The 72,089-nt window shown below is 45.0% G+C and overlaps 1 protein-coding gene, 1 long non-coding RNA gene and 2 pseudogenes across 3 annotated transcripts; 2 read left to right on the top strand and 2 right to left on the bottom strand.

Annotated features, from left to right (window-relative positions):
- Window positions 16,959-17,584, bottom strand: ORYCUNV1R-PS1562 (vomeronasal 1 receptor oryCunV1R-ps1562 pseudogene; annotated as a pseudogene).
- Window positions 20,728-21,612, top strand: ORYCUNV1R-PS1569 (vomeronasal 1 receptor oryCunV1R-ps1569 pseudogene; annotated as a pseudogene).
- On the bottom strand, window positions 25,632-35,186 carry LOC138846907 (CUB and sushi domain-containing protein 2-like). The gene is made up of 3 exons (XM_070063923.1): window positions 33,866-35,186; window positions 30,184-30,372; window positions 25,632-26,966 (listed from the first exon to the last, which is right to left on the bottom strand). Exons 1-3 carry the CDS (start codon window positions 33,954-33,956, stop codon window positions 26,959-26,961), a joined length of 288 nt encoding a protein of 95 aa, XP_069920024.1. The 5' UTR covers window positions 33,957-35,186; the 3' UTR covers window positions 25,632-26,958.
- Window positions 35,187-63,435: 28,249 nt separating this feature from the next.
- Window positions 63,436-71,708, top strand: LOC138847016 (uncharacterized). Of its 2 annotated transcripts, none has more exons than XR_011384600.1 (3): window positions 63,436-63,756; window positions 64,076-68,690; window positions 71,540-71,708. It is a non-coding gene; the product is annotated as an uncharacterized lncRNA (long non-coding RNA). The 2 variants fall into 2 exon arrangements; XR_011384601.1 differs by having other exon boundaries at window positions 63,436-63,567; window positions 63,678-63,756; window positions 64,076-71,708.
- The last annotated feature ends 381 nt before the right edge of the window (window positions 71,709-72,089 follow it).

The following is a 72,089-nucleotide window of genomic DNA, read 5'->3' on the forward strand; positions in this document are numbered from 1 at the left end:
TCGTAGCAGAAGGTCTGTCTCAGCAAGGCGTGAGAACAACAGCTGTAGTCCTCTTGGTGGTTTAGGTTTGTTGGGATCTACACTCTGCATAACAAAGCCAGAGCTTCCTGGTGGTCCCACTTATGATTGCTGTATTTCTAATTTTAGGGAAGAACACTTAGTCTCATGATCCCCAAAATGTCCATTGCTTGGTAGAATTTTAATCAAGCAGAATGTTAGTGTAGGAGAAGGGGTTAATGCTTTATGCAAGGTTGAGCTGTTTGTGGAAAAGAATTAAAAGGTAACAGGCTCCTTGGTATATTCTTCCCACTAGCAAAAAGATAAATGTTATTGAAGCTTTAATTTAATATATGCAACAAATACAATGGCTAGCATGTCAAAGCTGTGGAATAGATCTAAGGGAACCTTTAGATAAGTACAATAAAGAAATTAAAGAGTTACAGAAAGAACTGCGAAAGCGGGGATACATTGAAAAAAGGGTCTGCTCTGAACATTGGGCTTCTAGTAAAGATTAGATTAGGAAGGTAACATTCTAGCTTGTGTAGCCAATTTCTGCCTAGCTAGACAGTACTCCAGGCCTTGGTTTGTGAGGGCAGCCTGTTATCTTGTACCTGTCTGTGACAGTAACCCATGCTCTGAACATGCCTTTGAAAATTGTCATCTCAAACTTGTGATTATAACCCATGCTCTGAATATGCCCTTGAAAATCAAAGAAATTGTGACTAGATAAAAATGGACAACAAACTTGGTATAGTAAGAAGAATCATTATGTGATTTATATATATATATAAAAAGTCTGGTACTCCAGAGACAGAGCCATGCCATCAGCCTTGCTCTGAGTGTGTCTCTCATTTCTTCCTGAGACAATGCCTCCCACTTCTTCAGGAACCCCTGGACCTGCTGGAGCTGGACTCTGCCAAACATTTACTTCAATTTTTATTGGTTGGAAAATTTAGACATATGATTCATATGCACTCATATTCCTTGCAGGCTGCTGCTCTCTTTTCATACATAACAATTCTAAAATTCATCCACGGCATATTTGTGCCTTTTCCACCACTCTTTCCCCTCACTCTATTTAATAAAGTAAATAAATACATCTTTTAAAATGGCAGGGATTTGATGAAGCAATTACGATGCCACTTGGGACACTCACATCCAATGTAGAGTGCTGGGGTTGAGTCCAAGTTCTGCTGCTGAGTTCAAGTTCCTGTTACTGTGCATCCTGGGAGAGAAAAGGTGATGGTAAAGGTACTTACGTCCCTGTCAACTACATGGGCGATGTGAATTTAGTTCCAAGCTCCTGGAATTAGCCTGGTCAAGTTCCTGGCTGTGGCAGGTAATCGGGTGGTGATCAGTGTTTGGGATTTCTCTGTCTCCCAAATGAATAAATTGATATATTGACATATTTTTAAAGATGTATTTATTTATTCAAAAGGCAGAGTCACATACACAGAGGAGAGGCATTGAGAGAGAGAGAGAGAACCATGTACAGCATCTGAAGTGTGCATTTTGAAGAGAGGTTTCATTTACTATTTTCAAATAATGACTTTGAGGATATTTTACATAGTTACTGAAAACTTTTATTTTTTTCAAAATGTCCATTCAAATCTTTACTGATTTTAAAAGGTTTTTTGTTCTTTTAACTTTGTTAGAGTTCATTATAAAATTAGAGTCACATTTTTCTTAATTTTCTTTCTATGTATTTTTTTGCTATTTTGAATAGTATCTTGTACTTTTTTAAACATATGTTTATTTATTTGAAAGGCAGAGTGACAGGGTTAGAAAAAGAAGCAGGGTGTTTGGAAGATGGTGGTATAGCAGCAGGAAGTTCCAAGTTGCACAGGAAAAAATGGATAGTTAGTGAGCAGAGAGGATACAAGCCAGTGGCAGAATAGCCAGAAATTCATAGAGTGGCCCAGGACTCCACCAGAGACTGCTCAGATCTATACTGGGGGAGCAAAGAGGAGGGAGAGATGGTGGATATGAAGCAAAGGAGCTGCAGAGGGAACAAGCAAAGAGGTGCTGCCCACCCCCACCAGCGAACCATGGAGAAAGGTTGTGAGTCCACAGAACTCTGGATAGTGGCAGGCAGGAAAGCTTGGTTAACTATGTTTGAAGCTCCAAGCAGGAAGAAGGAGAAATTACAGAACAGGCAGAGAAACTGGGTACACCATGGTCTGTCTGTGTCTCACCTCTACCCACAACTGGACCTGCAACCAGTAGAGAGAAGCCATATTGATAATTAACATTTTTGAGCATAAGCAGAGGGCTTCTGCATTTGCATCCCTCACACACACCCATCAATTGTGGGGTCCATCTCACAACATGGCCCACCTGGGAACAAGCATCACAATATTTCAGAGTGGTTTCTTCCACACTATGCAAGCAGTACAACCAACAGTAGTCCTACATTTTTCAAAAGAGGAAATCCAAAAGGCCAACAGACACATGAAAAAATGCTCAGGATCCCTAGCCATCAGGGAAATGCAGATCAAAAACACAATGAGGTTTCACCTCACTCCAGTTAGAATGGCTTACATACAGAAATCAACTAACAACAGATGCTGGCGAGGATGTGGGGAAAAAGGGACACTAATCCACCATTGGTGGGAATGCAAACTGGTAAAGCCACTATGGAAGACAGTTTGGAGAGTCCTCAGAAACCTGAATATAGCCCTACCACACGACCTAGCCATCCCACTCCTTGGAATTTACCCAAATGGAATGAAACGGGAAAAAAAGAGCTGCTTGCACCTCAATATTTGTTGCAGCTCAATTCACAATAGCTAAGACATGGAATCAACCTAAATGCCCATCAACAGATGACTGGATAAAGAAATTATGGGATATGTACTCTATGAAATACTATACAGCAGTAAAAAAAACAATGAAATCCGGTCATTTGCAACAAAATGGAGGAATCTGGAAAACATCATGCTGAGTGAAATAAGCCAGTCCCAAAGGGACAAATATCATATGTCCTCCCTGATCAATGACAACTAACCGAGCACCTAAAAGGAAACACATTGAAGTGAAATGGACACTATGAGAAACAATGACATGATCAGCCCTTGTCTTGATTGTTGAGGAACAACTTACTATTTTATTCCTTTTAGTATTTTTGTTGTTGTTGTTCTACTTAATACCACTGGTTGAACTTTGTAATTAATATACAATTATTCTTAGGCATCTAAAATTAACAGAAAAGTGATCTCTGTTAAATGTAAGAGTGGGAATAAGAGAGGGAGGAGATACACAGGTAAGCACATGCTCACTCCGACTTACCTCCAATGGTAGAGCTAGAAATGTGCCAGGGGATTCCAATTCAATCTTATCAAGGAGTCATGTACCAATGGCATCTCACTTATTAAAATAATAAGTTTAAGTACATAATTGTTCAAAAAGATAGGGTAAGTGTCGAAGAGATTTCACAAATAAGACCAGTGTCTGCAAATAATGAAGGATAGAATTAAAAGGGAGAGAATGATCCTGCGGTGGAAGCAGGACACACAGCAGACTCATAGAATGGCAAGTGCCCTAAACAGCACTCTGGCCTCAGAATCAACCCTTGGGGCATTTGGATCTGGCTAAAAGGCCCAGGAGAGTCTCACAGGCATGGAAAGCCAAGACACTGTGGCAAAAACGACCTGAATGAAAGATCTCGGTGAACAAGACCCCAGCGGAAAGAACAAGCCATCAAAGAAGGAGGCACCTTTCTCTGAAGGGAGGAAGGAACCTCCACTGTGATATGGCAAGAGCCTTGGGTGATTACTGACGTCATAAATAAGAGTGTCAATTATTAAATCAACAATGGGAGTCACTGGGCACATGCTCCCCACGTAGGATCTCTGTCCTTAATGTGTTTTACTATGAGAGTTAATGATAAAACTACTAGTCGAACAGTACTCTATATCATGTACGGTTGTGTGGGTGCAGTCTGTTGAAATCTTTACTTAGTATATACTAAGTTGATCTTCTGTATATAAAGATAACTGAAAATGAAACTTGAAGAGTGGGATGGGAGAGGGAGTGGGAGATGGGAGGGCTGAGGGAGGGAGGGAGGTTGGGGGGGAAAGCCACAACAAGGCAAAAGTTGCACTTTGTAAATTTACATTTATTAAATAAAAAATCCCATATCTGTATAATCATTCACCAAATTCTATAGTAGGTATAATGAAGACAACAATAACTTTTAATAAAAACAGCTAACAAAAAAAAAGAGTAGATCTAAACCTCGAAAACCCAAGCTCATTTCCCACACCAGTGAGAAGTGAGCTCAGCCCCCAGTAAGCAGGGCTTAGTGCATCAAAGCCCTGGTACCAATCTCCACCAGAATCTAGAAGTAAACAGGGCTCCAGTAGACAGGTCTGCATGATTTCACTTGCATAAACACATGGCAGCTAATAGCAGAGGGAAATCAATTTTTAAAAAAGCAACCAGAAATGCTGAAGAACAAAGGAAAAATCCTGAAAAAGAATAAGGAAGACTCTATGAACTCACCAAAGGAGCAATAAAAATCTTTAATAATGGAGGCTGATCAAGAAGAGATCAAGGATATGGCAGAAAAGGAATTCAGAAAATTAATAGTCAGATTAATTAGAAGCAAACAGAAGCAAATTCACAAACTAAATGAAAAGTGCTCCCAAGAAACTGAGATTTTAAAGAGAAACCAGAATTAAATACTGGAAATGCAGAATTCAATACAGCAAATAAAAAATGCAGTGTAAAATCAGCAATAGATGAGACAGAATAAAGAATTTCAGAACCAGAGGACAAACTTCTGGAAATAATACATCCAGACCAAATAAAAGAAGAAGAAATTAGAAAATTGAAAATCACAGTTGGAGATTTACAAGATTCCAGCACTATCAAATGACCCAATTTATGGATCCTAGGAATTCCAGAAATTGTGGAAAAAGAGAAAGGATTAGAAGGTCTTCTTAATGAAATAATAATTGTTAAAAGAGATGAAGAAGGGCACTATGTAATGATTAAAGTGTCAATTCAACAGGAAGATATGACTATTATCTTTTACCTGGCTGTTGAAAAGAATTAAGGGCTTTAAAGGGAGATATGGACTCAAATATAGTACTAATGAGAGACTTCAATACCCCATTTTTAGCAATGGACAGATCAACCAGACAGAAAATCAACAAGGAAAAAACAGAGTTAATTGATACAATAGATCAAATAGACTTAGCAGATATCTTCAGAGCCTTCTACCATACAGCCACAGAGTACACATTTTTTTCTCCAGTGAATGGAATTTTCTCTAGGATTGACCATACACTAGGCCATAAAGTGAGTCTCAGCAAATTCAAAAAAACTGAAATCATACATACATCTTCTCAGACCACAATGCAATGAAGCTGCAAATCAACAACTCAAGAATCTCTACATCATATGCAAACACATAGAGAATGAACAGCATATTTCTGAATGAACAGTGTGTCATAAAAGAAATTAAAAGAGAAATAAAAAAATTCTGGAAAAAAATGAAGACAACAATGCAAAATACCAAAATCTGTGGGCTATAGCAAAAACAGTGTTAAGAGGAAAGTTTATAACAATAGCTGCCTACATAAAGAAACTGGTAGGCACCAAATAAATGAACTATCTATGCACATCAAGGATCAAGAGAAATAACAGCAAACCAAACCCAAAACTACTAGGAGAGAAGGAATAGTTAAAATTAGAGAAGAAATCAACAAAATTGAAAGCAGAGAAAGCATTTGACAAATACAACACCCTGTCACGATGAAAACTCTAAGCAAATTGGGTTTAGAAGGAACATTCCTCAACACAACAAATTTGCTTTCTAACAAAACCACAACCAGCATCATACTGAATAGGGAAAAGTAAGCATTCCCATTGAGATCTGGTGCCAGACAGGGATGCCCACTCTCAGCACTGCTATTCAATATAGTCCCTGGAAGTTTTAGCCAGTGCCATTAGGCAAGAAAAGGATATCAAAGGGATACAACTTGGGAATGAGGAAGTCAAATTATCCTTAACTGCAGATGACATGATTCTATATATAGGGGATTCAAAAGGCTCCTCTAGGAGACTATTGGATCTCATAGAAGAGTTTGGCAAAGTAGCAGGATATAAAATCAATGCACAAAAATCAACAGCCTTTGTATATACAGACAATGCCATGGCTGAATAAGAACTTCTAAAATTAATCCCAAACACAATAGCTACAAAAAATCAAATATCTTGGAATAAATTTAACCAAGGATGTCAAAGATCTCTACAATGAGCATTGCAAAACATTAAAGAAAGAAATAGAAGAAGATACAAAAAATGGAAATATCTTCCATGTTCATGGATTGGAAGAATCAATATCATCAAAATGTACATTCTTCTGAAAGCAATTTACAGACTCAATGTGGTACCAATGCAAATACCAAAGACATTCTTCTCAGATCTAGGAAATATGGTGCTGAAATTCATATGGAGGCACAGGAGAGCTTGAATAGTTAAAGCAATCTTGTACAACAAAAACAAAGCCAGAGGCATCACAATACCAGGTTTCAAGACATACTACAAGGCAGTTATAATCAAAACAACTGGGTACTGGTAGAAAAATAGAAGGGTAGACTGGTGGAACAGAATAGAAACCCCTTAATTCAATCCAAACAACTGCAACCAACTTATATTTGACCAAGGAGCTATAACAAATCCCTGGAGCAATGATGGTCTCTTCAACAAATCGTGCTGAGAAAATTGGATGTCCACATTCAAAAGTATGAAGCAAGACCCATACCTTACACCTTATATAAAAATGCACTCAATATGGATTAAAGATTAAAGATCTTAATCTACAACCTGACATCATCAAACTGATTGAGAACATTGGGGAAACCCTACAAAACACTGGAACAGGCAAAGAATTCCTGGAAAAGACCCAAGACACACAGGGAGTCAAAGCCAAAATTAACAAATGGGATTACTTCAAATTGAGAAGCTTCTGTAAGGCAAAGGTGTGGGGAGCAACTCGGACTAGACTGTTACTGGAATTAAGACTTATTCTATGCATCTGCTCTCCCACAATATGGCGCTGAGAGGGGAGTAACAACTTCTACGCAGCTGCCTCTCGCCAACTTGAGTGATGACCTGCAGGAGCTGATCCTGCTCCTGATTGGAGGAGAGCAGCGTACTCGGCGTGTGGGTAGCAGAGTTGGGATTGGTGGAAGAGGACTATAAAGGAGGAGAGAGACAACATGCAGCAGAAACATCTATCTGAAGGAACACCTGTGCAGCCCCCGAGAGAGCCGGCCGGCGGTGTGCCGCTCCCCCGCGGAAGTGGGGAAAGTGGCAGGGGGAACCGCCCTTCCACGGAGGTGGAAGGGACGGTAGCCAACCCGGGAAGAACCAGCAGCAAACCCGGGGAGGGCCAAGCAGACAAAAGAACAGCACAGGGTCCTGTGTCGTTCCTCCACAAAGAGGGGGAGTGACAAAAGGAAACAAGAAAATGAAGAGGCAACCAACAGAATGGGAGAAAATATTTGCAAATTATGCAACTGATAAAGAATTAATAACCAGAATCTACAAAGAGATGAAGAAACTCCACAACAACTAAACAAAGAACCCAGTCAAGAGATGGGCTAAGGACTTAAACAGACACTTTTCAAAAGAGGAAATCCAAATGGCCAACAGACACATACTAGCAATCAGGGAAATGCAAATCAAAACCACAATGAAGTTTCACCTCTGTCTGGTTAGAATGGCTCTCATACAGAAATTAACAAAGAACAAATGCTGGAGAGGATGTGGGTAAAAAGATACCCTAATTCACCATTGATGGGAATGCAAACTGGTAAAGCCACTATGGAAGACAGTCTGGAGATACCTCAAAAATCTGAAAATAGGCCTACTATATGACCCAGCCATTCCACTCCTTGGAATTTACCCAAGGGAAATGAAATCAGGAAACAAAAGAGTTGTCTGTACCTCCATGTTTATTTCAGCTCAATTTACAATAGCTAAGATATGGAATCACCCTACGTGTCCATCAACCGAAGACTGGATAAAGAAATTATGAGATATATAAATTATGAAATACTACACAGCAGTAAAAATAGATGAAATCCCATGATTTGCAACAAAATGGATTCATCTGGAAAACTTCATCTCAGTGAAATAAGTCAGTCCCAAAGGGAGAAATACTATATGTTCTCCCTGATCTGTGAGAACTAGTAAAACTCCTAAAACAAAAGTTGTACAAGTGAAATTGACACTTTGAGAAACAACAACTTGAAGAACCCTCATCTTGATTGTCGAGGAACAGTTTTTATTTTTTATTTCTTTTTAATTTTTTCTTTTCTTCATACTACATGTTGAACTCTTAACATAGAGTTAATCATATATATATATATATATATATTTTATATCTCAATCTCAGTAAAAGATAACAGGGGGTAAGAGAGGGAGGAGGAAGTTTGTAACTGTTAAGATGTATAGTTATCCATACAGTCCTATGGACTTCTTTTTTTAAGATTTATTTTATTTATTTGAAAGACAGAGTTATAGAGAGATGTAGAGACAGAGAGATAGAGAGAGAATCTTCCATTTGCTGGTTCACTCCCCAAGTGGCCACAATGGCTGGAGCTACGCCAATCAGGAGCCAGGAGATTCTTCTGGGTCTCCCACATGGGTGCAGAGGCCCAAGAACTTAGGCCACCTTCCACTACTTTCCTAAGCATAGCAGAAAGCTGCATCAGAAGATGAGCAGCTGAGACTAGAACCAGTTCCCATATGGGACGCTGGTGCTTCATTCCAGTGCTTTAACCTGCTGTGTCACAGTGCAGGCCCCCAGGCATACTTCTAAGGGTACAGTTTAAAAAGTTTCCATAGGACTCCAAATCCCATTAAAATAGGTGGTAAAAATCCCATCTTAATTGTTCAATTGGAGGCCAGTGCTGTGGTGCATTAGGCTAAAGCCGCTGCCTGCAGTGCTGACATCCCATATGGGCACTGGTTCCAGTCCTGGCTGCTCCACTTCCAAACCAGCTCTCTACTGTGGCCTGGGAAATCAGTAGAAGATGGCCCAAGTGATTGGGTTCTTGTACACGCATGGGAGACCCAGAGGAAACTCCTGACTCCTGGCTTTGGACCAGCTCATCTCTGGCCATTGCAGTCATTTGAGGAGTGAACCAGCAGATGGAAGACCTCTCTCTCTCTTTCTCTGGCTCTACCTCACTCTGTCTTTCAAAAAAATAAAATAATTTTTTTAAATGTTAAAGGAACATATTATGTGTTAAAGTGAACATATAGATAGGATGAAGTGTTAAAGAAATCATATGAATAGCATCAAGTGCCTGGTAATAATAATAGAATTAAAAAGGAGGGAATGCCAACATGAGAAGCAGTCCACATAGCAGACTTACAGAATGATAATCTCTTTAAGTAATACTCTGACCTCAGAATCAGTCCTTAAGGAATTTGGATGTGTCTGAAAAGTCCATGAGAACATTTCAGGCATGGAAAGCCAAGACACTGTGTCAAAAAACATCCTACATGAAGGATCGCTGTGACTATGACCCCATTAGAAAAAAGGATAATCGAAAATGAATCTTGATGTGAATGGAAGGGGAGAGGGAGTGGGAAAGGGGAGGGTTGTGGGTGGGAGGGACAGTATGGGGGGGAAGCCATTGTAATCCATAAATCGTACTTTGGAAATTTATATTCATTAAATAAAAGTAAAAAAAAAAAAGAAAAAAGGAGCCATCAAAAAAGATGTACTTTTCTCTGAAGGAAGGAGAGAACTTCCACTTTGTTTATGGCCTTGTCTGAATTCTGCCAGAGGTTGTGGTATTAAAAGCCTTTCATAGCCTTGGCAGCTCATGGCAAGAGCCTCAGGTAATCATTGATGTCATAAATAAGAGTGTTAATTGTAAAATTAACAACATAAGTCTCTGCATTTACTCCCCATGTAGGACCTCTGTCCTTAATGAGTTGTACTATGAGAACTGACTGCAAAACTTGATCTCAAACAGTACTTTATACGTTGTGTGTGGGGGATGCATACTGTTGAAATCTTTACGTAGTATAGAGTTGATCTTCTGTATATAGTTAATTTAAAAAAAGAAAAAGTAAGAGATAGAGGAAATAAGAGAGCAGGATAGGGAGGTGGAGGTGGAGAGAGATACCCTTTCTGCTAGTTTAATTCCCAAATACCCATAGCACCTGGGCTGGACCAGGCCAAGGCTAGGAGTTGAACTCCGTATGTGTCTCCCATATGGCAGCCAGGAACCCAACTCTAGGCCATCATCTTCTGCATCCCAGGCATATTAGCAGGAAGCTGGATCAGAATATTTTAAAATTCCATCGCAGGCACTCCAATATGGGATGTGGTCATCCCAAGGGCAGCTTAACCCCTGCAAAATGCCCATCCGTGAATGGTATCACATTCTTAAGCACTGTACAGAATATTCATTATACTTTTTATAGAAATATAATTTATTTTATACTAATCTCACACACTGCAACTTTGTTAAATTTATTAACTGAAATGGACTTTCAGTGAACTATTTAGTATTCTTTTATACTTAGGATTATATATTTGTCACAAAAAAAAATCAAGTTTTATTCCTTGCTCTGCTGTCCAGAATCCTTTTCCCCATTTTCACGTTACTTTTTTCAGCAGAAATCTTCCTTATGACATTTAAAAGACATGCACAAGAAAATATTTGAGTCTTGTGGCCAACTATTGGGGGAAATCATTTTGCATTCCTCCATTATATGCAGCGTTTACTGTAGGCTTTCCTTAGGTGTTCTTTTTAACATTTTGATATTCTATACATTTCGAATGAAAAGAAAGAAACAGGGACAACCAGAGGAAAGAGAAAAAGTGATTTACACACAGAGATCTCTCCCATATGCTGATTTCCATAACAGATCCTTGCAACATCCAGAGCTGAGTCAAGGCCAGAGCCAGAACATGGGAACTCAGTGTAGCTCTCCCAGATGGGTGGCACGAACTCAAACACTTGAGACGTCACCATTACCTCCCAGGATCTGCATTAGGAGGAAGTCAGGAAATAGAACCTGAAATTGAACCCTTGCACTATGATACAGAACTTGGGATTTCCTACATGTATGTGAATTACTAGACTCAATTCCTGCTCCCCACAGGTGATTTTTATCTAGTTGTGGAAATTTCCTTCACATCTTAGTTTGTTTAGGGTTTTAATCATTCATGGGTAGTGGATTCAGCCAGGTGATTTTTCTTTTAAGATGATCACATGCTCTTTAAATTCACATTGTGTTTTTTCTTAATATGCATTATTTTCTGTTTTTCTTTCTTTCTGAGATACTATTTTCCAAGAACTTTTTGAGGACCCCTCATATAAGCAAGTTTATTTTATTTAGCACCAAGATTTTTATTAATATTTATATTAATTAATATGATTCTTCTTGCATCAATTTTGATAATTTTTATTCTTGTAGGTTTTTGGTCATATTCCATATTTCTGAATTTTCATGGAAGTTTTGGGAAAAATAAAGTGAAAGAAGAAGGCACTAGGCAATCTGCCATCACACTCTACTTCAGTTTATTCTGATGTACCACGCAGAAAATAACTAACTGCTCTATGTGCTACTCAGTTATTTTATGAGACAAATGAAATATTGTGCATGATGTAAACTGATAATATTGTGCCATTTGACTTTAGGTTTTACCAGCATGACAAACTGAGTGTACATTCTCTTTTGTGTCAAAATTTAGATAATGGACATTAAAATAAGAAAAAACATAACATTGTATGAAGAACAACATAAACATGTTGATCTGATGAACCAATGCTTAAATCTAATATATTACAGAGCATCCCATTTACATATATTTATATGTAAGCATATAGTATTTCAAATGGATAAAATATCAGGGTGCATAGGTTAAACCACTGCTTGGGCCCCTCGCATTCTTTGTGGAGTGCTTTTAGACCAAGTCCTACTTTGTTTCCTACCCAGCTTCTTACTAATGCACACCCTGTTAAGTGGAAGATGAGGACTCAAGTACTTTGGTCTCTGATACTCACATTGGATACTCAGATGGAGTTCCTGGCTTTTCACTTAAGCTTGGCCCAATCCCAGCTTCTGGGCATTTAGTCCTCTCTCTCACACTCTCCTTCTCTGTCTGTCATTTTCTTTCTGTGTTACTTCACCTTTCAATTAAATAAATAAGATTTGGAAATTCAAAAAAAATTCAAAATATTTAAAATAAGCATAATGATTCACTTTAATAAGGATAAATTTATGTATTTAAAACTATAATAGGTGATATTATACCTATCACAAACTAATTGTTAGTATATTATAAACATATATATGAACATATAAATGATAAGTAACCTTACTAAATTGACAAGATGTTAAAATACACTTACAGACAATATTTTAACCAGTTCACACAGAGAGAGGACATTATTTCCAAATAGGAAGGCATTTGAAACTTTCAAGGTTTATGGGTCCAGTCATGTCATAAAGGCATAAATCTAAAAATCCTGTACTCTATCATCTATGAAATAGAAAAATCACCAATAAAAGTGTTACCAAGAAGTCATTTAGACACATGAAAATTTTACTTAAGATTATCTTACATTGCATTGCCCCAGAATTATTTTTCAGGAATCAGAAAAGTATTAAGTGGGGATTGTGATTATTGCAGTAAGAACATGAAATCAGATAGCTAACTCAGCTAAGAATTTTTACAAAATTATCTTTATAAAACAGAAAAATATTAAATGTGAAATGTGACGTATTCCAGAATTGTCTGAAATGTTAAATTATTTATAGGTTTGTATAAAACATAGGTTTCTATAAAGCATAAAATTATTTATAAAACATTAAATATGTCATCACTGTGAAATCATTATTAGTGTAAAGTATATTACTTGGTCATTAGATGTTCCAAGATAAGAAATCTAGTATTTCTTTTATTTAAAAAATATTTATTAACTTGAAAGTCAGAGTTACACAGATTGAAGGAGAGGCAGAGAGAAAGAGAGTCTTCCATCCCCTGGTTCACTCCCCAATTGGCCACAATGGCCAGAGTTGTGGCGATCTGAAGCCAGGAGCCAGGATCTTCCTCCAGGTCACCCAAGTGGGTGCAGGGGCCCAAAGACTTGGGCCATCTTCTAGTGCTTTCCCAGGCCATAGCAGAGAGCTGGATCGGAAGTGGAGCAGCCAGGACTCGAACTGGCGCCCATATGGGATGCCAGCACTACAGGTGGTGGCTTTACCCACAGCCATACCACAGTGCTGGCCCCAGAAATCAAGTATTTCTTATGAGATCATGTTGTGTTGCACAAACTATCCCTGTGAAATATTCTACTCTGTGTACAAGCATATGATAAAAAATATACTGCATGTTCCTCAAGCTCTTACATTACAACCATTATGCTTACTTACAAGTACAAAAATCATTAAAATGTGCAAGATCATAAAAAGGAACATTGGAGAATTTCCCAGAGCCCAACATAAATCAAAACAAAAACTGAGAGAACAAATCAAGCTGAAGGATTATTTTTCCCCAGGACAGTGGCTGAATACTTGAGCTTCAAACCCCTGTGAGTAAACCAGCTTTCACTCTGGTGAACTGGAATAAATAAGAAAATATGCCAACTAGTGACTATCCAAAGGTTAGGCATAGCCAATGTATGCACTAAATTGGAACTAATGAAGCACACAAAAAAATAAACTACTAGAATTGAGTTTCAGATTAGATAATGGAATTACATTTCAAATATTTAAATAAATATCAGAAAATGAAAGAATTGAAATAATAATGAGCATGAGAAATAAGAACAAGGAACAGAAATATTGATCATATTTGTAAAAGAAAAAATAAACATTTGAAAATTGTAATAAACAAATATACAATACAGAGTTTAAACATTAAGTTAAATTCAGGTTTTCCATGCCTGAAATGCTCTCATGGGCTTTTCAGCCAGATCTGAATGTCTCAAGAGCTGATTCTGAGGCCAGAGTGTTGTTTAGTTCATTTGTCCTTCTATGAGGCTGTGGTATGGCCTACTTCTCATGTTGGATCATTCTCTCCTTTTTCATTCTATCTATTGTTATTACCAGACTCTTGGTCTTATTTATATGATCCTATGACACTTAGACCCACCTATATGATCAATTACACACTTAATATGATCATTTCAATATGTGAGATGGCATTATTACTACCCAGCTTAATGGGATTTGGTGTGCCATGACAAGTTTTTAGTTTACGCTTAGGGGTAAGTCCCTAGGAATATGTGAAGAACTGTACAGCTCCCCTCTCTCTTATTCCCACTCTTATTTTTACTGGGGCTTATTTTCAATTGACTTCATACACCTATGATTAATTCTATGCTAAGTAAAGAGTTCCACCAATGGTATTAAGAAGAAAAAATAAAAATAATAATAAAATAAAATAATAAACTGTAATTTGTCAGTCAAGACAAAGGCTGTTCAAGTCATTGCTTCTCATAATATCAACTTCACTTCTACAGATTTCCTTTTAGGTGCTCTGTTATTTGTCATAGATCAGGGAGAATATATACTATATGTCCCTTTGGGACTGGCTTATTTCACTAGGTATAATGTTTTCCAGTTTCATCCATTTTGTTTAAAATGACTAGATTTCATTTCACAAATGAGAGAAATAATATATTCACATTGCTGACAGAAATTAGTATGTAAGCTACACTTGAATAGTTACCTATTTTAAAAAGAATAAAAATATTTTCAAATATAACAATCATAAAAGATTTGATTTGCTATGTGTATTTCTTTTTTTTTTTTTTTTTTTTTTTGACAGGCAGAGTGGACAGTGAGAGAGAGAGACAGAGAGAAAGGTCTTCCTTTTGCCGTTGGTTCACCCTCCAATGGCCGCCGCAGCTGGCGCACTGCGGCCGGCGCACCGCGCTGATCCGATGGCAGGAGCCAGGAGCCAGGTGCTTTTCCTGGTCTCCCATGGGGTGCAGGGCCCAAGCACCTGGGCCATCCTCCACTGCACTCCCTGGCCACAGCAGAGGGCTGGCCTGGAAGAGGGGCAACCGGGACAGAATCCGGCACCCTGACCGGGACTAGAACCCCGTGTGCCGGCGCCGCTAGGCGGAGGATTAGCCTAGTGAGCCGCGGCGCCGGCCTTGCTATGTGTATTTCTAAAGTATTCATATTAATAGTAACAAAGGTCTAGACAAACATTTTTATCATCAACAAAGGTACAAGACAAACATTTTTATCATCAATCTTTTAAAATCAAAAGCTTCTGCATGGTATATTGTGCAAAATATTGAGTATCCTCTTATCAGAATGGATAAGAACCAATGAACTGACAGTGGCTTAGACAATGACCACAACACATTGAACACCAAAGATAACTGAGTCATATGACCACAGTAGAAGACTGAGCTTTCAAATATATCAGAGTGACAATGCAATAGAAAATATAAATTTGGTTATATGACAACTAGAATGAGAATGAATAAGACACATTTATTTGTATCTTTAGATTTAGAGAAATTATACAATTATGAAATATATTAACCCAGTAAAATAATTCATAAATATCTAACACAAAGAGACAAAGTATTGATATTAACATTTCATTGTATTAAAAAGAGATAAATAAATAAATAGAAGTATTCAAACAGAAATAAATGTTGAACTGCATAACCAAGCAAGAGTAAAATTGGAGAATAGAGAAAAAGAAATACACCTAAATAATGTACACAGCCCCTGAATAATTCAAAAAAGAGAGATACAAAAAATATCATTGCTTTCTGGTGAGGATTTAGGGGAAAAAGAAGTGTAAACTGGTAAAGCCATTATGGAAGTCAGTCTGGAGATTCCTCAGAAACCTGAATATAACCCTACCATACAACTCAGCCATCCCACTCCTTGGAATTTACCCAAAGGAAATTAAATTGGCAAATAAAAGAACTGTATGCACCTCAATTTTATTGCAGCTGAATTCACAATAGCTAAGACCTGGAATCAACCTAAATGCCCATCAACGGTAGACTGGATAAAGAAATTATGGGATATGTACTCTATCGAATTCCATACAGCAGTAAAAAACAATGAAATCTGGTCATTTGCAACAAAATGGAGGAATCTGGAACACATCATGCTGAGTGAAATAAGCCAGTCCCAAAGGGGCAAATATCATATGTGCTCCTTGATCAGTGACAACTAACCGAGAACCAAAAAGGAAATTTGTTGAAGTGAAATGGACACTATGAGAAACAATGACTTGATCAGCCCTTGTCCTGACTGTTGATGAACAACTTAATGCTTTATCCCTTTTAGTATTTTTTGTTCTACTTAATACTATTGGTTGAACTCTTTAATTAACACACAATTATTCTTACATGTTTAAATTTAACTGAAAAGTAATCCCTGTTAAACATAAGAGAGGTAATAAGAGAGGGAGGAGATATACAATTTGGGACATGCTCAATAGGACTTGGCCCAAATGGTAGAGTTAGATATGTGCCAGGGGATTCCAATTCAATCCCATCAAGGTGGCATGTACCAATGCCATCTAACTAGCCAAAGTGATCAGTTTCAGTTCACAATTGATCATAATGATAGGACTAAGAGTCAAAGGGATCACACAAACAAGACTAGTGTCTGCTAATACTAACTGATAGAATAAAAAAGGGATAGAACGATCTAACACGGGAAGTGGGATACACAGCAGACTCATAGAATGGCAGATGTCCTAAACAGCACTCTGGCCTCAGAATCAGCCCTTAAGGTATTCAGAACTGGCTGAAAAGCCCATGAGAGTATTTTAGGCATGGAAAGCCAAGACACTGTGGCAAAAAAGGACCTAAATGAAAGTTCTCTGTGAGTGAGATCCCAGTGGAAAGAACGGGCCATCAAAGGAGGTGCCTTTCTCTGAAGGGAGGGGAGAACTTCCACTTTGACTATGACCTTGTCTAAATAACAAGGTGTTCTGTACTCGTAGTGGCATAGACATGGACCACAACACTCTGGACACCCACGATGACTGAATCACATGTCCACATTATGAGGGAGGTGGATGGGATGATAAAGTCCACTCAGTACATGACCAGTATTTAGTGATAGCCATCAGATTGATCTGGGTCACATTGGAAGATGCCATTGTGTGGAAGAGTGTGCTAGTACTGAAAAACAAACATACCAGACATATGAGGAAGAATAAATAGAATATGAAATGCATGTATTTATACTTAAACTGTGCCAACCAGGAGGTGCTAGGACTGATGATGATGGCCTAGATGATGCTCATGAGGCAGGTGGTGCAGATGGAGAGGCCCCTCATCACCCTGTTTACGTCGAACAAAGCCTTACACTTGAATTCAGTCCATATATTCAATGACTCAAACAGGTCAGGAGAGTGCAAAAACAGCATATTAATGAGCAAAGCAATGTGGACTAAGGCCAGGTGACAGCTGGTCAGGTCAGTAGGCTTAGGCCGCCTATCCAGCAGGATGATGGAGATGTGAGAGAGGAAGAGGAAGGTGTTGGTTGAGATTCCAATGCAAGCTTGATAAAGAATGCATTTATAAACAGCAATGTAAGCAGACATTGGGCTCATCTTAATGTCAGGGAAAAAACACATGCATGTCTGAAAAGCAAGCAAACAAAAACAGATGACATTATTCTGCTTACCAGAAATTTGCCTTTTAAATTCCTATCTTCACAATGGTCCTGGATCTCTCACAGTTTCAGTTTCCATCCCAGAAATTTCTTTTGTGAATTCTCTTATATTCAGGAGTATATTGTCAACGTCCTGCTTTCAAGCCTCAAGAGGAAAACATCATAATTTCTTCACTTTTGTGAGAACACATGAGACTGCACAGCAATTATGACATGGCGACACTTTCATTGCTAATTTACTTGAAACAGGGACACTTTCCCAGGCTTTGAAGAATGCTTAGATCCTCAGCAGTTAAATAATTCACTTCAACTCTTATTTCAGATAGATCCAATGTGAATTTTTTCCATTTTTTGCATACTATTGCCTCAGATTCAGGCATAACTATCTTCTCTAATTAATTTTATCTAGGGTATCTCTGTTCATTTCATATGGACTAAATATGATTTATACATTTTAGAGGTTTATTTATTTGAAAGACAGAGGCACAGAGAGAGAGAGAGAGGCCTTCCATCTGCTGGTTAACTTCCCTAAGGGCTGCAACAGCTGGAGCTGGACCAATCTGAAGCCAGGAGCTTCCAGGTTTCCCACGTGGGTGCAGAGGCCTAAGAACTTAGACTATCTTTGACTGCTTCCCCAGGCTATTGCTGAGAGCTGGATAGAAAGTGGAGCAGCCACAACTCAAACCGGGACCGATAGAGATGACAGCACTGCAGGTGTGGCTGTACCCACTAAGCCACAGTGCCAGGCACGAATTTATAAATTTTTAAATGACAGAAATTTTCCTCACTGTCCAAGATTGAAGAACAGCTATGTGATGGGTGCCTTCTTTGTTCATCATCCCACAGTAAAAGGTGAAGGAGCAAGAGAGTAAGGGGGCTAATGTGCCTGTTTATAATGGCACTAATCCCATCTACAAAGGTGGACTCTCATGCCTAATCACTGCCTAAAATTATAATTAAATTTCTTTTTTTTAAAGATTTATTTATTTATTTTCAAGTCAGAGTTACACAGAGAGAGGAAAAGGAGAGAAGGAGAGAGGAAGAGAGGGAGAGAGGGAGAGAGGGAGAGAGGGGGAGAGGGGGAGAGAGAGAGAGTTCTTCCACCCACTGTTTCACTCCCCAAATGGCTTCAATGGCCGGAGCTGTGCTGATCCAAAGCCAGGAGCCAGGAGCTTCCTCTGGGTCCTCCCACGAGGGTGCAGGTGCCCAAGCATTTGGGCCATCCTTTACTGCTTTCCCAGGCCATAACAGAGAACTGGATCAGAAGTGTAGCAGCTGAGACATGAACTGGTGCCATATGGGATACTGGCACTGCACATGCTGACTTTACCCACCATGTCACTGTACTGGCCCCAGTTTCTCCATTTTATACACATGCATTTTTTTTCCACAGGCAGAATTAGACAGTGAGAGAGAGAGAAAGGTCTTCTTTTTTCCATTGGTTCACCCCACAAGTGGCCGCTACAGCCAGTGCATTGCAGCCAGCGTGCTGCACCAATCTGAAGCCAGGAGCCAGGTGCTTCTCCTGGTCTCCCATGCGGGTGCAGGGCCCAAGGACCTGGGCCATCCTCCACTGCAATCCTGGGCCACAGCAGAGAGCTGGACTGGAAGAGGAGCAACCGGGACAGAATCCGGCACCCCAATCAGGACTAGAACCCGGGGTGCTGTCACCGCAGGCAGAGGATTAGCCTAGTGAGCTGCAGCGCCGGCCCACACATGCATTTTAATTATCATTGTATATGTTTTAAACTCAAAGGAAATGCCTAAATGTGAGCCAAGAACAAAAGATCTCAATGTTTCTGTATTAACTTACATATTTATATTGATGGGCCTATCATAAGCAGCCTTGATAACATAATCAAATAATCATCACCCTCATAAAAAGGGAGAGGATGCAATTTTCTGGTTTTTTTTCTCATCAATACACAGCTAAAGTGTTCCAATCCCTTGCTATAAGTTAAATGTTTTCTCTGAAATTCATGTTGAAATTTAATTATAATTTTAGGAAGTGATTAGGCATGAGAGCTCCACCTTCGTGGGTGTGATTAGTGCCATTATAAAAAGGCACATTAGTCTTCTTTACTCTCTTGCTCCTTCAGCTTTTCTGTGGGACAATGAATAAAGAAGGCACTCATTACATAGCTGTTCCTGGATCTTGGACAGTGAGGAAAATTTCTGTATTTAAAAGTTTATAAATTTGGGGCTGATAAAGTCACCACTTGCAGTGCTGGCATCTCTTATGTGTGCTGGTTTGAGTCCCTGCTGCTCCACTTCTGATCCAGCTCTCTGCTATGGCCTGGGAGAACAGTGGAAGATGACCCAAGTTCTTGTGCCCCTGCACCCATGTGGGAGACCTGGAAGAAGCTCCTGGTTCCTGCCTTTGGATCGGTCCAGCTCTGGTTTTTGCAGTCCTTTGGGGAGTGAGCCTTTCTCTCTCTCTCTCTCTCTCTCTTTCTCTCTCTTTCTCTTTCTGTCTCTCTCTCTCCCTGTGCCTCTGTACCTTTATCTTTCAAATAAATGGCTAAATGTTTAAAAATTTATAAATTCTATTATAGCAGCATGAAATAGAATGACACCCTAGATTAAATTAGAGAGGATAGTTATGCCTACATCTGAGTCAACAGCAAGTTAAATAATGAAAAAAAAATTAACATTGGATCTATTTTAAATAAGACTTGAAGGAATCATTTTAACTACTGAGGATCTAAGAATTCCTCAAAGCTCAGTAGAGTGTCCCTGCTTTAAGTAATTTGGCAATGAAAATGTCACGATGTGATGACTGCTGTGCGATCTCATGTGTATCACAAAAGTGAAGAAATTTGATGTTTTCCTCTTGAGGCTTGAAAGCTGGACTTTGACAATATCCTTCTGAATAGAAGAGAATTCACAAAAGAAATGTCTGGAATGGAAACTGAAACTATGAGAGATCCAGGACCATTGTGAAGATAGGAATTTAGAAGGCAAATTTCTGGTGGCTTTATAAAGCCATCTGATGACATGAGATATACTGTTTTTGTTTTGCTTGCTTTTCAGACATGCATGTGTTTTTTCCCTGACATTAAGATGAGCCCAATGTCTGCTTACATTTCTGTTTATAAATGCATTCTTTATCAAGCTTGCATTGGAATCTCAACCAACACCTTCCTCTTCCTCTCTCACATCTCCATCATCCTGCTGGATAGGCGGCCTAAGCCTACTGACCTGACCAGCTGTCACCTGGCCTTAGTCCACATTGCTTTGCTCATTAATATGCTGTTTTTGCACTCTCCTGACCTGTTTGAGTCATTGAATATATGGACTGACTTCAAGTATAAGACTCTGTTCAATGTAAACAGGGTGATGAAGGGCCACTTGCCTTATGAGCATCATCTAGGCCATCACCAACAGTCTTGGCACCTCCTGGTTGGCATAATTTAAATATAAATGCACACATTTTATCTTCTCTTTATTCTTTTTCATATAGTTAATCTGTTTGTCTTTCAATACCAGCACACTCTTCCACACAGTGGCATCTTCCAATGTGACCCAGACCAATCTGATGGCTATCACTAAATACTGCTCATTTTACCCCATAAAGCATGGCATCATGGCCTTGATGTTCACACTGACCACATCCAGCAACGTCTTCCTGGTAGGAGTCATGCTGCTCTCAAGTGCATACATGGTGATCCTCTTACTCAGGCATCAGAGGAGGTCCCAGCACCTTCACAGCACCAGCCTCTCCCCAAGATCCTCCCCAAAGAAAAGGGCCACCCAGACCATCCTGCTGCTGGTGACTTTGTGGTCATGTACTGGGTGGATTTCATCATCTCATTCTCCTCCCTGATACTGTGGACATATGACTCAGTTATCTTGGGTGTCCAGAGTGTTGTGGTCCATGTCTATGCCACAGTTAGTCCATTGGTGCTTATCAGTTCTGATAAGAGGATACTCAACGTTTTGCACAATATACCTTAGAAAAGCTTTTTGTTTTAACAAGTTGATGACAAAATGTTTGTCTTTCATTGGGCATGCTGTTTAGCAGTTAAGGTACCACTTGGGATGCCCACATCCCATACTGGAGTACCCAGGTTCAAATTCTGCCTCTGTTTCTGATCCAGCTTTTTGTTAGTGCACACGCTGAGTGGTAGCACATGCTTGCTCAAGTACTTGGGTTCCTGTCACCCATATGAGAGTGATATCTGGAGATCTAGGATCCTGGTTTTGGCCTGGCCTACTAACCCTGGCTGTGCACATCAGCAATGAACCAGCAAACTTATGATTATCTATATATTTACCATCTATCTATCTATCATCTCTCTTCTCTCTGACATTAAATAAAAATAAATAATTTTAACAATGTCTTGCAATAGCTGCATCTGAGAACATATAAATTATTCTGCTACATCAGGTTCCTATCTGATTAATTCAGTTGCATAGAATTATACTTTTCTTATTTCTAAATGCTTTGATTCATATTTTGTCCAGAATTTACATTTCTTTAATTCAACATCTAGCATGATTTAAGATTTCCATACATTTACAAGTTTCTTGTTTTTTCATTTTGACTTCAGAAAATCATACAGGAAAACTTTTCTTTCTTCTTAAAGTGAACGCTTTAGACTTATCTGATGGCAATCAAATCTTTCATGACTTCTAAAAATATTTTTATTTTACTTTTTAATTAAAAATAGGTAAGTATTAAAATGTAACCTGGATATCCATTTTTGTCTGCAATGATAATTTTTAGTATCTCTCATTCTTGGATTATACAAGGGCTGTGTTGATTGTTCTGTCACTTTTTTAGGTTGTATTTTTTTTTTTGACAGGCAGCGTGGATAGTGAGAGAGAGACAGAGAGAAAGGTCTTCCTTTTGCCATTGGTTCACCCTCCAATGGCCGCCACGGCCAGCGCACTGCGGCCAGTGCACCACGCTGATCCGATGGCAGGAGCCAGCTGCTTCTCCTGGTCTTCCATGGGGTGCAGGACCCAAGCACTTGGGCCATCCTCCACTGCACTCCCTGGCCATAGCAGAGAGCTGGCCTGGAAGAGGGGCAACCAGGACAGAATCCAGTGTCCCGACCGCATCTAGAACTCGGTGTGCTGGCGCCGCAAGGCGCAGGATTAGCCTAGTGAGCTGCGACACTAGCTTCTTTTTTTCTATTATCCAATTTTGCTTCTACCTGGTTATGCAGTTTAACATTTATTTCTGTTTGAATGCTTCTATTTATTTATCTCTATTTTAAGGCAATGAAATGCTAAATCAATGTCTTATGTCTGATTGCTATGTTTGGCATTTATAAATTATTTTATTGGGTTAATATGTCTCATAATTGTATCAATTTTCTAAATCTAAAGATACAAATAAATTTGTTTTATTCATTATCATTCTAGTTTCACCCTATATATAATCAAATTTATATTTTCTACTGCAATATCACCCTGTGATATAATTTGGCAGCTTGATCTTCCAGTTAATCACTCTCATCACCTCAGCTGAATGTCTAAATTCTGTGTTTACTTTATTTTGCTTACTTTATTACATTTTTTCAAATGTTTACATTTCATTTGGTTCTTTTATAAATTTGGCTAATCAAATTTGCGGTTCCTTCATTTTACTATTTCTAATCCTCAACACTAGTTCAATTATTTTCATTTTCTGTTTAATTATTTAAATATATGAAACATAATTCTGATATATAATTTCTGTGAACTTTCCTTCTTGTGGCTTATTTCTGTGTATGCTCCATTACTTCCAATTTGGTTTTCATATTTGGTATACTTTGATCCTTGGAAAGGCTCCAGTTTTCATATTTCCTTGCTTAATCCAGTTGGCCAGAAGGAAAGTTAAGTGTTCAGCCACTGTCCCTAGGGTAGCACGTGTCTCTTAGTTTGATTTCTCCTCTCTCTGTTGATTTATGTTTGATCTTGGGAAATTCTTCAATTTTCCTTTTGACTCTCTTGGACATTTTAAGGATGTTCTGAACTTCTTGAGTACATTTAGCTATTATATTCAAAATGTTTTGGGAACATGTGGCATATATTTTATCACATGCATGTATATACCAAATGCACAGGAGTATAACATTTTATATAAATTGTTTGTGGCAGAAAAAAAGTGTTTTAAAAGAAATACCAGGTTTCTGGGGGCCGGCGCCGCGGCTCACTAGGCTAATCCTCCACCTTGTGGCACCAGCACACTGGGTTCTAGTCCCAGTCGGGGCACCGGATTCTGTCCTGGTTGCCCCTCTTCCAGGCCAGCTCTCTGCTGTGGCCTGGGAGTGCAGTGGAGGATGGCCCGAGTACTTGGGCCCTGCACCCCATGGGAGACCAGGATAAGTACCTGGCTCCTGCGATCAGATCAGCACGGTGTGCCGGCTGCAGTGTGCTGGCTGCGGCAGCCATTGGCCATTGGAGGGTGAAGTAACTGCAAAGGAAGACCCTTCTCTCTGTCTCTCTCTCTCACTGTCCATTCTGCCTGTCAAAAAAATTAAAAAAAAAAGATATGCTTGGTGGGGGGCTGGCACTGTGGCGTAGTAGGCTAAGCCTCCACCTGTGGCACCAGCATCCCATATGGGTGCCTGTTCTAGTCCCAGCTGCTCCTCTTCCAATCCAGCTCTCTGCTATGGCCTGGGAAAGCAGTAGAAGATGGCCCAAGTGCTTGGGCCGTCGCACCCATGTGGGAGGCTAGGAAGAAGCACCTGGCTTCAGATGGGTGCAGCCCTGGGCTGTCTGAACCAGCAGACAGAGAAACTTTCTGTCTCTCCCTCTGTCTGTAACTCTGCCTCTCAAATAAATAAATAAAATCTTCAAAAAATGTACACTTGGTCAACATGCTAGATGCATAGCTACTTACACAAGTCCACTGTGTTCTGATTCTTTAAGTACTACTTGGTGCACGATGTCATCAAACCTCTTTCTACATAGCAGGCATCCTGTAACTACAACTGATCCATGACTCCTAAACATATCAGTCTTTGGACATCAAGGAGAGGGCAGATCCTCAGCAGCCTTCAGGTCTGATTTTAGCAACCAGCCTAGTGAAATGCACTGAGCTGCTACCCAAGGGCTAGCACTGTGGTGCAGCAGGTTAAGCTGCTGCCTGTGATGCCAGAATCCCATAGGAGTGCCAGTTTGAAACCTGGCTGTTCTTCCAATCCAGCTCCCTGTTAACTCATCTGGGAAAGAAGTGGACAGCAGAAGATGGTCCAGGTGCCTGGGCCTCTGCCATCCATGTGGGGGATCTGGATGGATTTCCTGGCTCCTGACTTGAACCTGGCCCAGCCCTAGCTGTCAAGGCCATTTGGAGAGTGAACCAGAGCATGGAAGATCTTGTCTTCTCTCTGTGTTTCCCTCTCTCTCCATGTCACTCTGCCTTTCCAATAACAAATAAATATTTAAAACAAAAGTAGGGCCGGCGCTGCGGCTCAATAGGCTAATCCTCCGCCTAGCGGCGCCGGCACACCGGGTTCTAGTCCCGGTCGGGGCGCCGGATTCTGTCCCGGTTGCCCCTCTTCCAGGCCAGCCCTCTGCTGTGGCCAGGGGGTGCAGTGGAGGATGGCCCAGGTGCTTGGGCCCTGCACCCCATGGGAGACCAGGAAAAGCACCTGGCTCCTGGCTCCTGCCATCGGATCAGCGCGGTGCGCCGGCCGCAGCGCGCCGGCCGCGGCAGCCATTGGAGGGTGAACCAACGGCAAAAGGAAGACCTTTCTCTCTGTCTCTCTCTCTCACTGTCCACTCTGCCTGTCAAAAAAAAAAAAAGTAGGTGGGAAAGGGAACCCAATGGTAAGCTTATTCTGGAGCCCCAAATTCTGAAATCCATGCATTTCAGAGGTCTTTGAAAAGTTCATGGAAATTGCATTTTTATATGTGTGTATATACATACACACACACACACACATAAAACCATGCATGTATTTCACAATTTTTATACCAAAATAAGCTTATCTTTTAATCACATTTTCTACAAACTTTTGAAAGTACCATTGTATTTCTCTTTTACATGAATTCACCCTGGGTTCCCCCTGAGAGACACTTTAAGGTTCCCTTTTCTCTATGAGGGAACTGAAGTCTGCAGTAATACCACCCTCATCTATTAATCCTCTTGGGCTGTTAGTGACAGGGCTGGTCACTGGCTCTGGGGCACCAGTTGTGAGGGCAGCCCTGGCCTTCTCTGCCTGCATCAGAGAAAGGAGCACCCAGGTGGCTTTGCAGAAAGGCCTGGTCTCTGAGGCAGAAGAGGTCCCTCTCCTCCCAGGCTCCCCTCAGCGTCATCTGCTGGCTCTGCCCTGGGAGCCACGCAGGATTCTTTCCACCTGTTCAGATGGACCTCTGAGTTTGAGCTGGCCTTGCAAGCAGGGGGCCCCGTGGGAAGAGCTGGACTATGAACAGGGGCATCTTGGGCAGATTATAATTTTTTTAAAGATTTATTTATTTATTTATTTATTTGGAAGGCAGGGTGGCAGGGAAAGAGAGAGGGAGGGAGACACACACACACAGAGATCTTCAATCCAATGATTCACTCCCCATATGGCTGCAATAGCTAGGGTTGGACCAGACTGAAGCCTGGAGCAAGGAACTCTATCCAGGTCTCCCCCATGGGTGGCAGGGGCTCAAATACTTGGGCCATGTTCCACTGCTTTCTCAGGTACATTAGCAGGGAGCTGCATTGGAAACAGAGCAGCTGGGACTCAACTTGGCAATCTGATATGGGATGCTGGTATTTGCAAGTGATGACTTAGCCTGCTGTATCACATGCTGGCTCTGAAGTTGTAACTTGACATCCCTTCTGATCAACATTCTTGAAAAGTTTGTCCAGTGGGCTGGAGCTGTGGCATGATTGTTAAAGTTGCCATCTGCAGTACTGGCATCCCAGAGGGAAAGCATCAGAGGATGGCTTAAGTACTAAGGTCCCTGCACCCACATGGGAGATCTGGAGGAAGCTCCTGGCTCCTGGCTTCTGCCTGTCCCAGCCCTGGGCAGTTGTGGTAACTTGCGGAGTGAACCATCAGATGGAAGATTTCTCTGTCTATCTCTTCCTCTCTCTGTCTGTACCTCTGCCTTTCAAATAAATAAATACATCTTTAAAAAAATTAGTCCAGTATTTGTTTGCTCCTTTCTCATGGGCTGGCCGCATAGCTCCTGGCCTTACCAGATGGTGATGAAGTCTCCAGAAGGCTGTCTGCAGCAGGCTGAGGTTGAGGAGGACGCCATGACCGATGGGCACGGGGATCAGCCAGACACAGTCCTGGGAGCTGGCGTATGGCTGGGGGGGGGGTCTCCAGGGGAGTACACAGTAGCACTGAAGGAGGTGACGTTCCTGCCTCAGGGAACTGTGGAGAGGGAACACAGCACGCACTGAGTGCCCAGAGTGCGCTGGACCTTCCCACAGAATCCCAGCTGCCTGCACAAAGCAACCTGCTGGGGAGGTGGGGAGTCCTCACCTGTCAGGTGCCCTGTGGGCCTGCCCCTCCCTCCACCTCCCTCTCTCCCTGTCATGGAAGAGACCTAAGAAGGAAGCACCCGGCTCAAGCTTTCCCCTCTGCTTTCCAGGATGGGAACCAGCAGATGTCAGGGCCAAGGCTGCAGTACTAGGAAGAGATTTTGGAAAGAAAAATTTCTCTTTGATCTGCTCTTTCTGGGGTGGATTTGACTTTGAGCTGAGGGTTTCTGTGGAGAGGTGACAGGGCCAAATTAGAGCAGAGCCACCTATTCACCTGATGATGCCCACAAGTGCTTCAGTCTCTCTCAGTTTCTGTTTCCTCACCTGCAAAATGGTGAGGAAACAGAAAATGGCCAGGGAAGGCAGCAGTGGGTGTGTGGATGGAGCCGGCATGGGTACTTCTCTCAGTGTCTCCCCATTGCGCACATGCCCAGGATTAGCTGGGAAAATGGGCCTAAGAGGACCATGGTGGCCATGAGGTAAGGGACGTTCACAGAATGCCCAGCCCTGCAGTTGCCACATAGACACGGCTGCCTCTCCTTATCTTCCTGCTCCTCTAAGGCAACACCCACTTTTTGGCTCACTCTGATGGAGCTTTAGGCAGGGGGATGCAGAGGCCTTGAAAGCCCCATGGTGTTGAGACGCACTCACCAGGGAGAGGATAAGCAGGGATGCTGGGAAAGAAAATCTCCAAGTTCCTTGGTCCAGAGTCAGGAGCGCCTTTGGCTGACACCCAGGGTGGGGCAGATGGGACGGAGCAGAAAGAACCCCAGCTGCCTCCATGCAAAATGCAGAGAATAGGGTTCCTAGGTGTGGTGCCATGGACCTGCTTCCCGATCACACACACACACACACACACACACACACACACACACATGTGCTGAGTGTCCACACAGGGCCAGGCACAGCTTGGAGAGACAGTGGGGAGCAGGAGGCTCTAGTTTTTCTCACGGCACTCACAGCTCACTGCCACCAAGCCATGCGCCCAGCAGCAGTACAATGCAAGGTGAGCCAGGTCATTGGTGCGCAATGTCCTAGGGCTTCTGGAGGGGGCTCTCCTGTGTGTGAGGGTAGGGAAGAGTCCCCGGGAGTGCTCACATCTAGACACAGCCCCAAGGATGGCAAGGGCCTAAGTGGGCAAGGTAGCAGAGTGGGTTTTTATAAAAGGAAGGAGCAGCAGGTGCCAAGAACCAGAGGCAAGATGCCCTGGTGTACTGGGGAAATGGAAGGCATCTCAGCTTAGGTAGGGCACAGGGTCTGTAAGAGCAGACACGAGAGGTAGGTAGGCACCAGGTCCTGAGACACACAGTGTGCTGCCCCAAGGGTCTAGAATTTACTCCAAGCAGTAAGGGGCTGCCTTGGCTGACCTCTGAGTGGGGGAATGGAGTCCACATTGGTGGTTTTGAAGGCTTGCTCTCCCTGCATTGAGAAGCCAGCACTGAGGAACCTAAGACTGGGTTGACTGAAGCTGGCCCATCGAGGAAGCCAGCAGCAGAGATAAGTCAGACCGTTGGTGGCCTAGGATAAGGTACAGGCAGTGGAGAGAAAGAAGCGTACACACTTGAAAGACACTTGGGATGCAGAAAGCAGCACTTGGTGAATATGGGAGAGAGCAAACGGGAGGGCACTCAAATGAAGGGGCGAGTGGCCAGAGTCCTCATCACTAGACAGGCATTTCAGCTTAGCAGAGGCCGAGATGAGAAGGTCCATTCTGAATATACAGACACGCTAGACGCCTCTGAAGGGAGTGGAAGTATTTAGGAAGCATTGCACGGACAAGGGCACTTGGAAAAGTTCATGGAAAATGGCACTGAAAGGTAAGCTGACTTTGGTGAAAAGAGATTCTGAGAGGCATGCCCAGTGTTTTCAGGAGATGCATTTCCTGAGAACGTTTAGAAGATCCTTAACTGCACGCATTTTTACATGCTCTGGCACCAAAGTAAGCTAGGCTTTTGATTCCATTTTCTGTGACCTTTCTCCAGTCCCCTCATGCAGGCAGGAGTCTCAGCCCAGGGACTGTAGATCAAGATGGCATTTGGGGGACATGGAAGTGGGTGAGAGAAAAGAAGAGAAGGGAAGAAACTCCAAAGAACATTTAAAGGGCAAAGGAAGAGATGACCACAAAAGACAGCAGAGGTGGAACAGTGGTTGGAAAAGCAACTTTGGTGTCAAAGAAACCAATGGAAGAAGCCTCTAGAAGGAGAAGAGCAGACTGCTCCCTTCTCTCACCAGCTGTGTTGGAAGACAGCACACAAGGAGCAAGGAAGGAGTGACACACCACCAGCTAGCAACTCTGGAATGATCCACTGCGCAAGCACAGGGTGGTTCTGGAAGTCTGGAAAATTTAGCGGAGGTTTAACCTCCAGCACCAGAACCAGTGCTGCACACAGAGCTGCTTTCCCACGGAGAGTTCCTGCTGAGCGCTCCCCAGAGTGAGGAAGCCATCAGTGAGGTCCCAGTTGCTCAGGGCTTTCAGGGGTCTGCAGGGGGAGGCCTAGTAATCTGATTCCAGGGTTGAGCCCTCTTTCTGGGGTATGGGCCCCCCCCAGCTTCCCCTCTGGGAAAATGCTGGGCCTACGGGGTTGAGGTGTGTGCAGGGCGGGGCAGAGGCAGCATGACCCTGTGTCATCTTCCATCTAGGTTCTGATTAAGGAAGAAGACTCAAAAAAGCACCAACAGCTCCCTGGAATCCACCTGTTGGCTCCAGACCCATATGGGACACAGGACAGTGACCAGAGAAGCAAGAAAGCTGTGAGGAAAAAGGTACATTCTCCTCTTCCCTTGGGAAGATGCCAGGATTCTCTCAACCTCTCCAGGACTCAGCCCAGCACTCGCCTACTTCACTCTCACGTAGAGCCTTCCCTTTCAACTGGGGACATCTAGCCTGTCCAGGCGGGTCTTCCCAAGGGCTGTGTTGGTGGGCCCCTGGATCACACCCCTCTAGGTCTCTGACGGTGCTGGCCCAGTGCTCTGTCACCAGGACGCCCTCCCTGGCCAGACTGGGTCACACTCACGTGAGAATGGGACCAACTGGAGAACCCCCGGAGCAGGCAGATGCATGGTGTGACCACCCAGGGAGAGTCGCCAAGGGTGAGCGAGGGACATACCTTCACACCTGGGCAGGGGGTGGTCCCAGTTCTGGTGGGTGCCATGCTGACATGTGAGGATAGTGTGGCCCATTAGCTGATATCCTGGGAGGCACTTGAAGGTCACAGACTGTCTCACATTGTAGTCGGCTCCCCTTATGATGCCACTGGTGAAGGGCTCTGGGTCTGGGAACTCCTGAAGCTCACAGGCTAGAAGAGTATAGGAGAGAATGTGGCTTTATCCTCCCCCAGGTATCTTCTTGCGACCAGAATGCAGGAGCTGCAGAGACTGGCACAGTGGGGAAGCACCGAGACTTGGACACAGGAGGACTTTGGTCATTTACTAAAAGCTGTTGACGCTGGCTGAGTCATTTAACTGCTGTGCCTGTTTTTTTTTTTTTAATTATTACATGGTTATTGTGAGGATACACAGGGCAACACTTGCACAACTGTTGGCACAACAGCTGCTCATGGTGAGAGCTCAGCAGAGGTGCCCCATCATTGGCATTTCCATGGGGAAAGGAAGCTCGGGGAAGCCACTGACCACTGCTATTTCTGGAGCAGCTCCTGGGGCCAGGCAGTGGACTCGGGTCCTCCGTGTTGGTCGCTGCATTTAACCTTCATTAGGGCCAAGGCCACAAACAAAAGCAGCAGTGGGGTGTACAGGGCTTTTGGACTCTGAGAACTCAGAACCTCTCAGGGAGGAAAGCAGGTGAACCTGGGATGAGGAGACAGTTTTCAGAGGGGTGGCTGGGCCACCAGGAGTGTGTAGCTGGCATTCCAGCCAGCCCCTCTGAGAAACCAGAAATCTGTTTCCATGAGAATGTGCAGCCCTGACTCAAAAGGACATGCCCAGATGTTAAATCGCCGAGGCCACCCCAATGGGGGAGGCCACCAATGGAGCTGTAGGGCGGGGCCCACAGGACAAGGAACAGCTTTCCTGGCAGGCATCCAGCACAGAAAACCACCAGCAGAAGGAGCTGGAACATGCTTACAGTAAAGATTCTTCATGGAAGTAGCTGAGACTAAATGGCGGCATCTAGCAGGAGATGCCTTTATCAGATGAAATAACACCACAAAAAGAAACGATCACATTTCTAGGCAACTGTGCTGTTTCTGTTTGCTGTCACCCAGGGCAGGCTCTATGGCAAGAACCTGGCAGGTGTCACTGTGAAGTCACCCAGCTGGCAGGGCATGTTAAAGAACGGGGAAGCCTCGATGGGTATGGGTGGGTCCAAGGGGAGCCACAGCTCTGTCAGGGGGTTAGGGCTGAGGGTGGTGGGCACCGCAGTGGAAGCAGGGAGCCTGTTGCCCTAGGAATCACTGGACCAGGACAGCCTGGGCCTTTAAGAATGCCTCCCTGAGGAACATGTGGTGCACAGCAGCACAGGCGAGACCCATACCAGCACCAGATGTGGCCTGCAGACATGCCAGGCTTTTGAGAGAGAGGGGACAGCGTCAGTGACATCAGCAATGTGGTGCCTGGGTTCCCAGGGAGAGGCAGGGCCTCTGGGGGCAGAAATGACCCTGAGGACAGCGGCTCCTTAGCTTTCCCAAAGAGAGACTCCTGCAGGAGATGAGGTGGGTTTGTACTGAAGGGAGACGCTGCAGTGGGTGTGGAGAGAATTTCAAACACAGCGCACACTTTAAAACGGGGGGGGGGGGGGCGCAGCACTGTGGTGTAGCAGGTAAAGTTGCTGCCTGCAGTGCTGGCATCCCATATGGGTGGCAGTTCGATTCCCGACCGCTCCACTTCCTATCCAGCTCTCTGCCATGGCCTGGGAAAGCAGAAGATGGCCAAAGTGCTTGGGCCCTTGCACTCATGTGGGAGACCCAGAAGAAGCTCCTAGCTCCTGGCTTCAAATCAGCACAGCTCTGGCTGTTGCGGCCAGTTGGAGAATGAACCAGCAGATGGAAGACCTCTTTCTCTCTCCTCTCTGTAACTCTACCTGTCAAATAAATAAATAAAAATCTTAAAAAAATTTTTTATTTTATTTGAAAAGCAGAGTTACAGACAGTGAAGGGAGAGAGAAAGGTCTTCCTTCCGTGGTTCACTCTCCAAATGGCTGCAATGGCCGGAGCTGCACTGATCTGAAGCCAGGAGCCAGGTGCTTCTTTCTGGTCTCCCATGTGGGTGTAGGAGCCCAAGCACTTGGGCCATCCTCCACTGCCCTCACGGGCCACAGCAGAGAGCTGGATTGGAAGAGGAGCAACCGGGACTAGAAGCAGCATCCACATGGGATGCCAGTGCCGCAGGCGGAGGATTAACCTAGTGCACCACGGCCCCGGCCCATAAATAAATCTTTTAAAATAATTCCAAAAAAAAAGATAGGTATTTCATTGTTGGAATTTAGCATCTCCGCAAGGGCTCTGTCTTCCCGTGAAGTCGCTATGGCCTGATGTTTCTGTCCCACCAGAATCTGTAACTGAGGCCTCCTCCTTCACATGGAGGTGTCTGGAGGAGGGGCTCTTTAAGGGTGGGTGGCACTGGCTTCCTTATACAGGAGGCCTGGGTGTGGGTGCTGGAGGAAGTGGCTAGGCCATCACTTGGGACACCCACCTCCCACCCTGTGGTGCCTGGGTTTGAGTTCAGGCTCTGCTTCTGAGCCCAGTTTCCCTGCCACCCACTTGCGAGCCCCACATGGAGCTCCTGGCTTCAGCAGGGCTCAGACTCAGCTGTTGGGGACATTTAGGGAGTGAACCCAAGCACAGGAGTTCTCTCTTTGCCTCCTCTGTCTTGCGTTCTTTCAATTAATAATAATAATAAAAAGTCCAGAGAGAACTACTCTACTCCTCCTGTCAGTGAGGACACACTGACAGGGGCTACCTGTGAACCAAGCGCTGCCCCCAAACACACACAAGGACTCTGCCTGACCTCAGGTTTCCCAATACCCAGAGCGGGAAGAAGCACAGTTGTGCTATTTATCAGCATCCCCAGCTCCTGGGGGTTTGCTAATACAGCCTGAGGCAACTCAGGATTCACTCAGAACCCATTTGCAATGCTTTCATTTTTAAGAAGGACATGTTTTGCATTAGAAAGGATGTCTACAAACAAGACAAAGAAGCAGTGGAACAATCTGGGAAGGGCTTAGAACAGAGGGCTCCTTAGCAGCACCAGGGAAGCATCCAAGGGAGACAGAGGACCTACTCGGGGCCGCCCCACAGGGTTACACAGGCTGGGCACAGGGCTCCACAGCCGCAGGCGTCAGATGGCCCATGGCTCAGGGAAAGCCTGAGGTGGAGAACGGAGGTCCTTCCAGGGAATATGTGCTTTGAGGAGAGGGGCCTGTCAGGGTTTTCCCTCAGGCAAGGCAGAGCCGCAGTGAGGGTGGCTGAGCCTCACCCAGGAAAGCCCTGTCTGGGGCAGGCTTAGTGGGTGCTCCTAGGACTCTCAGAGAGCCCCTGACACTGCCACAGGAAGAGCTCTGTGGCCAGGGAAGGGCCCAGAAGGATGAATTCCACTGCTGAACCTGGGGGGAGTGGTTGATGGCATGGCAGTGAGAAGGGACAGCCGGCCACTTGCCCGGTGACAGCTGCCGGCCACGGGGTGGAACCCTGGAGGCTGCCCCTCTAGAAGAGGCTGCGGGTAACACATGCGGCCAAGAGCGTGAAGCCACCATTGGGCCTGCCGCCCCCTCCCTGCCATCTCCCCTGCCCACACGAATGTGGGCTAGGAAGGTGCCTGGAGTATGTCTGTCCTTACTCTGGTACTCTAGCTTGAATCCCAGCCGGGAGTGGTCACTGTGGAAGTACATGGTGTGACTGGTCTTGTATGGGCCATTGTGGAGTTCCATGAAGTCATGGTTGGGCTCAGTGGAGAAGTTCAGGAACTGGATGTGAGCTCCTGGGAGTGAGACAGAGACAGCTAGTGCCCAGAGCAACCCAGCCCACTCCACCACCTGGCCTGTCCTCTCCCGCCACAGCCCATGTTCCCACTCCTCACTCCCCTCTCTGGATCCTGTCTCCAGGCACCACTGGAAAGTCCATTATTCATTCGAAAGGAAAGGCACTGGTCATTTCAGAGACTCCACCCCATGTGCATTGTGTTTTATTGAGGACAAAGCCCAGGTAAACACTTGCTGTGATCACGCTTCATCTATTATCAGTAGAAAGACAGTTTTATCCAATAAACTTTTTACTTAAAAATAACATCCACCCTGGGGCAGAAGACACACCTCCAACAGTCATACTTTCTAGGCTGTTTAAGACAACCCAGAAGCATAAGGCTTAGCAGCTCATGCATTTCCCAACCATTCCCTTCCAAGTTCCAGGCAGGTGCTCCTGGGGTCTCAGTGGGTTAATCTAGATTTAACAACCTGACAATTTACGTGAATCCAATTAGACCCTTAAAGTACAAATGAATGTACTCCTTGGAGGTGGGAGTATTAAAATGTGTTTACTGATGAGATTTTTCTAAATTAGACTACTCTGGAACACATTATTCAAGAGATACATTTACCGTGAAAATTGGCTGCATAGGGGCCGATACTGTGGTGCATCAGGTTAACAACCTGGCCTGAAGCGCCAGCATCCTATATGGGCACTGGTTTGAGACCCAACAGTTCCACTTCCAATCCAGCTCTCTGCTATGGCCTGGGAAAGCAGTAAAAGATAGCTCAAGTCCTTGGGCCCCTGCACCCATGTGAGAGACCCAGAGGAAGCTGCTGGCTCCCAGTTTCAGATCCGTATCAGCATAGCTCCGGCCACTGCGGCCAATTGGGGAGTGAACCATGGGATGGAAGACCCTCTCTCTCTGCCACTGCTCTCTTTATGTAACGCTGTCAAATAAATAAATAAATCTTAAAAAAAAAGAAAATTGGCTGCAAAATAACATACAAAATACCATTAGGATGTTTATGTAAAAACCTAGTCAAAAATCTTCACCCGCTTGCTCACAGCAGCTCCCAGGCACCTGCCAGGCCTTTGGGCTGTGTGAGGCTTCAGGAGGGCCCCACCTCCATAGGAGGACTCTCTAACACTGGGAACTAGTATGTCGCTGAAAATCCAGTGTGTGTGTGTGTGTTTTTTTTTTTTTTTTTTTTTTTTTTTTTTTTTGTCTGATTAAATACAGATCCGAGTGTGGGGCTGGAAAGCACAGACTCCATGCGTGATAGGTGTGAAGATCACTGCAAAATTACCTGCAATATGTAACAGTCTCTGCTGTACTTGATGTACAAGGCTGAAAACCCTTTGTCTCCTGCCCTGTCCCACCCTACTGTGTCCCTCCACAGAAGCTATCCTTTGCATGGGTTTGGAAGGCATCCTTCCAGCTCCTGGGTGTAGATTCTGAAATACGTACTGGGGTTTCTGGGTTTTAAACACGTACATGCATGGCACTATAATAACATACAAAAACTAGCACTCATTCATTTTAACTCCATCATGTGAGCTGTTTGACAGTATAAGTCACTCTTAGTGAGCAGACCCTGTTACAGATGGCAGGTAATTTTGCAGTGAGCCTCTTTGCAACCTATCACCCACAGAGCCTGTGCTTTCCATCCCCACACTATGATCCCTGGGGCCCTGAGGAATCCCACAGGCTTCTGAAGGTTGAATTTGTGAAATGTGCAAAAAGGACTGGCCCATGACCTCCACCTAGTGGCAGCAACTTGTAAATGCAGGGGCCCTTTACACAAGGAAACCAGGTACCACAATTCTAAGCCTGGTGAGTAGTTCAACACTCACTTGTAGTTAAAGGATTCTGGCAGCTGCGACTGGAGCCTGCAGTAGTGTCTTCCCCAGAGCTTGCTTAAGCGCGCTGGTGGCTGAACACAATGGCTTACCCACAGCAGCCCTCCCATCTGAACTCGCTTGCCTTGAGATTCTCCTCGCCCTCCATCATCTAAGGCTCCACTGCCCTCAGCCTGCAGGCAGAACTACAGGGTCTCCCAGACACCCCCTTCCTCGGTGTCTCAGAATCTGGAGTCTCTCAAGACTGCCAAAGCTGTCATCACTGTGTGCCTGGCGTCTTTTGGCAGATGGGACCTGGTCATTAAGACCCCAACCTTCAGAGGGTCACCAATCCCTCTGCTCTTCCAACCAGATTTAGAGAAGCCCAGTTAGGCTGCTTCCCTCTTCCGGAACCTGAAGACATACTCCCACTCCAGACTGTAGAGGAAAGGACAAAAGGGGCCCTCTTCATGCCTCAGCCTCCTGGGATGCAGAAACTCCATGGTGTGGGCAGAGTAGTCTCCAAGTGCAGCCCTTTTGATCCGTGCCAGTGCAAAGCCTTTACTTCTCCAACCAGAGATATCTGGGGAACAATACACGCATCGCCAACCATCAAATTTTGCACCCAGCTCAGTGCCCTCCCCACAGGATCATCCCCTGTGCCTGGAACACTTCCTCCCTTTCCTTCCTGCCCCCTCCAAAACCACCTCTTGATCTCCAGCCAGCTAGAACGTGTGCAGGAAGAATGCAAACTCAATTTCATATTGACCTTGGCTCAATTTAATTAGGAAGATAAATCGGATGGGGAGTTCAAAGCAAAACTTGAGGTTCGGTCTCTGTAATATAGATTATTGTTTCTTTTATTTTTTAAGCATCCCTGAGCAACTCCTCATTCCACATTCCTGGATTTTAGTTCCTTGCTCCAGGGATAATAACAGAAATCCCTACGATTTCTCCCCTCCCCCATACTTTCATCTCTGTCGTTCTCCATGGAGCCTCACGATGGCACAGGGGGTAATGGGAGAGGAAACAGGCAGAATCTCTACAGACTCGACGGGGTTACAGTGGGGACAGCAGTACACAGCTGCTGAAGCCTGGGGCGTGGCATGAGCACTCATCTCCCAGAGCAGGCCAAGACTCACCAAAGCCCATGGGCAGTGTGATCTTCCAAGAGCAGTCCATGTTATTGGGGTAGTTGCCCAGGAAGCCAGGGCTCAGGATGACCCCCTCCATCTCCTCCACTGCTCCCCCACACTGTGCTGTGACAAGGAGGTGAGACCAAGGGTTAGGCCAGCATGGAGGCATGCATTGGGCCACACTGGTGGTCTAGAGCCCCCTTACAGCAGTGAGTTTTGACTTTCCTGAGTCACAAAGCTCTTTCAGAATCCAAAGGGGTCACCCTACAAAACTGCACACCCAGACCAAACTGAGTGAGTACATTCAGGGAAAGGTGCATAGCCCTAAACTGCTAGGAGTCCACAGATCCGGGAGAGGGGGGTCTTGGGCTTGATCACAGCCCTCATGGGTCCTTGCACCCAGGACCTGCAGGAAAAGCAGGGTGGGGCTGCTCCAGGTCCCACCACTTGATACACAGTCCCTCAGGTCTCCCTCACCTCACTGCCTGAACCACTCTTCTAAAATGGAGACAAATAGTGAAACAAGGAGGTGGCGGGCATTGTGAGCCTACTGCATGCCAGGGGCCAGGCTGGCCAGCAGGTGAGGCTCAGGACAGTGACTGGGCAGAATTCCAGGGGAGCCCCTGCTGGGCTGTCTGAGAAGCAGGGGTCGGGGCAGGGGCTGAGGATGCTGATTTCTGAGCCACCTGGGGATGCAGGACTGGGTGCCACTGTGGCCTGGTCAGTCGACCTCCTTTAGGAAAGGGTCATGTGAGCAGTAAGGGGCTGCCAGACACAGGGTCCAGGTGAGTGCCCTCTAGATCCGGGCAGCTCAGTGTGGTGTGGGCTCTGGCCTGGACCTGCTGGGGCACAACTGCAACTTTACTTCCTGTCTAAACCCCTCCAAACCTCAGTTTCCCTGACTGTACAAATGGAGCTAAGAGTAGCAGCTACTTCAGGGGGCTGTTGCGAGGTTCCAACAGAAAACACTGCATGTGGGACAGGCTTTGGTTAAGCTGCTGCCTGGGACAGCCGCATCCCACGTTGGTGTGCTACTGCACCGGGGAGGCAGCAGGTGTCGGCTCAAGTAGCTGAGTCCCTGCTACCCATGCAGGAGACCTGGACTGAGTTCCAGGTTCCTGGCTTTGGCTTGCTTTAGTCCCGGCCTTTGCCAACCTCTGGGGAGTGAACCAGCGGATGAGGAATCTGTGTGTGTCTCTGAAAGCACTGCATGTTACTTGCGACAGGGAGGCCACACCCAGCAAACCTCAACAGACAGCAGCCACTGTAGATGTGATGGCTTGGCAGGGCCTCGGCAGGACCCTGGGGGAGCCCAGTCACCTTGCTGCCCTGCTCTGCAGAGGACCGAGCCCTGGCCCCCAGGGAGAGGACTTCACTTCCCATGCCAGGCCTGCTCTGAGGGCTCTTTCCTACCCGCTGGGCATCCGAGCACCTGGGTTTCCTTTTGTGACTCTGCCACTTTCTTCTCCACCCCCGAGCACCTTCAACCTCCTATCTATAACTAGAGGATACCGATTCCTCCTCCTAAGAGCCACGGGGAGGAAGTATGAGCACCAAGCCTTGCACACAATAGATACTCAATAAACACTCGCTTCCTCCTTCCCTGACCTGACCAGAAGCTTCTGGAGTGGACGCCCTGTCTTCTCCTGTTTCCGCTGATCTCATCACTGCTCAGCAGAGGCTAGGACACAAAGCCAAACCAAGTTCACCCAGAATCCTCAGCATTTCACTGCTGCTACTGCATCTTCTCAATCTCACAAAAAGTCAAAATCCCAAGTCCCTGGTAACTCCACTTGGGACCTGGGTCATTATCTGGAACCAGAACAGTCACTAGAACATTTTCCATTGGGCATACCTGTGGGTCTTCATCTGGTGGGCAGAGGTCTCCAAGTCACAACACCCTTGAGTGACAACAAAAACAGGGGTCTTTAAGGACTGACTTGGCACAAATCGACTTGGACTTGAACTCCATGATAGGCTACTGAGCTCAAAGCCCTGGGGGCGTGGGTTTGAGTGGATGAGGGTCTGGGCTCTCTTACCAATGCAGAGGAGGGTAGTTCCAGCGCAGAATGGTCCCCGGTATGCAGGAGATGTGCGCATGGCTCTGGGGGTTTCAGGAACAGGGCTGAGCTAAGCTGCCCATCAGCACAACCCCACATACAGCCTGGACCAGGGGCTTGCCCAGGACTTTGTGTTGAGGAACAAGAGACACAAAGGCACCCGGACACGCTGTGGGATGGGAGCTGAAGCAGAGGGAGAGGGCTGGGCAGGACAATCACTCACAACCATCACTAAGAAATTCTCATTACTGAAGGTTTCCTTGTGAGATTTCTTTAATTACGAAATTCCCTCATTATCTTCAAAGAAAATTAAATTTTCGTAGGGTCCAATCAAATCCAACTCTGCAGTAGCCCTTCTGAGGCGGGCTTCTGCCAACTCCTCCAGACCTCTTTTGCATGAACAGCTCCAGGGGGGGTCTGTTCCCTGATCCTTGAGGATTTGCGGGTGTATTTGCATCCCAGGGAACACCTGCTTCCTGCCCCGGGGGTGTCTGGGAGGAGGAGGTACCTGGAGGGCACAGCCCGGCTCACTGGAAAGAGACCACATCATTCACCAGGTAGCGCTGGCTGCTCTTCACCCCGTTACTGGGCACAGCGGGTTCTGGACAGCTGCTCAGGCCCATGGCTAGACAAGGTGGAGACAAAGCAAAGGGAGAATGGCAACGTCCTGCAGACCGAGGCAGTGGGAAGATGCTCCCATGGCGAGGCACTGCTATGGTTGGCTGTGTTTGTCCCCCAGTGGTCCATGTTTTGGGACCATGGGCCCCAGGGTGGTGGCACTGGGAGGCGAGGCCTAGTGAGAGGTCTTGGGTCACATGGGGGCATGCCCTGGAAAGAGATGAAGGTGCTTCTCCTGTCACTGTTCTAAAAGCCTGAGCCTGCCCTGCCCCACTCACTTCCACCCTTGGTGTCACCTTGACATGATGCAGCCAGGAGGACCCTTACTGGAACTGGGCTGATGCTAGCGTCATGCCCTTGAACCTCACACGCTGTGAATGACATATGCCTTTTTCTTTGTGAGCAGCCTGCCCCGGGGAACTTCATTATAGTAAAGAAGAAAAGGACCAGCACATGCACACGCAGATAGCACCGAGGCTCTGCAGACTCCAGATTCCTGGGGCAGGAAGGCGTCCTCCAGGGTCCTCTGGCTGCCTGGTCCACCTGCTGAGCTCGGGGTCAGGAGGAACCCCAGCCCCAGGCCGAACACCTCAGCACTGCCCTTCTCCCTCACCCTGCGGACAAATCCCAAGAGCCAAGACACAGAGGGAGATGCAGTAGGAGGGCACCTCTCTCCTAGATGCACCTCTGCGACGCTCAGGGGCTCAGGCTGAGCCCACAGGCCGGTGCAGGTGGTCCCGAGGCAGTCTGCCGAATTTCTCCTACTGTGTTCAAGGTCAGGACAGCTCCTGTCAGGGAGCAGCCGGTGGCTCCTTGCACTCTGCCTCCTGTGGTCTGCACTGCCCCTCTCATTCCATATCCGGCACCCGGACTGCTTCAGCCACCTCATCCTCACTGCCATCCAGTCCTGCTTAGCCTGTCCCCATGCACCAGGGCACTCCCTAGGCCACCACTCAGCCATCACACAGAGTCCACCCTTCTCATCCAGAGCCTTCACAAGCTTGGCCGGGGCCCTTCCAGCCTCACCTTCGTGGGCTCCTCACTCCTTGACTTTTCTACTCCAACCAGTGCTGACCCTGCCCTCCTTATATACCCGGCATTGCACAAAGCGATTTCCTCAGCATCCACCTCAGCCTTCCTCTTCCTCTTCCTTCCTGCTCAGGCCTTCCTCATGGAAGCAGCACATGCCCAGCAGGTTCCATGAGCAGGATGGGGCTTGCAGGTCTACACGTCCCCTCCTCCCCTTGCCACGGGCCACATCACCCTGTATCGCAGGAGAGGACCCAACTGAGGGAGGTTCCACATGTGACCTACGTAAGCCACAGAGCCAAGATTCAGACCATGCCCAATTTGACCCCAGCTCTGCCCAACAAGAGGACAAGGGCTGAGGCCACATGAGCTCATGCTCGCCCCTGTCCCCTGTGGCTCTCGCCTTCTCTCCTGAGATTGTCCTCACCCTGCTTTGAATCCCATGCTGGCTGACTCCCAGGCAGCAGGTAGCAGCATGGCATCTCCTGACGGGCAGCCTCTGCGCTTCTCCCATGCCCAAAAGGAGTGCATCTGCAGCTGCAAGCCCTTAAAAGGCACCAAGTAAATCTCTGTGTGTTGGAGTGGACTTGGCAAGGGCTGCAGGGCTCAAGGCGTGGCTGTATTCTGCCTGCCCAACCCAGAGCAAGGACAGCAGATGGGAGAGAAGGACAGGGAGCTAAGGTCTGTAGCTAGGTCTGACTCTAGGCATTTGCGGATGGCCCAGGGAGTTTGGATCAGGGGAGACTCTGCCCTCCTGGTGGCTGCCTTGGGAGATGCAGGCTGACTGGGGCACCATGCACCGGCAGGGAGCCCAGTGCTTGTGTAAAGGAGCGAGGAAGGACCCGTGAGCCTCGGCCCTCAGCCGCAGCCCCTCTTCCGTGCAGCAGATGGGCAGTCTTCCATTCAGGAGGCTCTGATAACTACATTGGCTTTTTATTTCTTCAGAGGGGAACTTACATACAATGAAACACACAAATTGCGTTCACACTGTCATGATTGGAAGTGTGCACGTGTTCTGAGTGTTGACACAAGTTAGCACCTGTGTCACCCAAACCCCTGTCAAAACTACAGAGCATTGCAGTCACTCCAGAAAACCCACTCACATCCTTCCCAGGCAGTTCCCAACCTGCATGTGAATGGGAAGCCTGGAAATGCAGTCCATTTTGGGGCCCATGTCCTGAAATCTCAGCATCTGACACAAAGGCCAAGGCCAAGGACTGGAAGATCATCAGAGTGTGTTTGCAAGGCCATATCTTGATGGGCCTCCTGTCTAATTCTCCCTGTTCCTCTCCATGCTTCAAGAAGAATAGCTGCTGTGTTTCTGTATGCAGGCTACAGGGGCAGGGCCCAGACTAGCTCAGTGCTTGCCAGTGACCAGCACCTGCCAGCCTGAGGTGCCCACGTGCCCCTACCTGGATGCTGGCACCTTCAGGGACCATGATCTTCCACATGCAGTTGAGGCTGTTGAGGGTGGGCTCTGGGAAGCCAGGGGACAAGATGATGCCCCTGTGCTCTGTGAGGTTGCCTCTGCAGGGCACTGGGAGGGGATGCAGCTCTGGTCAGAGGCTCCTCCCACTGGACTCCAGGGCTCCCTACACAGACTTCTCCCTCAGGGCCCCCAGCCTCTGCCTGGGACTCCTCTGTGCTGATTTCTCTCTGTGTCCTCAGGAATACCTTCTTGTTCTGGCTTTGGCTTCTACCAAGGACTGGTCCCACTATACCCGGCTTCAGGGACCAGGACCCCAGGCATGCCTGCCCCAATACCCCAGCTCCTCCTCCTTGCTTTTCTCACACCAAGCCTCAGGACTATGGGACAGCCTCCCTATACCACACAGCTGGCAAGGGGCTGCCATGTGCCTGCAGGCATCTGCTGGGCCTGCTGCCTCCCCCAGGGAGAAGGGGCTGTCAGTGCCCCCACTCGCCGCCTTCCCTCACCTGGCCCCAGCTGTCCTGGTGGGTGCTCAGACATTCCACTGCACCAAGGCCCCTGGCACAGGGAGGCTCTTGATTTCTTGTGACCCCTGCAGGGCATAACCGGAAATGCATTCCAAGCAGATGACGGTACCCATGGAGAAGTCACTGCCCAGCCTCTTGCCATAGCAGGGTTCCTGCACAGAGCTGCACTGTGTGGCGCTGGTCCAGAGCATGGCTGCAGGGGACAAGGGCACTGAGGGGTGGGCCACATCCCTCCAGAAGCTGGCCCAGGAATGCAGATGATGGGACTGGAGCAGACAGCCTGCAGGGAGCCTGGGAGGCTTTGGCCACTTCCCTTAGGGCAGGGGGCGGGGCTCTTTGGATAGGGCCCACTGTACTGGAACTCAGCTTGGATGCACAGCATGGCTGTACAGCTTCTGGAGCCATGGAGTGGTTGCCATGGTAGTGTGATGTACCTGGTCCATCATGGGACCAGGTTCCCTAACAGGAGAATGGGCTTTCTTCTCGGCTCCCAGCACCTCCAGCCTGCCTCTGGCCTCTCCTCCCTGTGGGTCTTAACACCATGCCCTGGACTCTGCTCTCTGAATCTCCCATGCCTGCAGTGACCCCTGCAGTGGCTGAGGGGACCCTGTCACCCAGGCTCAGGGATGGTACCCCACAGGGAAGTCCATCTTGGGCAGGGTAGAATGAACAGGACTATGCTTGGAACCTGGGCTCCATGAAGGTGGACATCCTCCAGACCCCTGGAGGTTGCGGCCTACACCTAGAAGCTAGGAGCGCTAAGACGTCGCCTTTCTGGGCCAGTATGGAAGGCAACACAGGCTATGACCTGCTTGCTACCAGGTACTCTGTGCACTCTCTCAATCCTGTCAGTGTGGTACTATTACTCCTCCCTTCCCATCTTACAGTTGGGCAAACTGAGGCTCCAGGACATGGAGCAGCAGGGCCTAGCTGGAAAGTGGTGGGGCTGGGGTTCAAATCTACACCCATACAATGCTGGAATCCTTCCTTGCCCTACACTTTTACTGCACCTCATAGACCAAACCAAGCTTCTGGGGGAGACAGTCCTGGTAAGAGGCCAGGGCTGCTCACTCTAGTGCCATCGGGGCTCCAATGGAGCATGGAGGAGTGGGCATGGGGGCAGAAACTGGTTCCCTGGGTCTGGTTTCCTTGCTCATCCCACAGAGTTTGGTCTAAGAAATGTCTATTGGGTAAGCAAACAGACTAAATTCAACTGAATTTCAGGAATGTGCCTCATAAGCCAGCAACTGTCCCCAAACACAGAAGAAGAGGCTCAGCCTAGGGTCAAAGGCACCTATTCCCTCAGTGACCACTTTGGGACCCCCACGTGCCACAAACCTTGGTAGACAAAGTAGAAGCCTCTGGCTGGTACTTGGCCTTTTGCACCAAACTTGATGAGCACTTGAATGGAGGTGGCCAAGGGCAGCGACTCACCTGCTGAGGTAAGGGACAAGGAAGAGAGGAGGACAGTGAGGGCAGGCATCGGGCCCAGCAGGTATGACCCTGGCCACAAAGGAGGGGATGCCACACCCCACACAGCAGCTCCTCCCACATCCAGGCCTTATGGAAACAAGACCTCACGGTTTTACTATACACGCAAAATTCATGAACAATGTGTGTTAGAAGGTACTATGTGGGGCTGGTGCTGTGATGTAGTGGGTAAAACTTATGCCTGCACTGCTGGCATCCTATATGTGCACTGGTTCAAGTCCCAGCTGCTCCACTTCCGATCCTGTTCTCTGCTATGGCCTGGGAAAGCAGTAGAAGATGGCTCAAGTCCTTGGGCCACTGCACTCATGTAGGAAGAAGCTCTTGTCTTCTGGCTTCGGATAGGCCTAGCTCCAGCTCTTGCAGCCATTTGGGGAGTGAACCAGTGGATGGAAAATCTCTTTGTCTCTCTCTCTGCCTCTGCCTTTCTTAAACTCTTTCTTTCAAACAAATAAATGAATCTTAAAAAAAAAGGCGACACCATGTGTGGGTGTCCAAAATTTCTCACACCAATATACATGCTTTTTATCCTTTAACTGCATTTTCCACAAGCTTCTCAAAGGATGTTTATATCAGGACACTATTGAGAGTGAAAGGGCATAATAGCTATGTTGGGGCAACCAAGTGGACACAGGAGCTGTGCCATGCAAGCCAGGACATGCTGTCTCCCAACCAGTGACATGCAGCTTGGGAGGAAACCTGCAGTGGCATGGGGAGCCATGAAGGCTGCGGGCCTCTGCAGCACAAGGTGGAGGTGGGGCTGCTGTTGCTGTGGGTGAGTGTGTGTGAGCAGAAAGACAGCACCCAACAGAGCTGGGGGAAGCCCTGAAGCTCAGGGCTGTTGGTCATCATGCTGCCCCTCTGCATACACAAGGACCTCTGAGAATGGCTGCTGACCCTGCCTTGAGAAGGGAAGCAGAGATAACCAGGAACCAGGCTACAGCTGAGTGGGCAGCCATGGGAGGCCCAGCAGTGCCTCCAGATACCACATGAAGCCACTGGCCATGAGGAGCAGAGACACTGCTGTATGGCAAACTAGCATTGGCCCAGACGACTGGGCCCAGCCAGGAGTTGTTGCTCCAGTTGACCTCTGGCTCCCGACTCAAAATAACAAGTTATTAATACCACCTGCTTTTATCATCACCGCCATTCCCAGCTCCTCCTGGAGAAGGATCTCAGCAGAGCAGAGTTCAGCCCTCCCAGCCTCCCCTCCTCCATCCTCAGAGTAGTGGGTCAGTGTCCCAGGGACTGCTCAGTTAGCCCGCGGTGGCTTCAGTCCCGGACATGCACAGGAAAGCACAGAGGAAAATCGCTGGACTCAAGGGAAAATTTCTGGACTTCAAGGGAGGGAAGACTTCTCTGAGAAGTCAAAGCAAATGTTTTTATGGGAGGTATAACAAAGAACAGGCAAAAATATTAGAAGATCCTTGGCCACAGTTGTTGCAAGGTTAAGCCAAGAACTGTATTGGTGAGGTGACAGGAGGAGACATGCCAGAGGCAGGACTGGTGGCCAGTGAAGGCACAATAAGGTGAGATGCTGGCATCGGGCAGCTGGAGTCCACAGGAATTGAACAGTGACAGGAAGAGGAATATGGGGGCCATTCTCCTAGAAACCACAGGGAAAGAACGAAGAGATGAAAATTATCAGAGAAATTATGGGCGACATGGAGGACAAATGAAAAAAAATCCAAATACATCAGAAATGCCAGAGAGCAAAGACAGAAAAACTGAAGAAAAACAACTTGAGAGAGGAGCTTCCTCTGCTAAGTCTTGAGATTCAGATGAAGGAGTGTGCCAAGTACCAGATCCAGTTAGTGCAAGGGAGCCTCCCTCCATCATAACACACCCAAGCGTGTGTCTCAAGACTGAAAAGGAAGAAAACATAGGAAATCTCATGCACAAAGAAGCACAGCTCCCATGCAAGGTCAGTGCATCAGGTTGTACCCCAATTTTAATACTGAATAGTGGAGTAAAACGGAACATTTGCTGGGGTATTGACCAATGGAGTGTGTGGCCCATAACCTGGTGTGCAGTCAAGTTGTCATTTATGTGATACAGCACAAGGAACACATCCCATACATGCAAGATGACAGAGAGCACTGCAGCCATCAACCCTACTGAAAGAGAAGAGGGGACAGGAGGAAATTCAAGAACTGGCAGGGATAAATAAAATCAGGAAGAATGGTTCATGTGAAACAGCTCTTATTAATGAGGGAACACATGAGCTGGAAATGTCAAAACTTGTTCTCGGGGAAGAAGTCCATAACTTAGCAGTAATTGCTAGCAATACTAACAAAACGAAGTCCAAAGATAGCAAGGAAAACTTGGAAATTTAGAGACAGGCCACACATGAATGAGGCTGTGAGAAAGCAAACTCAAAACAAGGGCAAGGAAGACACAGACCAAAATGAGGTGACCGATGTCAGATGAGTAAAACAAATAAGCCTCCTAAGAGAAAAGGTCTGGGAGAAAATGAGAGAAGACACGTCAAGCCAGTGCAGACAGGAAAACTGTTAGCAACATGAGAAGACAATAGAGTAGCTCAACTGTCAGGTGAGCTGCTTTGACACAACATTCCTGAGCAGAACCAGAACATGAAAGATGAAATGGAGACTGGTGGGTCGTGGTCCTCAAGCTTTGTTTAAAGCCCAGCACAGCTCAGGGACAGGGACAGGGACAGTGCCCCCAGCAGCAGCCTGTCCCACAGCAGAGCTTCTCCAAAGGAGGAATGAGAGAACCTGAGTCTACTGCCCTCTATCCCTAGATGTTTCCTTTGTGGGGCCTTCCAAAGATTCGTGGACAATGGAACTAAAAGATAAGCTTCATTTGGTACCAAAAAACCTGGGAATCCTTTCATAATACTTATTTTTAAGAACTTCTTAAAGACACGTTGTATGCATGGATTTCAAACTTTTTTGCGCCAAAATAAACTCATCTTTTCCTTCCATTTTCTGTAGCCCTTTAGAGGTACCATGTACTTGCATCTCTCACTCTCTCTTTCTCACTCTCTTCTCTATTTCTATAGGTCTTGTATGTCTATATCAATACCCATATCTTTATCTACAGGTGCTAAATATATGAAGGTACCTCAATGAGCCTGTCAAAAATGGAGTTAAAAGATAAATTTGTTTTAGTTCAAAAAATTAAAGCCTATGTTTAGTTTTCTCATGCTATGCATTTTCTAATGAACATTGTGCATACATCTCTTTTTACCTGTGGGTCCTATATCTATATTTACACATCTGTATCTATACTTATGGCTATCTATCTGTCCACCCACCCACCCACCCATGCATCCATTCTGTATTTCTGCTTTTATTTATCTATACCTATATCTACGTCAATATCCAAATTTACAAATTCTATATTTACACCTGTTTACCTATACATATATTTATACTTATATATCTCTATATATATACCAATTTATCCACCTGTCCACTGAGGGATTTTTAAACAATTGGGACATTCCGATCCTACACATCCTGATTCGGAATGTATGGGGTGTTGGCATTGAAAAATCATTTGGTTGAGAATCATCAAGAGAATGGAATTGAAAAATTTCCCATAATACACATTTTCAATGATGTTGTTGAACATCCCTCATATATATGGATTTCAACTTTTTTTGCACCACAATAAGCTTCTCTTTAATTCCATTTCCACCAACTTTTTGAAGCACCCTTGTATATATCAATCTGCCCTTCATGTATGCTGGCATTCTCATTGGACCATTGATGAATTTGAAAGAATATGGTTAAATTCTCTATTTCAAATAACACATCCAAATAAATAACAAAGGTATTAAAGCAAAACAATGAAGTGGAAAAGAAGTAAAGGAAAACACAGAAGAGTATTTATTTGATCTATACTAAAAGCAAAGGAGAAAACTATAAAAGAAAATAGAGATAGATTTGATATCATGGAAAATTTAAATTTTCTTTTTTTTTTTTGACAGGCAGAATTAGACAGGAGTCAGGAGCTTCCTCCAGGTCCCCCACATGGGTGCAGGGGCCCAAGGCTTTGGGCCATCTTTTACTGCTCTCCCAGGCTGTAGCAGAGAGCTGGATTGGGAAAGAAGCAGCCTGGACTCAAACCAGGGCCCATATGGGATGCCAGAGCCTCAGGCAGCAGCTTTACTCGCTACTCCACAGTGCCAGCCTCGAAAAAAATACTTACAAGGCATACAGCTAGTGAAGGACTTGTATCCAGATTATACACTGAACACTTAAAATATAATGTGGAAGGGCTGGCACTGTAGCTCAGTAGGCAAAGCCTCTACCTGAAGCGCCAGCATCCCCAGTTGGCACTAGTTGGTGTCCTGGCTGCTCTTCTTTCAATCTAGCTCTCTGCTATGGCCTGGGAAAGCAACAGAAGATGGCCCAAGTCTTTGGGCCCCCGCACCTGTGTGGGAGACTCGGAAGAAGCTCCTGGCTCCTGGTTTCGGATCAACTTAGCTCTGGCCATTGCAGCCATTTCCGGAGTGAACCAGTGGATTCACTGTCTCTCCCCTTCTCTGTCTGTAACTCTACCTCTCAAATAAATAAATACAACCTAACACATTTTTAATGAGGAAAAAGGTGACCCCTCCACCCCACAACTGGCACGGTATATAAAAGGACACTACCTCCAAAAAGCACACAAAAATACTATACTGAGTGTTAACAGTATGAAGAAATACCACTGCAAGTCTATTTGAGTAAAATCAACAGAACTGCTAGTAGGAAATGTTGACAGAAATGTGGAGTAAGAGAACATGCATTTACTGAAGAAAGGAATTCAAAACAGAACAGGAACCTGTAAGATAATTTGAGTTTCTTACAAAAGTACACATACAGCATCAGACTCCAAAAGTGTATCTCTATGTACTCAATTGACTTGGAAAACAAGCACACATAGAAACCCCTTGCATGTTCACTGTGTTATTCACAATCACTAAAAACTGTCAACTGGATGATCTTCATGAGGGATGGATACGCAAGCAGTACCAGATCCATACTGAGGACAAGATTCAGTGAGAAAGAGGAACAAGCTGTGGAGTCATGTGATGACCAGGTGAATGTCAGGTGCATTTTTCTAAGAGAAAGAAGCCATACCCTAAAGGCTACATGGTATGATTCAACTCATAGGACATTCTGGGGAAAGGCCAAACAGAGATGGAGAACACACGAATGAATGGTTGTTCAAGGCCAGTGGAGTTCAAAGAGTTTGACTGCAAAGGGCCACACAGAGATCTTACAGGCAAAGGAGCTGCTACTTCAGCTGTTGGACTGGTGGTTAGCAGACACTCCCAGGAGGGTTCAAACCATTGGTGGTAAGCAGACACTCCCATGTGGGTTCAATCCACTGGTGTTTAGGAGACACTCTCACATGGCTTCAAACCATTGCTGGTTAGGAGACACCTATGTGGGTTTTAACCCTTGCATCTGTACTTCCCACACACTGCTCATGTAGACAAAAAAATATGCACCCAACTGTACATCTGAGTTTCACTGCATTATATGTAGATTTTGCCCCAAAACTCAACAAACGTCTATGTTCCCCAAAGGCCTCACTGGTTATTGGCAGATGGTCACATTAGGACTTCAGTGTTGCTCTCAGAGCTTGTTAGACCTCAGCAGCAAACCGGGCAAACCCTCTTTTCTCTTTCCCAGGAGGCAAATCCCATTTCCTGTGATTTTGGTGTATTCTGCCTATGGCACTCTAAGGGTTCCAAATGAGATTCCCAGGCTATACTCCAGTCAGGAGGTCTTATGTCATAGAGATTCAATCAAAGCATGGGGGGCAGGGAACTCTCTAATGCAACACTGAGACAAAAGGAATGGATATCCAAGCGAGGGGCCTCCCTGGACCTGGCCACAAGCTGTAAGAAGTGGTGCTTTCCTCCTGGGCCTGCATCAACCCCATAGGCTTCACAGTGTTGGAGGATGTTCCTCTAGCTAGGGACATGTCTTTTGGCACCTGTTCCAGTTCCAGTGGCTCCACTAGCTCCCTGCTCATGCACCTGTTAAAGCAGTGGAAGATGGCCCAAGTGGTTGGGCCATGCACTCATATGAGAGACCCAGAAGAAACTCCTGGCTCCTGGTTTCATCCTGGCGCAGTGCTAGCCATTGCAGTCATTTGGGGAGTAAACCAGCAAATAGAAGACACACTCTCTCTCTGTCTCTCCCTCTATAACTCTGCTGTTCAAATAAATAGACCTTTTTTTAAAAAAATTATGGACAAATAGAAATGTCTGTGTAATGATTCTCAACACCAGTAAAATCTAAATTTTAAACAAAAAATAAGACTTTTTTTCATTCCATATTTCATTTTTATATTGCTTTAAAGCAATTCAGTTCCAAATATATGTGAAAACACTCTACCATTTTTCTTATGTTAATGAAACAATCAAAAATAAATATTCACTTCCAGTCTTTCCACTCAGCATGACAATAAAAATCAATTCACTTATTTCTTTATTATCACTGTCAATATTAATTAAAATATTTCCAAATACTTTAATATTAGCATGACATTAAACATTTTATAACCCCTTAACCCTTTGCACCAAATAAGATGTTGGTATTTTTAGCTTAATTTTTATTAACAACAGTTGTACACATTTACGGGCTATAGTATAACATTTCAGTATCCTTATATAATGTATGGTGATCAAATCAGCATTTATTCTTCTTTGACATTATTCTATGGTTGAAGCCCTTGAGCTTCTTTCTCCTATTTTCTCATAAAACATGTAACAGATTACTGTGAACTAGTCACCCAATTATACCATATGACACTAGGAACTTACTCCTTTGATGTAGCTCTGACTGGCACCAAATATCCAAAATGTTTTCCCATATAGTTTTAAAAATTGAATTTGTTTGAAAGGCAAAGAGACAGAGAACAGAGAGAGAATATGTGTGCATGTGTGTAAGAAAGAAGGAGAGAGGGGGAAAGAGGGAGACACCCCTCCCACTGGCTCATTCCCCATATGCCCACAATAAGCAGAGCTGATCGGGGCCAGACTGAAACTGGGAGCAGGGATTCAATATTGGTCTCCAATCTGGTAGTGTGAATGAAACTACTTTAGCCATTACCTACTGCCTCTGGTATCCCAAGCAGTCTTCCTCACTATGCCAAATGCCTTTCTCACTATGCCAAATGTCATTCCACAAACTTTTGGAAATATTCTGAAATATCTCCAGCTTCCAGGGAATGAGGCCATAGTCCTCTGGGTCCACTCCATCACTTTGTAGTCTCTTGCTCCACCTTAATTCCACACTCCTCACACAGACTGTGATATGATCTCTTATCCCCCATCAGCCTATCACCTCCACTTTTGTATATGGGATAACATAACAATACAACATCAACTTTTGGTATGTGGATACCAAGTCTGTCTCAGCTGAGATGTGGGTTCTGATAACCCCAGCGTGCCATGCTGCTCAGTGTCATCTGCTGGACCCTGTAACCCAGACAGAACAGGTCAGCAAAGCACAAAAGGACAGGCTTGAGGCAACAAACACAGACCATGAGCAGGCAGGTAAAGGCCAAACTGGCACCTGCCAGTTTCTACCAGATTCCTACTCAGCTCCAGCCACAGCATCTGTGGTAATGGAACCAGTACATGGTACGAGGGAGACCAGCCCACTAAGGTTGCCCTCCTTTTCTCTCAGGTCTAAAAATACCATAATTGATACTATTTCAATATTCCAAAATCTAGCTTACAAGAAAAAAATAATCTATTTTGAGTTATTCAGAGTCTACAATTTTACAACTTTCTGCAACAAACATACCCAGTGCTTGTTCATACATTATGTGGATGATATCTTACTTGCTCACAAGAATGCAGCAATTCTGAATGCCTGTCTAAGTGAGATAGTAAGAAATTTACAATTCTTGGGTTTATCTATTGCCACAGAAAAGGTACAACATTTTCCTCCCTTTCAATTCTTGGGTTATCAAATCTCCTCCCATATATCTCCAATGGGCCCAAACCTAAAAGTCAAGCATAAATACTCACTTAATGAACTTCAGCAACTATGTGGCCAAATCATTTGGCTGAAGCCCTTCCTTCCCCTAACACCTGCAGAACTTAAACCGCTATACGATTTACTGACTAAGGGAAACAGCCCTTCTTCAAAAATCACATTGACACCTGCAGCCAAATCCACTATAGAAAAGATTAACACCCAGTTATCAAATTTAAAAACCTTTAGATATGATCCTCAGGTGCCTCTATTTGCCATAACTATAGCTATCCTCAAGGCCCCCTTAGGAGTTATTTGGCAACAACACAGACCACTTTTTTGGGTGCACATAGCCTGGAGCAATTGTCGTAAAACAGTAAACAAAGTAGATGCCATCCTTATGATGGGACTTAAATTAAGATATTATACCAATAAGATATTTAACACAGAGCCAGACATAGTGGTCCTACCACTATCACAATTAGAACTGTCGACATTGATGCAGAATAGCACGCTCTTTCAAACTTTAATGATAAATTTTCCAGGACAGATTGACAATCACCTGCCAGCAGACAGGCTACTCCAGACAATACAAACCTTAGAAATGGACTATCCAAAACATGCTTTCCCTGCTAATCAACCTATACCCATGGCACCATGTGCATTTACGGATGCCATCCAGTCACTCTTTGGAATAGTAATCAAATCTTTAACGGAAAAAGATAAAATCCATGTAGAACCCCATGGGGGATCAGTACAGTTAGGAGAAATAAGAGCAATAGTCAAGGTTCTACTCCTTAGCCAAGATGGACTGGTAAATATATTTTCGGACAGCAAATACTCAGTACAGGTAGCAAAGACGATCCCTTTTGCAGTCTTTAACCCGACCAATAAGCCAATTGACCAGATGTTCACAACACTTAAATAGCTAAATGAAAACAGAAAATACCCATGGTATATATCACACGTAAGATCACATACTGGGTTACCTGGCTTTATTTTCCAAGGCAACAGAAAAGTTGATCGTCTTATCTCCTGCAACACACTTCCATTGGACACTTAGAACAAGCCCGTATTTTGCATCAAAAATTTCATGTCAGCAAGCAGCATAAAATTGCTTTTCCCAGAGCTAACAATGAGCCAATGCAAACACCTAGTGCTCTCTTGCAAGAATTGTGCACCCCTTTAGGTTAGGCCCACTGCAACAAGCAGGAGTGAACCCGCGAGGCCTTGCTCCTAATAAGCTATGGCAAGTGGACGTCACCCACATTAACTCCTTTGGTAAACTTAAGTTTGTCCATGTGGTGGTAGATACTTACTCAAAGACTGTATTTGCAACAGCCCAATCCAGAGAAAAGGCTAGTAATGTGATAAAGGCGGTTAAATCAGCCATGCTGGTCCTTGGTGTCCCCCGGACCATAAAGACTGATAACGGGCCAGCATATACATCACAGGAATTTAATTCTTTCCTGAAATCTTGGAACATAGTCTGTCACAGGTATCTCATACAACCCACAGGGAAAGGCAATCATTGAAAGAACTCATAGGATGATTAAAGATCTCTTACAAAGAAAAAAACAATCATATGCCCTCAGACCACAGCTTGCTTTGACTGAGATCCTTTTCACTATCAATTTTCTTACTTTTGATTCCCAAGGGATAAGCCCAGCTTATAAACACTGGGGATCCTTTCCATCTCAGACCCCAGCCCCTATGGTTAGGTGGAAAGACCCCCTGACAGGAGAATGGAAAGGACCACACCCTCTGCTAACCAAAGGTCGAGGATATGCTTGTGTCTTTCCAGCGAATGCGGAACAGTCCATTTGGGTACCAGACAGAAACATCAAGCCTGTAACTAACAGCCAACCAGAACCAGCTGAACAAGACCGAGACTCTGCCTTGCTAGCAGATGCACCTGCCCTGTCATCCTGAGAAACTGCCCATAGCCATGCCTGTTACTGTTTTGTACCCCACTAGCTCTGGTCAGCCACTCAAACGGCCCACAGCCTGTGTGTGGTCATGCCATTCCTGATAACCATTATTCCTTATTCCTACCCCTATCTGAGCAAGCAATCCTGTGGTCTCTCGATTTGAGCACTGGTTAGTCAATGACAGGTAAGATCCCCTGGGGGACAACCTAAGACAGGCACAGCTGCGTATGGAGACCACATGGAAACAGGGTCAACAATGGTATGGCCAAGAATCATGCCTCCCATTGCTCAAAAATAAACAAAAAGGGGGAAATGTGGTGGAATGAGAAGGCCATGCCAAGGTGGCCACTGGCAAGGGAGTGTCAATTACTCAGGAAAGGCTTTGAAACCCAACTGGCAACGGAGCCTGCCTGGCAACAGGCTGTGATTGCTTGGGGCATAGACCGCCCCTTGACCAGATTGGCTGGTCTTGGCTATATAAGATCTGGTTCCAACTGTAATAAATGAGTCTGTGGGCGGCTCACCTCAAGCCTGCTTTCACCCGACTCCCGGGGTCTGTGTGGTGACTCCACAAATCTTGCCCCCACCACGCTGCTCCTCTCAGAAATGAATCCACTGCAACATTGTTGAGAAATCAACTGCAACAAGCAAGTAACCATTACCTCCTAAAGTTTCCTAAACTGAGTACTCAGCCAGCAGCCATTATTTCCTAAAATTATGGAGGAGTTCTCTAATAGAATTGCCTCTGATGATAAACAGAGTTCCCATATTCTCTGTAAATGTAAAAATATGCAAGGAAGATAGAGACTTTTAGATGATGTTTCTCTTCATATTACCACGTTCGTAAAGTGAATAGAAAACAGGCAATTATAGCAGGATATGTTCCTCAGGAATTTTTCACATAATTAGGGAAACACTGCACATCACAGCAGCAGAATCAGAGTTCAGTTGGAGGGATGGCATCAATAACTCAAAAAACTATGAAAAGTGGTAGAAATTAACACAGTGTCAGGGCATCTTAATACCCCCACTCAACAGAAGACTACCCACCTGGCAGTTCCCCAACCTGGCTAAATCCCTCCTGCAACTGTACATGATCCCACCAACATAATTTATATGTTATCATATACAATAGAATATACAATTGCTAATATACACTAAAACCTACCATTTATAGCATACAATCTAATACCAAATTTATTCTCCCTGCCTCCCGCTCCTGAAGGCACAAGTTCTCAGGCCTGTGGCCAGGACCCACACAGGGAACATGCACAGATTTCCACAGGACTTACCTGGGCAGGACGGATAACCCTGTGGACTCTGGTGAACCTACTGCCACGCCTCCTCCACCAGCAAGACCGCTCTTACTGCAGTTGTGGTTCTTCGCCGTTCACCTCCTTGTTCCGAGGATCCACAGCAGCACTCAGCACCCACCTGAAGAAAGTAACCCTCGGCATGGGATTCCAAGCAGGCAAAAGGGCAACAGAGCCCCTGAGCAGCCTTTATATAAACTCGGTAGCCAACAGAGTACATCAACTCTGACTGGATAACCGCCCACAGGTGCCAACCAATCAGAAAGCGAAGAGCAAGCCTGTGCAGCCTTGCACAGGGGTCGTGGCTACAGGTTGCCATGCAGGGCTTGGTTTGTGGTTCAGGAGGCAGTAGCCGAGTCTCCAGAGTGGTAGGGCAGCAGCACATTTTTCTAATGGTGTCAACTCTATACTTTTCCCATGCAAAGTATCCAAATGTCCTTAAGCCAGTACTCAGACAAGTACAGTGATGTGGGGAACTCAGCTTACACTTAGAACACTAGGTCAGAGGAGTTACCGACTTTATTCTGGAGTTTAGGGACTCACTGACAAAACTTATGAGAGTAAAAGTACTTCTACATGCAAATACTCCTCAGACAGCGCCCAACACATCCTGAACTCTGTATTAACCTCAACTGTTGGGATTTGTAGTGCCATGCTTTCTAATTATGTCATTTCTGCTCACATCTTCTTCATCCATAATCTCCATGAAGAAAGGCAAGAAAGGGATCTTCTCAGCTTACTCAATTCCTAAGCCCATGAGTGAGAATTTAGAAATGAGTCCTTCAGCCAAGAACTCACTTACCTATGTCAATTTTGGCATCTTGGTTGTGTGGACGTTAGACTGGAGGTCAGGAGGTCTGGGTTCCTCTGATCCATGCCTGCCACTAATGGACACCCAAGGTCCCCAAGCCAAGGCTATTGCTGCCAAAACAGACTGTGCTGTTAAATAATCCAGTGCACATTGTGAGCAAAAGGCATGGGGATATGTCCTCAAGGATACAGGTCAATCAACATGGCAAGGTCCTACAGGATTCTCCTCTTGATCTCACAGTAATCACCTCCCAGTCTCTCTACAGAGAGTCTCCAAGATTAGTCAGTAGCTCAAAGGGATGGATCAGGCCTCTCTTCCCCCTAAATACAACACTGAGCTGAGCCTTAGCACACAGCACACACCAGAATTCCTGGAACTAGTAGTGCATGAACACCCTTGGGAAGCCCATGGAGGTGTGGGGAAGACTGCTAAGGAAACATCTCTGTATGAATCAATCAATATTATGAGTGCAGCGACAAAGACATGTATTGTGGTCTACAGGGGACTTAGAGAAGGACACGTTAACACTGATTGGGCAAAAATCAGGGAAGACTTACCCTCAGGAGTGACACGTGCGCTGGAAGCTGTAAGAAGTAACTGATTTTTGTGTCTTGGATCTGTTGCAGGAAAGGGCAAGACAAGCCTCCTCGATCAACACTTGCATCCTGGGGGATATCCCTCAGTCTCCTAACTTTAGAGACCATTAGGAGGCTGATAAAATCTATCTTTCCCTGAGCTGAAATGACTTATATTCAGTTTGTCTTCTAAATTCACTCCCCTACATGACATGCTCAAGTATGTCTAATAGGAAGCACCAAACTTACCTGTTTCAGCTCTTGGTGCCTGTGTCTAACTCTCTCTATACCTCTTCCTCTCCCTCTCAGCGCTCGCTCTCTCTCTCTCTCTCTCCACACACACACACACACACACACACACACTCACACTTATCCATCATATTTGAATAAACCTAGGTGCTCAGTTAGTTAATAGTTTTATTGAGTTTACATCCAAATCTGATTTCAATTCCATCCACTTCTCCATATCAGTTGATACACAACAATCTCTCTTCTGGAACACAGGAAAATAATCATTTCAATGCTCTTGATTCATTTAATAGTCTTATATTAATGTATCTCTTATTAGAATCTGACATACTATACTCTTAACTGTCTGTATTCCATTTTCTATATTGCAGATTTAATGTGCTTAAAATTCATAAGTTCTATCAACTTACATACTCCTGGTTAAAATTTCCTGTTGGTTTTCTATTACGCATTGTTTTTAATGACAAAATCGTATGTAATCTGTAACAAACTTCCTATACTTTCCTGAGAAAAACTTTTCTATTTCACAGACCACCAGTAAAGAATTATCTTCCCTTAAGTTCATAAAATGAACTGAAGATCCCACATAGAATGTTGATCTAGGAAGACTCATGGACATGTCATTTCATTGGAGCAACCAGTAAGTAAGAAACTGTGATCAGAATCAACTCTGGGAAAACTCTTTATCATAATGTGACCATCATATCCACCAGAAATGTCCGTGTTTAAAGGAGTTTTTATAACAGTTTGCTGTTTAAGAAAATATCAGTAACACTATGACCATAGATAACGCTACAAAAAGTTCAGCAACCACACGTCACAGGAATTAAAGACTTTAAAAATTATATTGATAAGCTCACTATAGAAATGAACTACTACCTAAAATAATTTTGAGATGCCAAGGACTCTAATTTCCATGGTTACCACATTTTAATTCCCAAACTGTCTAGTTCTAAGAAAAAAAAATTTTCAAAGAAATGAAGAAATACTGTGGCTCAGTCTGGTAAACAAATAAATAACAGAATGCATTTTCGTCTCCTCACAGCTAAGAATTTCCCAGAAGGTTCTTCCAGCTGGTCTAAGGTTGACACAAAGCACTGCTCTCAGAGACTCTGGGCCTGTGGACATGGAAACCCATTAAAACTTGGGCTCAGTAGGTACCCAGGCACCAGGCCTAGGTTCCCCTAAGCATATAACCAGAAATCTCATGCCCTGCATGCTTGTGTCTCTTTCTTGACTCCTTCACCTCTTCTTTTGATCATAGATTTGTACTAGTGCAGCTCTATTGTAAGTTTTGATACCGGCAGTTTAATATCACAATATTTGTTCTTTTTCAAAATCTGCTTGATTATTTCATGCATTCTGCATTTTCAAATACATTTTCAAGTAGCAGATGGATTTTCACATGAATTTACACAAATAGTTGTAAGGATGTGATGGCATTTCTATGTATTTTAAAATCAATTTTGGAGAATGTATATCACAAAAAGTTTTTTTAAAATCATAAAAATATGTCTCTCCAACTCAACTGGATCTTCTTTAAATTCTCATGGTACTATTTTGTTCTTAGCACAGGGGTATTATATGGCTTTTATTTTTTCCCAGGGCCGACACTGTGACATAGCAGGTAAAGCATCCCATTTGCGTGCTGTTTAGAGTCCCAACTGCTCCACTTCCCATCCAGTTCTCTGCTATGGCTGGAAAAGCAGTAGAAGATGGCCCAAGTCCTTGGGCCCTAGCACCTGCACCGGAGACCTGGAAGAAGTTCTTGGCTCCTGGCTTCAGATCAGTGGAGCTTCTTCCTCTGCCTCTCTGTAACTCTGCCTTTCAGATAAATAAATAAATCTTTTTAAAAAATTCCCAAGTATTTTATTATTTTTAATTCTTTTGTAAATTATTTTATTTCATTTTCATTTCTTTCTTTCTAATAGAAATACCACTGAATTTTGTATGCTCACTTCATATCCTGAGGCCTACCTTTATACACTGAATTTTTCTTAATTTCTTTTATATAATTCTAATATATGATGAATAAATAAAATAGTAGCTTTTCCACTGCTAGTGTTAATATTTTGTTGATTTATCTCAAGTAACTTTGCAAATTGTTAACTCTTCTATTGTATGGTGTCTGCTATGATCATTGTTATTTGAACTTACTTCCTTTGGGATAATTTTTCTCTTTTTCTTTGGCTTTTTATTATTTGTATACTTTTAAAATTTTAACCAACAGACAAAAATTATACATATTTATAGAGTACTATGTTATATTTTGAGATATGCAGATAGTGTTTTTACACAGGTTCAAATCAGGTTAAACAAATCTGTCTCCTCAAACAGGTATCATTTTGCATGCTGAAAATATTCACAATCCTATCTTCTAATATTTTTAATGCACAGTACATTATCATTATCTGTAGTCACCCTCCTGTGAAACACAACACCACTTCTATCTCCTGTGTAGAGCTATACCATGGAACCCTTATCTTTTGTCTTTTTGATGACAGCCGAGATAACTGGAGTGTCGTGATTGATATCTTACTGTGGATTTGATCTCCATCACCCTGATGATGTGATGTTGAACACTTTTTCATATCCCTGATGGTCACTTCTGTCTTCCTTGAAATAACTTCTGCTTAATCTGTGCATTCTATTATAATAGAATCATGTTATTTTTGCTATTGATTTCTTTCTTACATAGCATTACCAATCCGTTCTCAAAGTATACCCTGCAAATATTTCCTCTACTCTGTAGGTTGTCTCTTTACCCTAGTCTTTGCTTCCTTTGGAATACAGAAGTTTTTTAATTTGATAAAATCCCATTCGACTATGTTTGCTTACTTTCCTATGCTTTTGGGGTCTGACGAAAATAATGGGTGCCCATTCCAATGTAGTGAAGAATTTCCTCTGTGTTTGTTTTTACTGGTTCATTAGCTTCAGGTTTTTTATTTAGATCTTTGATCCATGTTAGTTTATTTATGTACATGTTGAGAGATAGCATCTAGTTTCTTCTGCATGTGATACCCAGTTTTCCCAAATGATTTTCACTGAAGAGACGATTGATTTGCCAAAGTACATTCTAAGCGCCCTGGCAAAGGTCACATGGCTATAAATATGTGGGTTTATTTCTAGGCTCTCTATTCCTTTAGATTTTTTTAAGATTTACTTAAAAGGATGGAGAAGGGGAGAGGGAGGAAAAGGGAGGAGGGATCTTTAATCCACAGGTTCACTCCCCAAATGGCCACAACATCCAGGGCTGAGCCAGGCCAAAGCCACGAGACTCCATCTGGGTCTCCTAGGTGGGTGCAGAAGCCCAAGGATTAGGCACATTAGCAGGGACCTGAAACAGAAGTGGAGCATCTGGGATTTGAACTGGCACCCATACGGGATGCTGGCTTTACAGGCAGCAGCTTAACCCACTGCAACACAATGTTGACCCCTGTTCTTTGTTGTATGTGTTTTTATGACAATACCATGCTGTTTTTATAACCAGAGCTTTGTAGAATATTTTAAAGTCAGAGAGTTCCTACCACTTTTCACTCAAGATTACTTCAGCTCTGCATACTCAAGTAGGGTGTTTTTCTACCTTTTGGAAAATGCTCTTGATATACTAACAGGGATGATACTGAATCTGTAAATCACTTTGGGTAGCATGAACATTTAACAGTAAACACAATGACAGTGAGCAATGGTCTGGGTGTGGAAGGCACAGTTCAGCAACTCTTCTCACACTTGGACCCAACTGCTGACAGCTTTGGAGCAAGAGCTGTGAGAAATGCTTGCACTTAAACCTAGGAATCTTTATTGCCTACAATGCCACTCGACACCAGTGTGTTTGTGAATCGTACATGTTTCAATCTGTTTTACTTATTAGGCTTCAGCCATGCATCAGGCACTAAGATGCAAACCAGAAAGACATCACCCTTGCCTGTGACTTTAGAGAAGTACGGAGATAAACACAATGAGTGGTAGCTGCAGGTGGATATGATGGCTCTGTAATATCCCTGGGTTCCCAGGATGCTTCACCACACACTCTCTTGAAGAGAACTTTCTAGAAGGGGCAGCAAGTGCTGCTTGGGAACTCAAGATGGGCCAGAGAAGGGAGTGAATGGGGCATATGGGTAGGCTCATGGACACAGGTGGGTGTCTGTGGAATGAGGAAGCTGATGGTGCATCCTAAACAGAATGTGGCACGGACAACATTCATTCCATAGGGTGTCTGGACACTGTGGTCCCTGTGTCAGGGAAAGGTTAATGGTTACAGCAGGTGAGCAAAAAGAGGCTGTGCCAAGAGGAGGTGACATGCAGGAGGGTGTGGAATGGAGACCTGAGAGATCCAGATCTAACTGCATCCTTGGTGATGCCTGAACAACTGTCAGTCAAAGGAGCAGGCCTTCTAGTGAGAATCAGGTGCTACCACACATCCCTGAGGGGCCCTGTGCCTGATCCCAGGACACAAATGGGTCTGGGGTTATCAATGACAGGGCCAGGTTTGAAGAGCAGTTAAGGGTGGCCTGGGGTTATGGTGCCAAAGGCTGGAGTGAAACATTACCCTGACTCACTTCTATTTCTTCTGCAGGGCAGATGGCAGCAGTGGAGAAAGACAGATTGGACCCCCCACAAGTATAAGCTGACGTCCCACAGAACAGAAGTGACCTTCCTCAGGTGAGTCCGACCAACTTCCTCCTAAACAGCCTTAACCCTAGGTTACATCAGCAGGACGACGTCAGGCAGCTGCCCCGTGACCTTGGGTGAGAACAGAGCTTTCATTCCCTGGTCCCCCACCAGCTTGGGGCATCTCATTTCAGCATTGTCTGTAAGGGCTGTTCTGAGGAGGACTTGAATTCTTGAATGTGTGTGGCTTCCTGCCGTGCTGGGTAGACCTAACACCTGACACACTACCTGCACCCCCCCACCACCCGTCTGAGGCTGAGCTTCATCATGGGGCTGAGAACTCTGCCAACCTTCATCTGTACACCTAGAATGTCCCAGGGAAGTGTGGTGGGGAAACTGGGGAGCATCCAAAGCAACTCTGATGCCAGACTCATGCCACTGGTGAGACTGACAAGGATTTGCATGCTCATGTGTGGAGCAGCCAGGCCCAGTTGGAGCAGAAACCACAGAGCTAGGACATACACACTTACACACAAACGCACACACAGATTCACACATGCTCACTCCACAAAGAGTGCAGTTCAGGCCCCGCTGCATTGGGAAGAGCAGAAGCCGCTGGAATGCAGCAGGAGCAAGCCACAAAGCTGGACCAAACCCACCAGGTTCTCCACACTGCTGCAGGGGCCAGAGGAGATCTGGAGGAACACGGCATTAGGGGAGGCTAAGCTGCTCCTGGGGACAGGGATCCCTAGCATTCCCTGGTGGTCTCCCCAGCACCCAGCTCTCCCAGGTGCTCCTGACCTCCCCCACGCTTGCCAGGCCATTAATTGTCAGTATCAGCTTCAGTGTTACCTACATGTGTATCAAGTACCTGTGCTGAAATCACAGTGTTTCGTCTCTTAACCCCTCATCTGCACCCAGGGTAGAGGCCCAGTTCCTCCCAGACAGACTAGGTGGAGCCGACACAGGACACAAAGAAGGCCATGCTCAGCCATCTGCTCCCTTCTCTGTCATCCTGGGAAAACTCTCTGGTGACCAATGCTGACAGCACTACAGAGAACAGGACAGAAGCAGAGTGGGAGGACACAGAATGGATCAGCAGGGCTGAGACTTGTCCTCTGTCAGAAGTTTGTTGCCATGGGAATCCTGCTTACTACAGGGGTGGGCACAGACTGAACTCAGGGAGCTGAGTGAGGTGTATGGGGGGAACTCTTTGCATTAACTGAAATTCAAAATGCTAAGGCTTTGAAAGTTGTTACAAGGGGTAGCAATGGCATAGCAGATTAAGCTACTGCTTGGGAAACAGGCATCCCATACTGGAGGGCTGGTTTGAATCCTGGCTGCTCCACTTCCAATTCAGCTCCCAGCTAATGTGACTGGGAAGGTAGCAGAGGATGACCCAGGTTCTCGAGTCCCTGACACCCATGGAAGAATACAGAATGCCTGGCTGTCGCAGCCCTTTGAGGAGTAAACCAGAGGTTAGAAAAACCTCTCTCCCTCTTTTTCTCTGTTGCTCTGATTTACAAATAAAACAAATAATAATAATAACAACAACAACACCACATTGTTACAAAATAGAGGTGTATTGGAGGAAGAGGACAGGTTACAGGTAGAGCCCTGAAGAAGGTTGGGATTTATCAAGCAGGTGACAGAGGGTGGTGGCAGAGCTAGGTCGTGGCACATTTGCCACAGTTCTTCCCTCTTTCTGAGCCTTGGAAAGACCACAGCAGCCCCCTGTAGGGGATTTTGTTTATTCTGAGGTTGAGGAGGCTGACACTCGGCCCTCCTGACCTGGGAGGGCACCACTGGGACAGGGCTGCTAGAACTCCACAATGCTTCCATTACCCAGAACCCCCTCTTTCTGTGTTCTGTGGCAGTTAGAGGACCACTGTGTCCAGTAACTGCCTGACCTGGGGATCATTTTCTAGACAGGAGGCATGTTTGGCAGAGCTGGGTGGATCCAGCTCTGCGCGTCCTGCTGACTTGGGGACATTTGCTTCCAGGTGGGTGGCCCTGGCCTCTCTGGGCTGCTGCTGAGGGTGATGCTGGCTGAGTCTTCAGTGGTGACCACTGAGTGATGACCATGGATATAGTCATGTCGTTGCTTCCTCAGAGTGAACCTGGAGCGTGGGTGCCTGTGTGCCCTGAGTGTGAACCTGTGTCAGGACATGGATGTCTGGGCAGGCAATATGGTGAGCACTGAATTCAGGTGTGGGGTGAGCCCATCTGTGAACCCACCAGGCATGTGGTTCCCAGGGAGCCTTCTGCACAGGTGCAGTGATGGTCATGGGAGGACAGGTGGATGGCCAAGGAGGATGAAAAGTGACCTTCCTAGGGAAGTGGGGTGGGGCTATTCATTGTCCCTACCCTCTGCACAGTTCACCATTCAGGGACCTGGGCATCAGGCACTGCCTGTGGGGCTGATCCCTCTGATCTGATGGAGAGGGGCTGTGGGGATCAGTTCCCTGTGGTTCTTTGGGGTTGTGTCATGATGGGATTTTTGCCTTTCAGCTTCAAGGAGCTGTGAGCCCTGGAGGTCTTGCTGGCCCAGCAGGCAGCACACGTCAATGCTGAGTGTGAGCAGTTACAGAACTGGAGGCTGCAGATCTACGAGTTGGGATTCTGCTTCATGTGCTGCCCCCATAGCTGCAGGGTCATGGGCTTCCTCAGCACACAGAACACCAAAGGGCTGCCCTGGTTCCACCAGTCCCTGAGTGTCCATGGCCTCTCACCAGCACCCCCCTCCTTGGTTGCAGAGTCACCATGGAGGGGCCTGGGGAACAGAAGGAGTGAGCTGCTTGCTGGCCCCAGGGAGGCTGTGGATCCTGCAACGAATCTTCTGTCCTCATTTTGTCCCAGGAATGGGGTCATTTTCAGATTCTCACAGGTGTTTACCTGTTTGAGAACTTGTCCCCAGCTGCTATCACAGTGCTCACCCTGGTCAGCATTAGGCCAGAACTGAGTCCTTTTTTTTTTTTTTTTGAGGGCCATCGTCCACTGTCTTTATTCACAAGGCCAGTTCTGAATATGAACAAGCAGAAAACTCATTACATAAGCATCTTAGTTATACCTTTCTGAAGTCTCTTGAAAATGATATTCACAATTCTGATGAGAGGCTTTTAATTGTTCTGAGGAAATTTTATTTTCTAAAACCTTTGATTCAGGAGTCATTTTCTGACTTGTAGTAGGCAAATTCAGGTCCTCTGCATCCACGTGTCCTTCGTCAGCTTTTCAAGGTTCTCTTCTGACATCCTCAGATGAAGACGTGCTGTCCCCACAGCCCCAGTAAGAGATAGGGACACTGCTTCTGCAGACACTGAGCCTTCGTGTCCTGCTGTCGACAAGCAGAAGGTTCAATCAGTATCCTGGGTGCCAGCGCACAATTGTTGTTCACCAACAGTCCTCAGTTTCAAATCTGCCTTTTAAGTCGCAATATTTCCAACTTTGAGGACACAGGGCTGTTGTACCTGAGAACTGGCCAGGGAATGTAGGTCTTCTTCCTCACAGCAGGTTTTGGACCATCTGTCCTGTCAGCCTCACTGCTGCTGGTGCTGAGAGTGGATATGGAGGACACAGGGCTGTTGTGCCTGAGGCCTGGGAGTGTAGGTCCTCCTCCTTATGCCAGGTTGAGGACTATCTGAACTGCAGGCCTCACTGCTGCTGGTGTTGAGACTGGACACAGAGGTCACGGGGCTCTTGTACCTCAGGACTGGCCAGGAAGTGTGGATCCTCATCAGACCAGGTGGGGAACTGTCCATCCTGTGGGCTCCAGGGCAGGCATTCAGGCCTTATGACCTTCAGGCAGCACTGGGGACACAGCACTGGCCTGAAGACTGGGCGTTAGGGACACTGCTTTATGGATCAGCTGGAAGCCCAGCTCCACAGGTAGTTTTGAGCCTCAGCGTACTGAGCAGATCCTAGAAGCTCCACTTGAGTGAGCTCAGTTCTTGCTGCTCCACTGAAGCCCTCCTGGGATTTCCCACAGCCCAGCACAAGGGACAAGCAGCCATCCTCCTCCTCAGGGCCCAGCTGGAAGACAAGGACAGGTATTGCTGACCTTCAGCAATTTTGGAAGGACCTAGGAACCCCATGTCAATTTCGTGTTCTCCTTGTGTGCTGTAAGTCTTCGGCTGGGATTTCCCACAGCTCAGAGCAGGGGACAAGCAGCCATCCTCCTCCTCACAGCCCAGCTGGAAGACAAGGCCTGGCAGGTATTTCTCACTTTCAGGATCCCCATGTCAGTTTGATTTTCTACGTCTCTGCTGTAAGCCTTTGGCTGGTATTTTCCCCAGCATTGCATGGTGGGGGGGGGAATGGGGCAGTCCAGTTCTTTAAGGCCCTCCAGAGACACCAGGTTCTCCACAGCTTCATCAATTTCCTGGTTCTTGGGAGAACTCAGAGACTGAAAAGTGTGATGTCACTTGCTTTGGGCCCTTTTTCTGCTCTATGCTGAGCCACTTGTGGCCCATAGCATCTGCCACTGTGGGCCTCTCAGCAGGGTCAAAAGTCATTAACCAATCCAGCATCTCTCCAGTTCCTCACTTATATAGGAGGGGATTAGGTTACGAGCCAGCCAGGATCGCTTCCTTCAGGTGCCCAAAGCTCTCCCCTTCAAAGGGCAGCCACCTGTTGCTATGGTGAACAGGACCAGGCCCAGGCTCCACATGTCGGCTTTATACCCATCAAACTCCTTATCTAGGAATTCTTCTGGGGTGTAATATTCAAGTGTCCCCCACAACGACTTTAGTTGTTGGCCTTCAGTTAGTTTTTGGCTAAAGCCAAAGTCAATTAGCTTAACAGATCAGTCCAGAAGATTTTCCAATTTTAAGTCTCTGTGAACAATGTGTTGCGTGTGGTAGTACTTCACTGCTGCTAATGTCTGAATGAAGTACCAACATGCTTCTTCATGAAGGTGGCTGCACACCTCGACATACTTTTCAAGGTCCACCCCCACCCCGCTAAAATACCCAATGAAAAGACAGGCTCTATCTGCTGTGTAGTCTACCTGTAACAGCTTTATAATGTTAGGGTGATGCAGAGAATGCATAATTTCTGCTTCTACCCATGCTTGCGGGAACTTGGAAGAATCCCTGTCACCTCTGGCAGTGATCTCCACAGCCCCCTTGGTTCTGCTCTCCAGATGGAGGGCCAGCTTCATCTGGCCAAAGCTGCCCTTGCCAATGATCCCGAGGACCTCATATCCACGGAACACCTCCTTCTCAGTGTGGGAGGATCTGACGCCTTTCGTCGTCAGGATATCTCTTGTACCTAGTGTACTGGGACACTGGGAACACTAGCTAGTCACCTACAGTAGCTACAGTAACATGATAATCCAATGAGAAAGCAACAGATAAAGCCAATGGAGAGCAACAGATAAATGGTGCTGGGACAGTGGGAATCAGCAATTTTGCACAGGAAGCTTTGGGAGATGTTGTTTACTGCAGTCTATCTGTAGATGGGACAAAACAGAAACAAGATGAGTTTGGTGCTTTGCAAAGTGTGAAACTTGATTGTGTACAATATCTATTCTCCTACATCAGAACTAACAGAAATGAAACAAGCCCTTGCAGAAAAGCAAGGATTTGTCAACATATCTTGTTATGCACATGGTTGCTGAGCAAGAAGAAACTGAATAACCCTTCAGAGCTAGATGAATGAATGAGGAGAGAAGCCTGAGAAATGTAGAAAATAAAAAATACTGAAGAATAAAGCACAACCCCTCAATGAGATAGCATGGAATAATTTAATCCACTGCAGTTCTCTTAAATTAGAGGTTGATAAACTTAAAATAGCACTTCTCAGGAGTTTGTATGGGAAGAGATACTACTTGCAAATCTGTGACTGCGTGAAATTATACCTAACTCTGTCATGATTGCAAATACATACAGTATGCATACTAAACAATAAATGGATCTTTTTCACAATGCTCTGTGATTTTTTACACTAGGCTCTAGTATTGAGAATTTATGGAATTATGTGTGGTAAAAATACTTATACATATCACATGACTCAAGGATAACATTGCTATCTTAAGCCTTACATAAAACTGTAGCTTGCTGACATCCATCTCTGGATTGAAGTAAAAATATGTAATAATTTTTGCATTGGAAATAACTGGAGCTCTGTTTCTGTCTCTCTCTTCCGCTCTCCTTTTGACTTTTTTCCTTCTTCGCCCCTTCCCTCCAGTCTGCTGGGTTCCCCCCATAAACTCTTTCACTTACTCTGGAGTTTGCTGTGTTTTGTGGTGGCCTTACACTGGTGCCATGACTCGGATCCAGGCTCCCCCAGTGACTTTGCTCTCCCTTTGGGAATCTCTGAGCTGCTCTGGGGTCCTGGATTTCTTCCAGTGACAAGACACACCCCCAGAACTCCTTCCAAAACACCAAAACCTCCATGATCTCCATCCAAACACCAGCCTTCCAAATTCCGAGCTAAGGTGAAGAACCATAAATTCTCACCATCACTTTTACTTCAAGTTGTGGTTCTACTCTTCTCTACGTTCATCTGGAAGTCCTAGTACTGGGCACCAGCCACAACTCCCAAAGGCTTTTAGTCTCTACAGACACCGTGTCCGGGCAACAGTGGATGGGGTTGACGACTCAACTTCCTGTTTCCCTTCTACAGCATAAGCCCTGGGCTCCAGTGTGTGCTTGGGTGACGACCCCAATGTATTTTAACAGGTTTCCAGATAACCAATTCTCAATGAAACAGCACTGGGTAATTAGTACTTGTTTTAGATAAATGGAATTTTAATTTTAATTGAATTCAGAGATTTAATAGCATCTTAAGTCATTTAGGTGTAACTGCTAATTTAAACTGGGTAAAGTCAAATGAGATAAAAGCCATCTAAATGTAAACTTTGGTACTCAGCATGTAATATCTAAAGAAAAAATATTTGGTTTAACAAATGTGTTTTCATAAACTGTCCAGAAAAATAGTTCAACACTACTTAACGTAATTCAGGCTGAAATTTGATGTGTTACCTTATTTAATAATGTTGTCTTAATCTGGAGATTTTTAACAGGTGATTTCAAAATGTAAATCAAGGACATTGGCAGACAGAACACATCACAAGTATGGAAATGTGCACTTGGTAAGGAAGGTTAAGAAGGAAAGAGTGTTATTGGTAAGGAAGATTAAGAAGGAAAGAGTTCTTTTGAATAAAGGAAGGACATGGTTTGTAAGAATTACTTCATCCTGATGCCCTGTTTACTCTAGACTGGAATGGAAATGATGTAACATTTCCAGTAAGTTGAAGAGCGTATGTGGAAGTCACAGAATGTTATGAAAGAAAGAAATTTTGGACACAAAAGCTATTAATTATTTTCCTATGACATAGAATCTGATCCTCTGATAAAACAGTTAAGCTAGTCTATTATGTTCTCTTAATGTCTCTGTTAAATTCTAATCGTTTCAAATCAGATGAGTTTTTTATTAAGAGCTATGGGTTATTTAAATATATGCTTATTCTAAAACATTTGAATAATAACCTTGTAACTCATCAAATTTGGTCTATATTATGTCACGATGTTAAGGCATCCTATTTAAATGAGATATTTTGGATTTTCGAGCCTTCTTGGCATCCTTGACAGGCATTCAAAAAATCAAAATTTCAAAAATCTAGACTTTGACAATTTCCAGATGGGTCCCTGGAAACTGTCAAAGACACAGAGACACCAACTAATCAGGCTATTTGGATTATTAACGTTAGAAGTACTGTTAAGATGTGAAGTGGTGTTACATTTTAAGTTTTTATAATATAAAATGCTACTGATACAAATGTCTGAAAGCTAAAAAGTCTAATGATCTCGTGTTACTAGATGTGATGGTTATCTTAATGAGAAAGGCCCAGAGGCCTTAAGGGTTAAGTGTTTTGTAAAATCCTTCAGCTGCTTTTGAAACTGTGTGAAGTAATTGTCTCCTGTTGGTTAATGAGCTTATAATTTTAAACACGCCTATTCAAAGTCTTATCATCAGTTTTATATATCCGATTTTCTGATCATGAAACTAAAACATTTCCTCTCCTCTATGAAATCCTCTCATTACCGGGTTAAAGCCACTCTTAGGATCATTGGTTGCTAGTCTCACCCTGTCTTTTATACTACTATATTTACTTACTGATTATGGAACGAACCAAGGCCTTCAGCAACCAGCTGGTCAACCAAATGCTGTTACAGGGATATACTTGCCTCCCCATCTGGGAGACAGTGGCTTGAGACATTGCCCCATGCCAGCGAAAAGTACCTCATCGCCCCATGTCAGCAGGAAGTAGCTTAAGACAGATCATCATCCCTCTACCCCTCCTGGACTTTTGGGGCTAATGTAATCCCATAAAACTGCTTCATAAAAAACAAATGGGGGAGGCCGGCGCCGTGGCTCACTAGGCTAATCCTCCACCTTGTGGCGCTGGCACACCAGGTTCTAGTCCCTGTCGGGGCACCAGATTCTGTCCCGGTTGCCCCTCTTCCAGGCCAGCTCTCTGCTGTGGCCAGGGAGTGCAGTGGAGGATGGCCCAAGTGCTTGGGCCCTGCACCCACATGGGAGACCAGGATAAGTACCTGGCTCCTGGCTTCAGATCAGCGTGGTGTGCCGGCTGCAGCGTGCCGGCCGCGGCAGCCATTGGAGGGTGAACCAACGGCAAAGGAAGACCTTTCTCTCTGTCTCTCACTGTCCACTCTGCCTGTCAAAAAATAAATAAAAAAAAAAACAAATGGGGGGAATGTTAGTAAAATGATGCAGTCTTATCTACTGCGTGATCTACACCCTGACACCATCCTATGCCCCAGCCCCCACCGCCATGACAGGAAGCCAGGTGGCCACATGGTCCAAACATCAACGTCAGCCCCATCCACATCCTAATGGATTCGCAGCTTCTACTTCCCTGCCCACCCCCTGGCAATGTTTTAAAGGGAGCTCATCCTGAGCGCACAGCTCTCTCTTCCTCTCCATCTCCTGATCTCTGTCTCTCTCTTGCGTTCACTTTCTGCCTTTTTCCTTCTTCGTCCCTTCTCTCCAGTCTGTTGGGTTTCCCCCAATAAACTCTTTCCCTTAAAAGAAAATAGCTGGAAGCAGAGAAAGGATTTTGCTAGTTTTACAATATAAGAGAACAATACCATATTAACTTTTCAATGTGCTGTCTTTGCTAATGGTATTTCATACAGTGAAGCAACAAATCTGCAGCAAAATAAAATTTTCAATTTCTGAAAAAATAAATAAATGGGGGCCGGAATTGTGGCATAACAAGTTGAGCTGCTGCCTAGAATGATGACATCCCATATGGTCACTGGTTAGAGTCCAAGCTGCTCCATTTCCAGAAATCAGTTGAAGATGGAACAAGTACTTGTGCCCCAGCACTCGCGTGGGAGACCTGGCAGTAGCTCCTGGCTCCTGGCTTTGGTCTGGCCCAGCCCTGGCCATTGCATCCATTTGGGGAGTGAACCAGCAGATGGAAGGTCTCTGGATCTTCCTCTCTCTAACTCTGCCTTTCAAAAGGATAAAATAAATCTTTTAAAATGATAGTTATGGATAAACTGGATTTCTATAGGCAAAAGAATGGAACTGGATCATTCTACCATATGAAACAACTCAAAATGAGTAACTGTAAGAACAGAAATGGTAAAACTCCTAGGTGACAATGTAGGAGGAAAGCTCCAAAATCTCAGGCCACAAAAGCAAAACTTTTTAAATGGGACTAACTAGAACTACAAATCTTAATGCTGTAGTTTTTATAAAGCGTCACAACTTCTGAGAAATAATCTGTGTAACTAGATCATCACTGGTGCTTATCTACTCCTTCTAAAATTCTCTTCCAAAATCATCAGTACCTTTTAAGTTTCAACAATTATCATAATTTGTTTGGAAGTCGCAACCTTGTTTCTCCTACAAATATCACTTTCAACACATATGGTGTTAGTAAAATGTATGTAATACTATGAAACAGATCATCTATTTGTTATCAATTTCATTCCTTATTAGACTAAGCAAGAAAAGAATAAGAAAGCTTTGATCAAAATTACAGAAGATGGTTTTATTCTGATGGCTCTCATTCATATAGATCACCTTCTCCATAAAGTCATCCTAATAAATGTCTCATTATTGTGTACCCTTGACCTGCGTAAGTGTCTTTGCAGATAGACTTGCTGTATTTTCCAAACATCAAATACAAACATGACTTTTTGGTTACAAACTTTTGAGTGTGAGTGAGTGTGTGTAAAGAGCATCTCTAACAAATATGATACATTTAACTTACAAAAGGAATTACTGGGGCCAGTGCAGTAGTGTAATGGGCTAAGTCACCACCTGCAGCACCCATGTCCCATATGGGCAGCAGTTTGACCTGGCTGCATCTCTTCCAATCCAGCTCTCTGCTATGCCCAGGAAAACCAAAGAAAGTTGGCACAAGTGCTTAGGCCCCTGCACCCATGTGGGAGACCCCAAGGAGGCTCTTGGCTCCTGGTTTCCAATCAGCTCAGCTCTGACTGTAGCAGCCATTTGGGGAGCGACCCAGAAGATGGAAGACTTTTTT

Source organism: Oryctolagus cuniculus, chromosome 19 (genome assembly GCF_964237555.1).
Source record: "Oryctolagus cuniculus chromosome 19, mOryCun1.1, whole genome shotgun sequence".
Taxonomy (NCBI): Eukaryota; Metazoa; Chordata; class Mammalia; order Lagomorpha; family Leporidae; genus Oryctolagus; species Oryctolagus cuniculus.

Bases quoted from the DNA above. Each gene is read 5' to 3' on its own strand.
- LOC138846907 (XM_070063923.1), bottom strand. From the start codon at position 33,956: ATGGAACTCCACAATGGCCCATACAAGACCAGTCACACCATGTACTTC. The intron at 30,373-33,865 runs GTAAGGACAGAC...ATACTCTTCTAG, and splicing joins ATTCAAGCTAGAGTACCAGA to CCTGTGAGCTTCAGGAGTTC.